Source organism: Rhagoletis zephyria, unplaced genomic scaffold (assembly GCF_001687245.7).
Source record: "Rhagoletis zephyria isolate East Lansing unplaced genomic scaffold, Rhagoletis_zephyria_1.1 Rzeph_scaffold_01544, whole genome shotgun sequence".
Lineage (NCBI taxonomy): Eukaryota > Metazoa > Arthropoda > Insecta > Diptera > Tephritidae > Rhagoletis > Rhagoletis zephyria.
Window position 1 is genome coordinate 1 of NW_016158628.1, and position 66,948 is coordinate 66,948.

The 66,948-nt window shown below is 33.5% G+C and overlaps 1 protein-coding gene across 2 annotated transcripts; it reads left to right on the plus strand.

Annotated features, from left to right (window-relative positions):
* Positions 1–12,716: 12,716 nt before the first annotated feature.
* sm (heterogeneous nuclear ribonucleoprotein L) lies at positions 12,717–40,295 on the plus strand. 2 transcript variants are annotated; one of them, XM_017618041.1, is made up of 5 exons: positions 12,717–12,935; positions 13,752–13,865; positions 36,535–36,810; positions 37,550–37,754; positions 39,643–40,295. In XM_017618041.1, exons 1-5 carry the CDS (start codon positions 12,867–12,869, stop codon positions 39,780–39,782), a joined length of 804 nt encoding a protein of 267 aa, XP_017473530.1. In that variant the 5' UTR covers positions 12,717–12,866; the 3' UTR covers positions 39,783–40,295. The 2 variants fall into 2 exon arrangements, with proteins under 2 accessions (XP_017473530.1, XP_017473531.1); XM_017618042.1 differs by having other exon boundaries at positions 13,773–13,865.
* Positions 40,296–66,948: the final 26,653 nt, after the last annotated feature.

Genomic DNA, 66,948 nt, shown 5'->3' on the forward strand with positions numbered 1-66,948 from the left:
GGTGAGTTAAACACAAAAATGTATTTGCTGTTAAAAACTATTATGATGAACATTAAAGTGCGCCTGCAGGTAAAGGATGGGCAGGTGGTGAAAGTTGAAAATGTGAAAATGGTGAATAGTGGAAATACAAACAATTAAAAATTAAAAGACGACATACACAGTGCGCTCCGCTTTTTTGCCTTATTCGTTCACAGAAAATGTGCAGTTTCGATTTAGAAGTGGGTGGAAATACAAAAATAATCAATAATTAACTTTAATATAATGAAAATGTACACATGGATATGTATGCCTTTGCATGAATTTGCTTTGTTAATAGCAAAAATAGGTTCGCAAACTTGAAGCGAGGTAGTAGTCGAAGTTATATTCTTGGAATGGTAATGCTTTTAATTGGCAACGTAATGAAGTTGACACCCGATATTAATTAAAACATTTGGTGCTGGATTATCAGTATCTCGTAGTGTTGATAGGATTCTGTACAAGGGCAGTTAGAGATTGCTAAGAATGTAGAAACAAGTGTGAAATTAGAATGTAGGGAGGAGGATATAAAAGGAAATTGTGTTATTTAACGAGTTTGCCTCTGGTTTTATGTATTTTTATAGATCGAGCTCTAGTGTTCAGATGTTTTTGCGAAAATAGTTCTGCTTTTATGACTGGCCCAGGCTTTTTCAATTACGTGGGTTCCCAGAAGCCTATATATGTATTCGCTTTTTTAGAATTTTGATTGATAAAAATATGTTTCCTTATGCTATAAAAAGAATCTGTGTGAAAGATGACAATTTTTGGTAAATATCTTAGGCCCGTCCAAGTCCCTCAAAGTTCAAAATCTTTTCTTAGCTTACTACGATTCTCTACAAAAAAGGTCCATATACCAAACTATGTAAGACAATACTTTCGAAAACAATTAAAAAAAATGTATTAATTTATGTATTTATTAACTGTTATTTTTTGAGCACATTGAACTTTGATTGACTTTGGCGAGCCTAAGACATTGACCAAAAATTGTCAACTTTCACACAGATTGTTTTTAGAGCATAATGAACCATATTATAAATTCTAGAAAAGCGGATTTTCGGTCCACGCTAATATGTATATGTACTTCAAATTGCGGAGCAATCCAATTTTTTCGATAAGTTTGTGATTTATTTCATATATATTCCCACAAAGCTCCAATTATCTGCTACAAATACTTCCAGAGATATAGTGGCATTTTAAAAACTTAAAGTTTTGTAGGCGGTATCACGCCCCTTGATATATCAAAATTACTTTTAGCCTATCACCATTAGGATGTCTGCAATAGGTCTTCGAAATTTGGATACGATCGGTCAAGCGGCTTAGAACGCAACTCTGTATATATAAATTTGTATGTATATATAGAAGAAGAAGATAGGAGATGTTTGTAATGATTTGGCTCAAAAAACACTAAACCCATTTCAATGATTATTTATTTAAAATCATGCATTTTTGAAAAAGAATATACTGGCGTACATATTTTTTTAATTTTTGGAAGACTAACCCTTGTTTTAGGGTGTAAGCAATTGAAAAATGGAGGTCTGTATTGTATAGCCCTTACATCTCCGTTTGGGTTTTTTGCTAACGAAACATTCTTTCGAACAAGGCTACTAATGAATGAGTGGCTGGTATATGTTCCTAAGTAAGTAGTAAAACCGAAAACGAAAAGATTTGCCACTGGACTGTCTAGTATTGCCTCAAAGACTACTTCAGGGGTTTAAGATAAGAAAATGAACAGGAAAAAGCTGAATTTTCCAAAGGCTCTCAAGTTTCTTTTGAACATTATTAAAAAATTAACATTTCTTCAGAATGTTTCTGATTTTTCCTGTTAATTTTCGTCCCTTAAAATCCTCAAGTAGTCGTTGTAGGCAATCCACGTAACTGATTCTACAAAGCAACATATATTATATAGCAAAGGCAGTTTGAGAATTACAGGTGCTTTGTTGACGTGAAATATTATTTGCTGCCTACTTTGTGGCGTACTAATTCCTAAGCTAGCAACTTAAAGGAAGTAACAATGATTACTATTTGTTTTTTTTTCAATGCAACTTCAAATCTAACTTTTCCTCATTAAATTCAAATCAGCTGGCTGGGATATGTAATTTCTCTCGCCGATTTTGCATTTTTAGAATTTCTAATTATATCTTTACAATGCCAGAAAATTTCTTCTAGCTTTCTGCCAGCTTTTCCTCCCGCACCTTATCTCATCCGCTTCCCTTTCCCTTCTACCTTCGTTTTCTATTGCTTTCCTTTCTTATCATAATGCATCCTTTTTTCCCCTTGCACCCCACCCACACAGCATTTGCTCTTTTCCCATTACCTTACGCTGTTCCTGTAGGCATTGTATTCAATGCAATTCCTGCACAATAATGTTGGCTGCCGTTATTTATGCATTTGCGATTTTTGCACTCCCGCGAAATACGCCATTACCTCACACACACACACGCAACCCCAGCTACATATAACTCCTTATACACACAACAAAGGCTTTCACACATATTACAAGCTACATTTACTAGCGTATCCTTTGTTGCATCCTGCTGCACTACACGCCACTTCACACCCGTCTGTGGCACGCATCCCGTTGTGCAAAGCTTCCGCTTGCTTGCCAACACAAGCACAGGGACGCACTAACTAAGGACTTCGATGCTGGTGTGTGTGTGGTTTTTTTTGGAGCTCGTTACTTTCAGCACTCTCTAATACACATGTTTCCTTGTTTGCTGGCAGCCTGGCTCACTGGCATACGCTTATCTTTTGGCGCGCGGTGTTTACACGCTTTTGCATTTGCTTTGCATATTTTGTGGCGCAAACACAGTGGAATTATGCAGTTTTTTCTTGTTAGAAAGACATGCATACACTTGCAAGCAAACACAAACACGAAAACGGATGTCAACTAAATAATAATGCAAATGCTGCTGCACACACACACACACACATACACCACACGTGTGTGCTATGTGTACTAATGCACCTCGTCGTTTGCATTTGTCTCCGCGCCACACAAAAAAACGCCTCTGGCTCTACAATTTCTCTGCCACCTGGTTGTGGGTTTTTGTGGTTTCTTCTAATCCTTTTAAAAGCTGTGGCGGCGTTTGTTTAAGCCGTGCGTTTTTTGCCGCGTCCTTTGTCAGGCGACTTTATTATAAATGCATTTATTTATGCCATTTTTGCAAGTTTGCAGGTTGCATTTTTTATTTGTTGTTACTATGAATGTTGCCACTTGATATTTTACATGCGCGAAAGTGTGTGTGTACGTGCGTGTTTTTTTTTTTTTTTGTTTATTTAGTTGAGGTGTTTGCGCAGCAAAAATTCACATTCTCGCATTTGCAATGTTTCTGGGCTGCGAGTTTAGTTTTTGCAATGTCGCGAATCAAGTGGCGTGTAGTTTAAATAATGGACTACATAGTACTTGCTACTAGTTGCTTGTTTGACTTGAGTTGATTACAAGCTTGCAAAAACAAAAATCAAAATATGAAGAAAAATTTTCACAGCCGTTTCGCACAAAAAAAAAGCAGAAAAACGCGAGCGTAGTTCTGCAATTGCACTTAATTAGCGGGCAAACAAGTTACAAATTTAGTTGAAGGCAATCAGTGCAGGGCGAAGGCTGGGAATAGATTGCATGGGCAGCAATTTTCGATAAAGAAGAGCAACTTAAACTTCAGTTTTTAGTTGGTTGATACTTAGTAGCCTTTGCCTGAGCATTGACTCAGCATCCAATTAGGGCAGTAAGCGCCAATTTGATACGCTTTCTATGGACTTTTAGATATTCAGCCTCCATGTGTATAAATCATTCAAATAATTTAGCAGACAAAACAATGACAAATTGGGAAAAAATTGTTTTTCTTTTGCCTTATAATTTTGGGGAATATGTCATTGTTCATTTGGAATTCGCAATGGGGCCGATTATCTGCTATCACGATTCGTTGGTATCTTCAAACCGCTTGGACTGGTTGATTAGCCTACTTAAGTTAATAATGGAGCATTTACATATATCAAATCTGGGTCGATATCGTATGTTTCATTTCTACGAAATTCACTTTTTGATACAAGTTTGTTTTACAACCCATAACACATCACCCGTTCAAATATTACAGCCTCAATCTCAATAGCTACCCCAAAAATTGGCTGTAAATTTTAACGTATGTGACAATGAATTTTTTTATTTTTCTTGACGAAATTATCATACTTTCTGCAAAAAATCTTTCGTTTAGTTATATTTCTAAATTATCTCAGCAAATCTAAACTTTGGTATTGATGGTGGTAGCCAAAGCAGAGAAAAATACAAAAAAAAAAACACTTTCCTGTAAAATTTGGTTTTTCTAACATACGATAATTTTGCGCAAAGGGGTCGATCGGTTAAAATCAGTATTGCCCTATTAGAGTTTCCATTCGAGTTTGCTCAAAAATTTTCCTTCTTCTACAGTGGCTTTTTTTGAAAAATATTGCCAAATTATATTAATTTCAATTGAAAACCTGAAAAATGTGAATTTACTAATTTGTTTGCTGAAAAATTAAAAGCAGCAAATTATAAATAAATAATTCACTACCGACAGCGTCCAGAATACCTATGATGATGACCGTTCTATCTTCTCTGAAATCGCAAAAAAATTCAACATAAAATTTAGGAAATACTTAAACTCAAAACTCTTCATTTTACACGCTTTTGATAATTTAAAGTTTTGAGAATTTTATAAGTTGCCCACATCTGGGCATTTGCAAGCTTAGCTTAGCTTACCGAGCGATTTGTGCTTTTCGAAAAATTATAAAACCCGCGTACAAAGAGCTCTGTTTTTCAACCAAAAAAATCTCAAAAAGCTACGCGAATTTTGAGCGACTTCAAACTTGCATTAACCCTCTTACTATCATAAGCTTATAATTAGAAAATCATGATTCATCGATGTCTAAATAAAAAAAAAAACTTGCTCTTAAATTTTTTATTTTGTTGTTTTCAACTAAACACAATTTTTTTTTTCTTTTTTCGGTTAAAAAAACTATAATTAATCGCATCATTTTTTCTAGACTAGATTTTTTCCTAGGATGTTTAAGTACTTAAACAAAAGATTCCAAACATTGTTTTTTTTTTTCAAAGACATAATTTTTTCCCAAAAATAAATTTTTGCATACATCAGGGTTTTATAATGCTGGTAGAAATAATTTTTCCCCTAAAACACTACTTATGACCCTAACATTTTTAAACTAAAAAATTATTATTTTTTTATTTTTATTTCCAAAATTAACTTTTCCGAAATATATAGTATATAACTTTTACTGCAAACTTTTTTCCTCCACAATAAATTTGTTTCTAATATCTGGTAACTTTTTTCTAATTTGGGTAAAAATATTTTTTTCCTAAAAACTGTTTTTTGCTAAATTATGTTTTTTAGTAAAAATTATATTCCCCAAACAAATTTTCCAAAAAAAAAAAACAAAAAATTTTTTCTAAAACCTTCAAATTCTTATTTTGATATATTTTTAAAATTTTGATACAAATATTTTTTTCCTTATGAGTGGAACCGTTAAATTGAATAGGCTATAAAACAACATGCCTCAAGATTTTCAAAAAATTCTGTCTAAAAAGTTTGGAATTTTGATTACAATTAGAGGATTCACAACATAAAAAACGATAGAGACAAAGATAGAGATAGAGAAAGTGATACGAAATAAAGATAGAGAGAAAAAAGATAGAAATGAAGAATGAGATTTTTTATGTTATTTAATGCATGTTATGTTATGTTATATTATGTTGTGTTATGTTACGTTGTTCAACGCATTTCACTTCAACCCACCACAGCCCACTGCAAATCATCCCTTATTATCATTTCAAATAACCTCACGTCATCTCTACTGAGCTCACCTTAACTCACCTCACCTGAACCCACCTCATTTTATCTCAACTCAGTTTTTATATACATATGTATATATATTTTGTTCATGTATATATATTTTGTTCATGCGTTATATGATAAGAAAATGCGTAACGCCCTCGACACAAAAAAAAATCTAAAAAATCAACGGCATTTTTTAGCTATTTGAAAGTTGCACTTTATTAGACTTAAACTAAATGGGCTACAAATTTGCATACCCGGAAATTTTTAAAAAATTCTGATTGAAAACAATGCAATTTTGATAGAAATTTTTTGAAGTTTGATTAATTTTTTTAAAATTCGTTATTTAAGTACATATATGGTTTCTGGTATAGACTGAATTATATTTAAATGAAAATTAATAAAAATAATTAAATAAACATAAGTTACAAATAGTATAATTTTGAATTTTGGGGCTAAATCTGTGACCATAGCTGTATGTACATATGTATGTATATTTTATTTTCATGAAAAAACTAACGTCAAGTTTTTACGCATCTGACACCTGAAACGTGCAAAGTTTTTTGTCACGTTTAAAGCTCAAAAAAGTGCAAACTGCAACTGTGAAACTACCAAAAGTTGTTAGCAAAATTGTATCGAGTTGCTCTTGCTATAGCTAGGTGTGTTGATGAAAACTTTTGACTACTAAATGCGAAGGGAAACACGAAAATTTGTAAGTTTAAATGTAAAAAAGCGCTACCTGCGGGCAATCAAAGCTTGAGGGACACCACTGTTAGTGCGAAAATTGATGTTGATGTGTCTATCTACTTTGAGCGTTGTTTACCACGCATAAATTTACTTGCTAAAGAAATGCACAAAATTCTATACACAACCACTTTGTGGCAAATTGTCGCATATTTTTTATAAACAACCAAAGCAGACACACGCATACTTACATACATTTAATGGCTTGTTTACTATACAGCTACCTAGAGTTGCAATAAACGGCCTGCCTAACTGCATGTTTGTCTGGAAAATATAACGAAAACTTTACATTAATTGCTTTTGCGACTTTGAAGCAGAACTCAAATAAACAGCTTTCATTTTTGAGCGTATCCTTGTGTGGTAGATAACACAAAAATAGTACTTTATACATAAATGCTATATACTAATTTTACTAAAAAATTGCATCATACTTATCTACTTGTGTTCACATATGTATGTATGTATGTATTGGCTCTTAAATACATTTATACATTTCACATACCATTCAGTGCTTGTTAGTCCTCAACTTTTTCTTCTACGTGTTTGTAAACGAAAAACCAAAAATTAATTAAACTTTAGCGCTGCTGTGGTAAAAAGCAGACGAAGACGAAGTCTTGCGGCTTGACAAGCTAAGGCGCAGACAGACACGACTTGACTAAACATTGTCGTTATTACGAAATGAAAGCCAAAATGGTTGGTAGGGAATAACGAAAATTTGCACAAGGCCTGCTTAGCCGAAAAAGGCGCTTGTAAGATATTTATAAAGGAGGAAATATATATGTACCGTATACATACATTTGTAAGTAGTTTGAATGTATGTGAATTGTTAGCGTTGCTTTCAAAGAAAATGGCAAGCAAAGAAGCCAATGAATGGCGTGTCTTGTTAGAGCGAATATTAGAAAACTCCAAAGCAATTGGCTTAGTTTTTGTGCACATAGTCTACTTTAAAGGCTTTCTTCACTGCTTTGTACTTGGCTAATATAAGGGAAAGCTGATTTGAAAAAGCAGGCATGCAGTCCTTACCAAAAACATTTGGCGAAATCTGGGAAAATTTATACACAAAATTAAGCCATAAGATGCGCTTTTATGAAGCTACATAAGTATATAAAATCCTATCAGCGTTCTTAAATTAAAAGCTTTGGAAGCTTTATCTGGTGTACACTGAACCAAAAGCACAATGGTTTTTTCAACCAAGTTATTGTTTGGTTTCTTCATGGTTAGTTCACCGATTGTAAGAAATGTGATTTAAGTTGAACATTTGAAAACAACTTCGTAGGTCTGGCTGTGGCTGAACGTGCAAAGGTGCTCGCTGTTATTTGTTGTCACCCAGCATGCTCGAGTACGAATGCCGTCAGCGGCAACACATAGTTTTTATTTTTTTTTTTTGTTTTTGGGTTTTCTTAATTACGAAAAAGCCTCTGTGAAGTACAGAACCAAATCAAACGACGAAGAAAATTGATGCAAGTTGAAGATTTGAAGGCAGATTTGTAAAGCGACTGTAGCTGAGTGTGCAGAGATGCTTGCTGTTATTTGCTAACTGTCAGAAGATGGTGCGGGTTCAAATTCGGTCAGAGGTAGCACATTAAAATGGCAATAACAATTTTTCTTTTGTATCTCCGAATTATGAAAAACGCCTGTGAAGTGCACAACATAAGCGTATTCAAACGAAAAAAATCGACAACCAAAAGCTTGGTTAATGTAAACAAAAGAGTTATTAATATTACCAAATCATTGTTGAAAATATCAACCAAGGTATTGTTAAACTTAACCAAAAATCACGTTGATTCCTTTTCAAGTCTGAATTTGGTAATATTAGCCAATTTTTGGTTGATTTTTTCTTCTCAGTGTATATGAATAGTTGTAGGGTAGATAGTAATTATCAATCACACCATCACACACATTTAACCAGACCCACCTTCCGACGTGTATTTCGTCCCGCTGAATCCGAATCTGGAGCCCGTTTGACTCATACACCCTCAAAATTTCGAGTAAATTGGGAAAATTTGAATTTGTGCCATTTGTTACGCCGACTCCGAACAGAGATGAGGTTTCAGTAGTTCATCTAGTTCAAATCAAGAAAACTTTGAATTGGTCTCATAATTTTATTTTTTTTTTGTCATTTTAATCAATGGTTCCTAGTTTAACTCGGATTTAAACATTCTTTTTGAAGTAATGACATTAGAGAGACTATTTCCTCTTGAAATTTTGCCAAAAAATGTTGGTGAATTGGGAAAATAATAAGAATCGATGTAAATTTCAGATTTATTCAAAAAATTTTCCACATATTTACAAACATTCTTCTTTCTAGGCCAATATAAGAACTTAAGATTTGGTAAAAAAAAATAACCGAGCTAAAAATAGTTTAGTGCCGAAAATCATGTGAAAATGGTTTTTTAAGCATAAGTTAAGAATTTGAGAGTGTTAGGATAGTTTTGAAAACAGTTTCGTGAATTACTCGGCCAGCTCTATGATCTGTACTAGCTCACTTAAAACGTTCGTGCAATTTGTTTTTTATTTTGTAACAGAGTGTTGTTAGTAGGCATTCGACAGTAGGGGAAAGTCAGCTTGTACCTTACATCAGCAATTACATACAGTGACGAACAGAAGTATTGGCACAGTGCATTTTTCGCAATATGTATAATGTTTTTTGTTCTAGTTTATTTTGGATACTTTAAAAAAAAAAATTGTTCATTCTACACCAGAAAACAAAATAATAAAATCTCTAAATTTTGTGCAAAACTCGGGAAAATTCATTAAATTTGCACACAAACATAACAAGTATGACAAAGTGCAAGTTTGAAGTCTATAGAAAAACGCGCTGATTTTTGGTAATTTTTTTTTCACGCAAGTTCTTCCGTACAAAGTATATTCGACAATTTTTTGTATGGAGAAAATGAGCAATACCTTCCACTAAAAAAATTGCCAAAAATCAAGGCAATTTTCTAGCAACTTTAAACTCGCATTTTGTCATACTAAAATTGAATGGATTATAAAACTGCATCCTTAAACTTTTTTTTTTAAATCTAAATAAAAAAGTGCAAATTAGTGTGCAAATTTAATGAATTTCCATGAGTTTTGCACAAAGTTTGGAGATTTTATTTTTATGTTTTTTGGTGTAAAAGGAACTATATTTTTATAAAAAATTATCTAAAATAAATTAAAATGAAAAACTTTGCATATATTGCGAAAAATTCATTGCGCCAATACTTTTGTTCGTCACTGTATCTTCAGCAAAGCTTCAGACTCTGGTAGAATAAGGCGAAAAATGGTACGAGTAGGTCAAAAAAACTAGTTTAAATTGAAATAACATTACCTTCACCGACTGGCGTGCTTCTTATGCTGATTTTAGTTCTATCGAGAATATCTCGAGGTGGTTGGTCCAAAAAGTTGACTAAAATTTCGCCATTTAACCCGGTATAGAAACTGAAGCCTACTTTCGTGGCACCTGGGATTCAGAAATTCCAGAAATGCATCTTAATTACAGGAATTCTGTGGCAAATTGTTTACTTGACAATTGATAGTTGTAGGACCAGACTAATAAATTACTAAAAAAAAACGTTTCAGTAATTTTTCTTTAACTTTTTTCGCCTCACGTTTAATAATGAAACGTTATCTTCTCGGAGCATTCGATTACTTTTGTCTCCTATTACAAGTATACAATATGCGGGTAAATCAAAAAATTTCTTTCGGTATTTTTTTTTTTTTAAGTCAGTGTTAATGCTGATGCAATATATTAAAAAGCAAAAATTATTAGTAATTATTTTTTTTTTGGGTATTTTATTACTTTGAGCTAGAAGTACCAATTATTTTCTCTTCAAAAAGGGAGGAGGTTATCAATTCGTCGAAATATTTTTTTTTATGTATGTTATCGTATAACTTTGGACCACGTTAACTGATTTCTATAATGGTGGTACCTGCGAGGTGTTTCCATACTAATTTGGTTTAGATCCGATCATTAGATCATGTAGAAAGTAACAATAGTCTTAAAATTTATATGAGCATTGAAGTCAGTTTTCTGTTTTGCTTAAAAATTACTTGTTAATATTTAGGGATTCATAAAAATCCAAATTGAGATTTAAATGTTACTTTGGCGCTGAAATTTCTCAAAAAACGGATTATACCCAAAGTATCTCGCAACGTTCCGATTTTTTTTATTTACCACAAACTCGAGAAATAAATAAAATACGATGAGCCATATCGAAAAAACTCAAAAAGTCCCGAAATATCCCAAAAACTCAATAATAGTTCCTCAAAAATTCTGAAATAATAGAGAAAAGTCCGGAATTTCCGAAATGTATGACACGAAGAATCCCAAAATTTCCCGAAAAATTTCAAAAGTTCCCGCAAAATAAAGCACATTCCGAAAAAAATCCCTAAAATTTTCCAAAAATATCTAGCATTTTTAAAAGTGAAATACGTTTGTTAAACTACATTGAGTCGTCTGTTTGATGGTTTAAAGCTTATGCTATAATTCTCTTAATTTAAAATATATATGTACATACAAAGTTACGTTTATGAACGTAATGACACGAGTATTTTTAAATGCCCAACATTGTCATTAAAAATTTAATGAAAAAAGTCCAAATAACCATCAGCGAAAAGATATTTTAAAAAAGCTCGTAACAACGCGAGTGTTTAGCCGTTTGAAATTTGTAATTCATAATAGCAAAACTTTATAGGCTAGAAAACTGCATACCCGAAAATTTTCTAAAAAACAAAACATTGGTAGAAAAGTTCGAAATTTTTTTATTTATCCAAAGTTTTGTATAAAGTTCGAAACTTTGATTTATGCTTATGTTTTTTTTTTATAGCATGAACAATGTTTTTATAAAAAAATTAGTTTAAAAACATGCATATTTAAAAAAAAGAACCCCCATGTGAACGCTTATTTGAGTCACTGTATACCCTTGCTCTCGTTGTTTTTATATTTGTACGTAACATATTCCTCATTCTTATTTATATATCGTCACCTGGGTGGAAGATTAACCTATCTCGGCAGCTAGTTCGAAAACCCTCTATCTCAAAATTTGTTTGAAGAACGCTCTATCTCACTTCAAAATGTATTGAAATCGTGCTGCAATAGGGCGTTTTTGAATCGGCAGCTGAGATAGAACATTTTTGAAACGAATTCTGAAATTGGGCGTTCTTAAAAAGTTTTTTGATATAGGAAGTTTTCGAACTGGCAGCCGAGATAGGTCGATCTTCCACTCAGCAGTCGATATGTGCATGTACCGTCGATAAATTATATACAAGCCACTAAATAGCAATTTTTAAATTTTACAAAGGAAACCTTTTTTACTATTGCTTGAAAATGTTTTCAGGACCTTTGTACAGACCCTAATAGTCGCATTTAAATTTTGACAAATTTATCAATAAATGGAAAAACATGTTATTATTACTTTTTGCATTGATATCATAAATATGTACATATTTATATCTGTGGCATTTTTATAAAAACAATTTACCTCGAGAATAGCCATTTTGCATTAAACGCAATATTTCTTCTAACTAGCCATTAGTTTAGTTTAAGATGCCTTTTCAATATAAGCTTAATATAAATATAAAATTATCCAAGTCAAAACTTTTCAAGTCACTTAAGTTGTTTTAATAAAATGCCACAAATATTTATTATCCTATAGTACGCGTATTTACATACAAAATTCCTTTCACATATAATTAACCAAATCAAACAATTCATTAAATGTTGCGCTTTTCGTTTTCCTTTCTTTTCTTCCTTATTTTCCATTGTCTCCTTGTTTTTTTTTTGGAACTGTTGAAATGTGTTAATTTGCGTCCTGCATCAAAACCAACAAATAATAACTACAAAAAATATACGAATCATCAAACCAATAACACGAAAAACTGGAAAATTCAATCAAAAACACAAACTCTTAAATACTTAAATATCCGTAAAAACCTAATTAATTTTGCATGGCCAAATGTTAAACGTAAATTTGTTTTTTATAAAACTATTAACGCACGCCCAATTAAAAAAAAAAACTACATAAATTACTTTTACAAACACGTAAAAATCTTAAATTCAATTGCAAACATTTATTAAATAAAAACTTTTAAAATTATTAAATACAATAAAACGCAAAAACGACTCAAAAAAAACACATTTGCAAATATCTAGTTGGCCTCATATCCACACCAACCAATTTTTGTCAATTTAAAGAGCCCCCACTGCTGGGACCCGGTGCTGCTTTTCCACAATTTGGCGCAGCTGAATTCCATCCCACCACACCGGAGAATTGGAAGGGCGCAACCATACATACGACCGGACTGATGAAGGAGCCAGCTGTAGTGCCGGGACGCAATGCACCGGTCGCATTCGCCGCACAGGGACAAGGACAGGTGAGTCGTTGAAGCATCGAATGCACTTCTTTACTATTCTTATGTGTATGCATATATTTCAGTATGCATATGTATGTAGTTGTAAACGTTAAATACTGTCACTTGCTGTCGATTTTGTCAGGCGTGTTGCGTATGTATCTGGTTGTTGGGGTTGCGTATACGCACTGGCGCTCGCACGCTTGCGCTGGCACAATCTGCAGCAACGAGGCAGAAAATCGGTAATGCAAGTGAGTGTGCATATCGTTGTTTATAGTACAAAACCGCGTATCGTTATTCTGAAAAACCGCGTAACTGACATTTGCTGCCAAAAATTGAATTTGCTCTCACAAGCTCTTGGCTCAATCCTCATCCATTCGTCCTGAAATATACTAGTCAGAAATGCGATTGCTTTATAAAAAAGAGAACCATTTTGAAATATGAGTATTTTTACTCTCTAGAAAATTATTTATGCAACCTCACATACGCGGTTTTGCATTATCTTGCATTTTGTTGATACGCGGTGTTGTACTTTAAACGACGATATGCGTGGACCTAAATATACAACATAATTACACCCTTATGCTTACGCTCGCTTGCAATACTTTCTTCATACTTTATGCATATGTATTTACTAGCATTACAGTACTATTTTATACATATTTATTCGTATTCAATCGTACATACAAACGCATATACATATACCATTGCATATTTTAATATACTCTTTCATTTCTTCTTCACAATATTTGCAATTAATTAACTAATTAATTAATCAATTTGAAAATAAAACCCGTTGGCCGTTTGTAGTTTATATACATTTATGGATTTTAACTTTAGGAAATTATACCTTCTCTCCAGGGTGCTGTCATGATGGTTTATGGCTTGGATCACGACACATCGAATACAGATAAATTATTCAATTTGGTCTGCTTATACGGCAATGTTGCAAGGGTAAGTCAGAAAATTTAAAAACCACTTTAGCCACAACAATTTATTTTACTTTACAGCATATAAATAAAATAAATTGGGGCATATGTATAATGAACATTTACCATAAATTGTAAATTAAGTGATTGCGTTGGATGAGAGGAAAATATGTATGTAGCAAAAACCTAACTCTGTTATAAAGCACATTTATTCACATGAAATTATTCATTGGAAATCGAAAAGTGCTTGTGGAAGAATCATTTAAATATTATTATTGCAATGACTACATTCAAAATTAACAAATTTTTTCGTAAATACCACCTAGCATTCATTCATTATACAATACTCGCAAATTCAATTCATTGTAAATACTTCAACGGCGTTGATTATCTTATTTGATGCTTAAATCAAAAGCTATGCGTCAAAAGGTCCCTTAGGTATTTATTGTCACTGAATTTATTAATGAAACGTTCAATAAAAAATGTATGCAGCGGCGATAGTTATGCAAATGTTTTATTGTTTTTATTTTTTGTAGTGTGCTATTGTGGTATTTCATAACAATTTCGGTACTGAATCTATATTTTTTTGAAATCACATATATTATTACACCGTGCGACAAAAACAAAAACATTTCAAAACACACGAAAGAATCGATATTCTCACGAAACTAAGGGCCAAATATAGTAAAACTACGTCTTTAGTTTTTCACTCTGGCGTCAAGATTTATTTCAAAGGACCTTGAAATTTAAAGGTATGATTAGTTGAAAAAATTATTTCAAAAAATGAGTGCAATGTAGGATTCCAATATGGGTACCAAATGAGGGAGAAAATTCTATAGAATTTAAAAACAAGAAAACTTTTCGGTTTACCAGGACGAATGAGTATTGAAAATGCGCTTTTAATTAATTTTATCTTTTTAAGTTAATAACGTTTGCTGGACTAACTTCGATGATGAGGTCGTATGTATATTAGACCTCAAACAATACATTTTTCAAAAATAAATATTGCGAATTTTCAAGGATATTTAAGAACAAAAATTTGTAAAGGAAATTTTCCATAACCAATCGTCCTTACGCACCAAAAAAAAAAAATCTTTTATATGATACCTTTTTGTAGTTTTTTGTTGCACTGAATTTTTAAAATAATTTTTTTAACTTTAAAGTCCTTTAAGAAAAAATTCAGACGTCGATGAGAAAAACAAGGTACGCAGTTTTACAATATTTTCCCATATTTTCGCGAATATATTCATTTTTTGTGTGTAAAATTTACTGTCGCACGGTGATATGTACATTAGACTGTCCCAAGAATATATTGTTTTTTTTTTTCCAAATTTTCATATGCATACCCCCTGTGTTTGTGCCTTTTAGCCTAAATTTCATATATCTATATGAAGTCTTATGACCTTAGGAGAACGATAACCCGTTCCGACTTTTAGTTAAAAATTTTTAGCCGTATTCATAAAAAATTAAGTAGCTTTCAAAAAGTTCTATAAATTGAAAATGTATGAAAACGCCGTCGGCCGCTGTGGTGTAGTGGTAAGCAGTGCGCGCTTCCACTCCGCAACGCCTGGGTTCAAGCCCTGGTCAAAGCAACATCGCCCCTCGGCAGGCAATGGCAAACCTCCGAGTGTATTTCTGCCATGAAAAATAGCTTCTCATAAAAATACAATCGCCAATCGGAGTCGGCGTTAAACTGTTGGTCCCTCCGCTTTGTGTGACAACATCAGGGCGCACGCCACAAATCGGGGGAGCAGCTCGGTCAAACACTAACATATGTGTAAGCGCCAAACTATTATTATGAAAACGTTCATTTTATAAAGTTATTAAGCCGTACTTTATTGTTTGTGAAGAAGGCCATTAGTTAACGTTGAATCAGAGTTACCAAATCGTCATTGAAGACTAGAGAAATGCGGGAATTACCATATGTTTCCCATATTAGACCGCATTTCTTGTAAATCTCCATCTCAAAATGTTTAATATGTTGGCATGATTGAATTTTTTTTGATTAAATATCCTTTGAAACTTCTTACCTGTCATATCCTTATATAACTAACTTATATAACTGAAACAAGTTTCTTCAAAATGCATTCAAAATTAAAATTTTGAAGGATAATATTTTTAAAGGGCATTTTTGACATGTGCCAAAAGGACAATTGAAAACAAATTTACAGTTTATTTTGTTTTGAATTCTTCTTTCAATTGATAACCATATATCCATATATTGTGTAACCTTTTGAAAATATATATTATAATATAGGTGGAAATCCTGAGTCCGGTAAAAAACCAAATGCAGTTACTAAATATTATGCCGTAATACTGCAGGGAGTATAGTAATACCGTATTTCCAAGAAATACCAAATTAACAAAACACGCCAACAACCCAAAGACAACCCAAAAAATTACAAAAAAAAACTTTCGTTTTTGGGACAATCTAATTACATATACATACATAAAAATTTTGGGTCAAATCAAAAGTCTGTGCGGATTTTGTGTCACTACTTGTTATTACGTTGTCCTATCTGCACTATATATCGACGCTGAATGAGCCCCTACATAGGTCGGCAGCCACTTCGAAAGTGCCCTATCTCAAAAAACTTTTCAGAATAGCCCTATTTCACAATTTATTGAACAAACACCTCTGAATTTTGTTGAAGAACACCCTATCTCCGAATTCGGTAACATAAAGGCATAAACGCCCGCTCTCGCTTGAAAATATATTGACAATGTGCTGAGATAGGGGCTTTTTGAATCGGCAGCTGAGATGCGTTCCCGTACTTCTCGATATTTTTCCCATTTTTTAGAGTAAATTTTTCGTCTCTAAATACCGGATCCGTTCCGGGTTGTACGAGAAAAGAACCTAATTGTAATATTTTGCGACTCACACTTTTGCAAAGTGCTTGGCACAGCTGTTCCTCCAATTTGTGATGTAATTATGATTTGTTTCAATATTCGCTCCGCCACTCCTATTTTTATCGCGCGTTCTCTTTTACCCGTCCTTTATCGCCGTCAAAATACTCGTGCGTTTTTCTTCGTATGCAACGACAGATATGTGTCATAAAACGAAAATCACTGCTCCAGAATGATGGTATCAACATTTTTTATAACGGCAGAATGCATCTTCAATGGTTACGAAAGGACGGACTGCATTTTGACTTTACATATATAAGGCTTTTGCAATTATTAAGTCGATTAAAGAACAGCATACTTGTAATATATGAATGTTTTAAATGCTCTTTATACTTCAGCGTTCATTAACTTCAAAGTGGTTCTTGTTAAAAGTCTTTCAAAACGCTCGATTTATAGATTTCATCTTTTCAACTCTTTTTCATCAAAATTTTATTGCAAATAATCTAACTATATTTCCTAGGCAAACATTTTTCTAGTCATAAATTTTTATCACTGACAGCGATGTTTTAAATTCATTTCGACAGATTAATTGTAAAAATTTCTTCGAATGCATACATACAATTGTACATATGTATGTATGTATTTACTACACGCAATGCAAAAGACTGCCGAATTTCTGTGAAATTTCATTCCGAAACAGATTTTAATTTTCAATAAAGAGACCCAGCATAAATGCAATGAAAAATGCAAATTTATACACTTTCTGAGCAAAATGCGCTGCATATAAAAAGCTTGTGCCGAGGCAGGCATGCAGCAAGCTTTGAAATATACATATAGTGCATTTGAAGTGAGGTGCAAATAATAGTGTATGTGCACAGCTAATACTCATGCACAAACAAACAAATGCTGTATGTATTCCAAATACAAATAAAAGCGCACGTCTATGGCTAGCTGTAGTTTGCTTTTGCGTGACCCCGACACATATATTATTTTTGTAGTATTATGCACCTGTGTCCGGCATGCATATGTCCTTTTTCTTACTTATTTATTTTGCTCGTATTTTATTGAAATGCCGTGCAAATGACCTGTGCAATTTTTCCAATTTATTTCCATTAAACTGCATATTTACTATGGCATTTAGTCCATGCCATTGTGTTTGCTATCGATAGGTGATAATACGTAATGTAGTTTTCCTATTCGATATTTGCACGTTTGTGTGCGTGTAGCATGTGTACACTTTACCAATGTTGTTGCCTGCCAATATTTAACTGGTTTAGTTGCAACTAATAGATAAAGTAAGTTTGACGTCGTTGACTCTGTGTTGGACAATCGGTCTAACTATATATACTTGCATTCGAAATGTGTCCATATGCATTCATATTTACATACATTCATTGTGTTGCTTATCAAGCTTAGGACTTCGATAAAAAGTTCGCAAGCAAGCAAGCTAAGTAATACTCACTACGCATATTGATTGAGGTGGATACTATAGATAATATGCATTTGTGTGAAAGTTTCAAATAAAGTTGGTCCCTAAGAGCTGTGTAAACAAACTGAGAATAGAATAATTTGTTTATGCTGGTAGGTAAACTCAGATGTCACTATACGTAAATATAAGAGCGTAGAAATGCATACACATACACAGAGAAACTTTCGTTTTCAAATTCGCATGTAACGTTTTACATTTAAAAACGTTTTGACCCAGGTTCTGCACCTACGATATTTATTTTAATTTTGAGAATGCGAAATTTTCGATTCAATTTCCAAAAGTTCATGTTTTGTTTTTGATACGCACATTTTCAAACCGTTTTAAAAAGACGTTGATACGATATCCTGTTAATAAGTCTAAAATTCTTCATTAAAAATATAATAATTTATTTTTATTAAATACACAAGTCATTTGGTATATGACATTGTCAAAAATATTTTGATATATACTTATAAATAGGTTACAAAATTTAATAAATGACATACAGATGTTTTACTTATACTATATGCCTGCATACGGATGTTCCTGCCTCACCTCCAAGCTGGGCCTGGTAATTTTGTTCCCCGCTGGTCAAATCCTGTAATTTAAAACAAGAAAGTTTAAAGTTATTATTCAATAACCTATAAGAATTTGTTTTTGCAAGTTACTCTTACCAAAGCCTTTTTCGGTCGAAGAAGTCGACCGTATCACCATTGTCCCTTCTATATAGTTAGGTGGTTAGAATGGCGGTATTGTTTGTATATACTTCATCGCCTTTTTCTGAAGATTGAACTAACTTATTTATCTGAACATAATTTTCCGGCAAATGATGGAAACATATGAAATGTTTTTCATTATAGCTAGGTAGCTTTTTAAATTCTAATGCAAAACATTTTAGTTTGAAATATTTTTCATACTTAATTGACTGAAAATAAATTATGTCGCACTACAATTCGTTGGGACAATGTTCTAAAGTGTTTCATTTTAGTTTTGAATATACGCATTTTTGGCGTTATTTCTTTAATTTCGTTTGTTCTCTTGTTCTTGTTAAAAAAGTTTATATTTTATAGCAATCGTTTTTGCTTTGCGAATTTTTCGTTTTAAAGTCGTAAATACAAATACTGTAGTTTATTATTTTGTATGAAGAAAAATTATATAAAAAAAAATTTTACAATTTCTTTTAAAAATTTGCGTTTTACCTGTATCANACAATCGTTTTTGCTTTGCGAATGTTTCGTTTTAAAGTCGTAAATACAAATACTGTAGTTTATTATTTTGTATGAAGAAAAATTATATAAAAAAAAAATTTTACAATTTCTTTTAAAAATTTGCGTTTTACCTGTATCATTTTCTATGTGTACCTACAGTGCCGGACAAAAGTATTAGCACAGAGAATCTTTCGCGATATATGCAAAGTTTTTTATTTTCAGTATTTATAATAAAAATATAGTTCGTACTTCACCAAAAAACAGAAAAACAAAATCTGTAAACTTTGTGCAAAACTTCGGAAAATTCAATACATTTGCATTCAGATTGTTTGGAAAAATTCTAAATAAAGCCCATTAAATTTTAGTATAACAAAGTGCAAGTTTGAAGTATTTGAAAAATCCCGTTGATTTTTGGCAATTTTTTTAGTGGAAGGTGTTGCTCATTTTCTCCATACAAAAAATAATTGTCGAAGTACTATGTACTTTGTAAGGAAGAGCCTGAGTGAAAAAAAAATTCAAAAAATCAACGCGATTTTTTAGCAACTTCAAACTTACACTTTGTTATACAAAACTTAGATGGGCTATAAAAGTTGCAAATTTATTGAATTTTCCTGAGTTTTGCACAAAGTTTAGAGATTTTATTTTTATGTTTTTTGGTGAAGTACGTACTATATTTTTATGAAAAATTATCGAAAATAAATTAGAATAAAAAAACTTAGCATATATTGCGAAAAATTCTCTATGCCAACACTTTTGTCCGGCACTATATATAGATACATATGTATGTTTATGTATGTTCTTATAAGAATACGCAGATGCAGTTTTTGGAGTACTTTTTATTGAGTTCTTATCATTTTCTTCGTATACATTCATGTACATACATAGTTGTTTGTTTGACTCTAAGCAGCTGCAACTTTGTTGCCATTTAATATCTGTTTAAGTGCTTTACGGTTCATCGAAGGTTCCTCTTCTTACATTTACTTATACACATGTACATATGTATATACGAACATTAGACTAGATAACTCCCAAGACAAACAAAGAAATCGGTACTGTTTTTCCCTTGGAATTATAAAATCTATTATATTTTAAGACTTACGCCAAAATATTTCGGAAAAGTACTAAATTTGCGTGAGTCGGACCAATTTGAAAATAACTCCAAAAATGGAGTCTTATGAATAATAATAGTTTCTTAAAGTTTTTTTTTTTGATAAGAAATCCCCTCAGATAGCATAAAAATTTAAGCTTAAGAAATAAAATAATCAACGGAATCATAATAATGAGACTTTTGATGCTGTTTTTGAACTTTTTTCAGAGATTGGTTAAAAAAAAACCTTGAATAACTCAGCCATAACTTTACATATTTACACTTATGAGGTATCATTGGAAAGGTATTTTCTCACACCTCTTATTTCTTTGAAAATAAACATATTGAAAGTATAAAGAGAAAGGTAAGATTAACGAGCTTCATTCGTTCTTTGAATTAAGATGTTATCATATTTGCAAAAAAAAGAAATGGAACCTCAATGAGTTTATTTGCAAATAAATAAAAAGGGTGAGAAAATGCCGTTCCAACAATACCTTATATGTAAGTCTAAATCGGTATAGTTTTCGCCCAGGAATTCAAGTTTTTCTTAAACCAATCTTTGAAAGACGTTCAAAAACAGTATCAAGAATCTCATTATTATGATTCCGTTAAAAAAAATATATATATATGAAATACAAACTCAAATTTTCCCGCTTTTTATAATCGAAACTGTATGGTGGAAAGTGTGTTCTAATATCTATTTGATATACAAAAAATGATCACAGCTGAATTTTTTGCTGATATACATATTACATACATATGTTCCATTTAGTTAAACAATATAAGAATATTGTAGTATGTACCACAAAAACGTATATTTTCTATAAAAAATCATAACTCGGAAAAAAAAATCTTCGCTATTAGAGATTTGGGTTGATTGTAGTTCAAAGTGTCTCTTTCCCGGTAAAAAAGTTTGAGAGAAAAAAAAAATACACTTTTTGAGAAATTAAATTTAAAAAAAAAAAATTGCACTTTTTGTTTATTGTTAAATAAAAAATTTTAAGTAATGAAAATGAATAATTATATCATTCTATCTTGAAGTGACTGACATTTGAGTAAAAACATTGTTGGAATCTATTAAATTTTGACAAAGTTATGGGCATTTTAAAAAATCATTCTCACTGTCAATTTCGAATAATCGATTTCTGCCTGAAAAACAAAATCGCGTTTAATTCGGCCGAAAAATTTTTCCGAACCAAAAGAAAAAATACGTGTCTCATTATTTGGACCAACAAACAATGTATTTGAGTTTGGTCGAAATTAAAAATCATGCTCGTACCTGACCGGTTGTCTGGAAATGGAAAGCATCATATATAATTTCTTGCAGATTGTTTAGGCTTAAACTATTTTATTATCTGAGGGGGTTTTTTTCAAAACATTCTTTAAGAAACCATTTTTATTTATAAAAAAAAATCCAATTTTGGACTTATTTTCAGATCGGTCCAGCTCACGTAAATCTTAATATTTTTCAGAGATATTTTGGTGGAAGTCTTCAAAAATAATACATTTTGTAATCGCGGCGAAAAAACCGCAACTTTTTTGGTGGTGCATTCTAACGTAGGTACATACATAAATGGTCCTTGGTACTTCGTCCCAAAATGAAAAGCGCTTCTAATAAAATAAAGAACAGGGCTTTAATAGTCTGAGACCCGCATAGGACGCGACCTTCACCCATCTGTTTAATGATGAAATCAATTTTGTATAATATTTAAGGTGCTAGGAAATATTTCGCGAGCGGGTTAGCCGAAAAAATTCTAGCCAGGATAATTTTAATTGTATACTCAAAAATTATTATTTTATTTTTAATTTTTCACTTATTTGTTTACGTGCTGAACAGTCAGTGGTCTTGATCATGTATTTTAGCTATTAAAGATGGCAATAAAAACAAATTACTCAACATACTTTAGAAAGCGACACATTTTTTTCTAACTATTCTGAAATGGCGTTATTGACATTTTTCATATGATGTGACCATGAAGTCATCGAAGTATGTAATCTGTTTTTATTGACATTTTTAATAGCAAAAAACGCATGATCGAGACCACTGTTCAGTAGCCAGCCCTCCGGATCTCGATTTATATATTAACAAGCTAAGCTCACAAAAAGTTTCAATCGATTTGAAGCATGGTGAGTGTTTTGTTCATGAGCTCTCCGTCTAATGTTGTGTTACTCCTTACGCACGCAGCATTTCTCTTATAGCCTGATTCTTTGAGTTGAAATTTTAAAATTAATCATTATTTGTGGGTCTTGGAAATAATGGCTTGTAGAAGGCATTTTTTCCAAATTTTGTGAAGATCTTTTAATGCAACTTCCATAAAAGTCTTTTAAAAGCCAAATGTATTTTCAAATCGGTCCAACTCTCATAATATTAATATTTTTATATATGTATGTATGTATGTACATATAAATCGAAAATAAATTTGGCTGATCTGTGCAATCGCTTACTATTTTCGGCCTTATGTCACCATTGCCGTTTCTTTATCCCCTGCGATGATTTAAAAATATTCAAATAAATACCACATTAAACGAAAATTTTAAAACTCTTAGCACCACAAGCACAGCAACAACAGAACTTACCACCTCGCTATATTACGCTTTGCTTGCAGAAATATTTACAACTTATACTCTGGCGACAAAAACTAAGTAATAAATATACGTTTTATGCAAGAAAGTTTCAATATAAACTTTCACAACACTTAAGTGCCACTTCAGCATTAAAATTGATCCAATTAAAATTATTAAATGGAGAGAATGAAATATACTTGTGGAAAAATACTGGTATGGAAGAAATGCTGAAAGGGATTCAAATTTAAATTATGGAATTCGAGAGTTTTAATGAAAATGAACCTACATGAGTATGTTTATAAAATTATTGTTATGAATCCTTAATTTTTAATATTATAAATCCGAAAGTGAGTTTGTTTGTTAACTATAGGATAGATTTTATCAAGATTAGATAGGGGGCGTGGCATTTCCCATACAAACGGAATTTTTCGTACTGCAAATCGCAGGAAATATTTGTGATAGAGTACTGGATCTTGGTATGGAGATACATATGTATGTATATAAAATCAATTCCATACTCTTGGATGAGGGCTGTTCCCTTTTGAAAAATCAAACCCAACTTGAATTAAGTGAATTATTTATTTGAAAATATTTTGAAAAGGGTTGCCACCTGTTGAAAAATCAAATTTAAACTAATTATTCGCAAGCTATCTGAAAAATTAAAATATGCGTGCCAAACGTAAGATTGTTAAGAAACCTTCAGATTTCAGTGTTTTACAAGGGTTGCCACCCGATTAAAAATGAAATTCAATTAATTTAAATGAATTAGTCCAAAACGTGTATCAATCGAAATGGGTTTGAAAAGGGTTTTAGTTCTAAACTACATGAAGGAGGGTTGCCACCTGTTTGAAAAATCAAATTCTACTTGAATTAAAAGCGTTAGGTAATTGGAACAAGTAGAATTTTCTAAGGTATTTTAAGAGTGTTAACACCTGTTTTAAAACTAAATTCAGATACAATTATATTATAATTTTAATGAGTTATCACACTGTACTTCCGTTTAAAAGCATTTTCGATTAATTATCGAATACTGAACAACCGATGCAGTTTTGTAAAATACTCGACATACATACATATTTTTGCAAAGTTCTTATTCGTTCGTTCTTGATATCAATACATGAAAAAAATCTGTATATAATCGATATTTAGAATCATCCAAAGCTATACATAAATAGTATATGTACACCAGTATAGGACCATAGATTTACTTAATAAAAATGTTTATCTACCAATGAATTTGATATTTTGGGCTTTGGGAAAATATCTATAGCTTTATACGTATTTAAAGAATTCACAGTCTGGATGCAGTCTTAGGGTTGTAATCATATGAATGTTATAATGGTTAAACATACATATCATGCGTCTTAATTATTTTTTAAAATTCTTGGTATTACGACAATGCAGTACCAGTCACCTTGTGCTATCATATAATTCTTTTTAGCTAAGATTAATTACTACTTAGCCATGTTTTATATAGTCGATAACCGTGTTAACAATTGTCATAATGAATCATTAAAAAATTATAGATAAATTAATAAATTTTTCATATCATCCGTAACCTCATTAACAATCGGTCATGATAAGTTATTAATAAGATCTCACGAATATTAGCACAACTTTTTACTTCGACGAAAAAAGCACTGCCCTTGCCATCCTTATAAATTTACAACTTTTTCTCTTTACAATTCGCATGCATTGTCCCGTCCCTCGAAATCCAGGCCTATCCCTAAATTCGTAGATATTGACATGTTGATGGCTACTCAATCAACCAGTCACCAAGCCACAAATCACAAGCCTTTCCAACGGCATAAACAAGCTGTCTGAGGCTATGTGTGTGCATATGACTGTATGAGTGTATAATAAATGAGTGGCAAATTTGCTAACTCAGGCCTCTCAGGCTAAATTACAGGTGGGACTATCGATGAGGCACTAAGCATGCATCATTAGTTGCTGTTCCCAAGGCGGTGCTCAGTACGTATGTACATACATACATATTCATGTAAATAGAAGATGACTAGTGAAAATTAGAGAGCAGCACAACAGGCGTGAAGAATGATGCCATACAAGCAAACTGTACAAACATACATATAGAGGACAAATAGGATAAAAATAGAAGTAATATGAACGGTTTGACTGGAAAAAACGTTGCCTAACTCCAGGCGCGCTAGTAATGTGCGAAAATGTTTACATATGTATGTATGATTGGCAAAAACAGCAACAATATGAATACAAAACCGGTTGCTCAGCATTATTGACTGCCCCACCAGGCATTTCCCTGCTATCCATATACATACAGTGCCGAACAAAAGTATTGGCACAGTGAATTTTTCGCAATATATGCAAAGTTCTTTATTCTAATTTTTTTTGGATAACTTTTTATAAAAATATTGTTCATTCTACACCAGAAAACATAATAATAAAATCTCTAAACTTTGTGCAAAACTCAGGAAAATTCATTAAATTTGCACACTAATTTGCAACTTTTTATTCCGATTTTTTAGAAAAATTCTAAGTATGCAGTTTTATAGCCCATTCAAATTTATTATAACAAAGTTAAGTTTGAAGTCGCTAGAAAATCGCATTGATTTTTGGTAATTTTTTTTCACGCAAGTTCTTCCATACAATGTAATTCGACAATTATTTTTTGTATGGAGAAAATGAGCAACACCTTCCACTAAAAAAATGCCAAAATCAATTCTAGCAATTTAAACGGATTTTACTAAATTAATGTTAAACGCATATTGATTTTGAAACAGTAAGTTGCAAAGTTAGTGCGCAATTTAAAGATTTTCCTGAGTTTTGCACAAAGTTTAGAGATTTTATTATTATCGTTTTCTGGTGTAAAATGAACTATATTTTTATAAAAAATTATCGAAAATAAATTAGAATAAAAAACTTAGCATATATGGCGAAAAATTCACTGTGCCAATACTTTTGTACGTCACTGTACATACATACTGTACATGCGAACTTATGCAAATATGCGTTGGAATATTCAAGTGAGATAGGCATTGTTAGTATAGCAGCAAGACAATGCTGCTGCTGCTGCCAGCCGCTCATGAAATGCCAATCAGCATTAATCAATTGACCTACCGCAGCTCAGTATTTATCCTTTCGGCACACACACATAATGGCTTAAACACACACACATAGGCAGGCAGTTGCCACCATTTCAACCACAACATCCATCCGTCCATTCGTCCATCCGCTTGGTTTACCGGTCTGGTTATCAGCTTCCCAAAAGCAGCTCCAATACAACTCCACTGTGTGCTATAAAAAAGCAGCAATACCAATACAAACCAGTATAGCTTAGCTATATATATATGGGTACATGCGTGCGATCCATGTCAACGTCAGCACAATTAACTTCTCTTTATGCTTTATTTGGTATAATGGGAATTTCACTTGCCTTTTTGTCTTATTTGACGTTCCTTGATTTTTTTTTGCGCCCTGCTTTACTGTTGGTGTCTTGTTTACCATTTCATGCCGTTGCTTTTTTAGTTTTTGTTTTGTTTTTCTACTATTTTGCCGAAAATTTCTGAAGTAAAGAGATTACATTGCCCAAAATTTGGTTGGCTTGCTGTCAGAAGCTTCATGTCCTTATATCGAGATTTAGGCATAGTTCTAGGAGATTGGGCTCACATGCACACGCTCATAACAAAGTGATATAATCTTATAACCAAATGGGAAGAGTTTGAACGCATGAGGATAATAAGGATTTTGAAATTTATTATCGAATATAAATTTACAGCACATGAAGCTTTTATAGTTTTTGATTCATATGTTTATATACATGCTTGCATACATATGTATGTACATACATATTTTTATACGTGTATTTGTGTATTGATGCCCTTTTTGATAGTTTGTTAAATTGTCTCTTTTTCTGTAATTTATTTGAGTAACTTAGCAATAAATTTTAGTAGATTGTCTCGAAATCAGCGCAGCTTTATACTGTTTTCTACTCGAATTAATTTGGCAAGTTTAAACTTTAGACATTCGAATGGATGAGGTGTATTCTATTTACGTAGTATTTGTCTAGAAAGTACAATGAATTATGTATAAGTACAGATAAGTATGGAGTATCACTTTTTAATAAAAAGCAGACACATATTAAAAATTATATAATTTTGATTTCTGAAACGGCAAGAAAAATTTATTTAAAAAATCCAGAAATTCAAAATTTGCTCCTATGTACATAAACTCAAACAGTCAAGCCGATTTTCCAAAAAAACTTATTTTCATCTTAGTTCGATGCATCTTTGATTAATAAATGCCAACTTTTAGGCCTCCCTTCTATGTTAATCAAGGATTATATTTATACCAAAGAAAATAACAAACAAATATTTAACTTTTCTTAAGACAATGAAATGGCTATAAAAATAAATTAATGAGGCGAAGAATTGATAATGTTTTATGATTGGCCAGTCATCTAACCAGGCTTAAGCAGGTCATCCAAATTACCAAATAGCCGATAAAAATAGCCAAAGTATTTATGCATCAAAGGCATAGATCAGAAGTTAATAGCCATGTGAGTAAAGAATTTAATAGGAACAAAAGAAAAATGTTTTACAACGCATTGAGAAGCGTTGAAAAAGCAGTCAAGCAGATTAACACAATTATGTCAGCAGAAATGTTGAAAAGGGTGGAAAACGGCGGTCAGGCAGTATATTAAGTGAAAAAAATAATAATGGACCAAAAATAAGGGCAGCAGCAAACATGAAAACAATAAGATACGGAGACATTAAAATATAGCAAAGAGCGTTAAAAACAAAAGCCGTAAGCAGCAGAAGCAAAAGCAGCTGTTATCCTACAAGAAAAGACAGCAACAGCACCATTCATTCTCATTCTCATCATCAGCATTTAAATACATCATCATCGCTAACACAATTATTTTCCGCTGTGCATTTTATGACATTTTCGCACGATTTAGCACACACAGAATTTAATTACTCGTAAACGGTGACAGTTACAAAAACAATATAAATGTGAATGGCAGCGTAAGGGAGTAGACAAAGCAAGCAAACAGCAAAATAATGTCAAAGTAACAACTGTGTTATCACTGTCATCTAACGCCCTTGAGGCAGGCGAGATTTTGAATTTGTGCTGCAACTAAATCAGTTGTAAGCTAAAGCTTATACCGTCTCTACAACTACTTTAATTTCCTTTACATTTCACAATTTACTCATTAAAAGTCCTTTTGGAGGAAATCATACATCACCTTCTTAAGCTTGAAAGCCTAGTAACGTTTTTCATTGCTCGAAACTGTCAAAGTAGGTATGTGCATTTTTCCAGAGGTGGAGGCTTTTTAACGGAGTTCAAGTAGAATTATGTTCTTGTTCAAGTAATTCTGCACATACTCCTTGCATTGTATACATTTGTTATCGTCGTTCACCCATGGGTGCGTAGTCGAAAGATCTTTTAATTGCAGCATCGTCATTTATACGTACGGCACGCCCTAGGCCCTAGCCAGTGCAATCATAGTTTTATAAGCTTAATGAAGTATGTCCTTGTCGTCGAAAAGCTCCTACCGTTCGTCATTCAATCTTCTTCAGTACCCGTCGCCAACTCGAACATGGCCACAGATCTTGGGAAGAATAGTTTTACAGTGGTAAAAACGGTCAATCTAGGTGTACTTGGGACTTTGCACCGTTTTCAACAATAGTTGGCGAGCTATAAACTTCATTAAAAGTGAGATTTAATGTATTAAAACTTGTAAACATGTGCCTCTTTCCAACGCAAAAATGGTTCTCAGTTCTGTAAAGAGTTCAAACCGCGTAGCATATTGTTCTGCCGGCTTGTAAAGTAGCGGTATTCAATTGTTTTGTTCTGAGTACACTATGTAGAGGTAAGTACAATATGTGCAGCCAGTTAATACATTTAAATTATGCGGTAGACTTACCAAAAGTTACGCATAAAATAACCATTAAACTAAATTTTTGCAATGTTGTAACTTTTTTCTCCGTGTTTCTCCGCCTCCCTAGCCATGTGGATTTGAAGTATAATATCTACAGAGCATGCTAAAAATTAAATCACATAGGGCTATTATATTATCCCTCATCTCCTCAAAAAAAACTGCGTTTCCTACCCTCGTGCGTGTGCCAGATGGCTGTAAGCGCAGATCTAGCGAATCTTCCGAACTCCTGGAAATGGAAAAGTAAAGCTACCTACGATTTGAATTTTATTCTTTCCTAATTTGATTACACTGGATCACAAATTTCAATTTGGTTTTTATTCTCCCGGCGCCACTATCCAATTTGTATGTAGAATCGCCCGCTGATTCCAAAAATCGAGTTACTTTTTTATTCTATGGATACGTTTTCGAGTTATTTTCAATTTACCGTTATTCAGCTTAAAACAAAACGGTAGTCACTTATATCTCATGAACAAATTTAACAAATTAAAAATGGAATACGACAAATGGCAGCTAACAAAGAAAATTTCCATAAAACCGTCTAAGTATAGACCACTTTCCGATAGGACTGATAGTTTCTGACAAATTAATTAATCATTCCAGTATTTTTTTTTATGAAAAAAATTAAAAATCAAGTTTTATCAGAAGAAAAATTTAAAAAACTAACAGGTGCTGTTTCAAATTCTTGCAGTTGTGCTAAAGCCTGTTCTTTTACAANATGAAAAAAATTAAAAAACAAGTTTTATCAGAAGAAAAATTTAAAAAACTAACAAGTGCTGTTTCAAATTCTTGCAGTTGTGCTAAAGCCTGTTCTTTTACAAACAAATAAAGTTACTAATGAAGCAAATCGATGGATAAATAAAGAAGTAATGAGTGGTCAAATGAAAATGCGCAAAGATTTTNATGAAAAAAATTAAAAATCAAGTTTTATCAGAAGAAAAATTTAAAAAACTAACAGGTGCTGTTTCAAATTCTTGCAGTTGTGCTAAAGCCTGTTCTTTTACAAACAACTAAAGTTACTAATGAAGCAAATCGATGGATAAATAAAGAAGTAATGAGTGGTCAAATGAAAATGCGCAAAGATTTTTTGTATGAGAAATGAGCAGGAAATAGTGTTACCCATACGCCATGTACTCATACTTAAGCAGCACGCTTTTATATACCCATATTTCATACAAAAAATCATTGCGCATTTTCATTTATATATCCATCAATTTTCTTCATAAGTAACTTGATTTTTTTTTGTAACAGAACAGAACCTGTTTGTAAAATTTTTCCTATGTTAAAGTGTTTTTTTCATATCTACATTAAAAAAAAAATAAATCTGGAATGATTAATTAATTTGTCAGAAACTATCAGACCTATCGAAAAGTGATGTATGAACGGTCTATGTATTTAAGTTGAATAACGGTAAATTGGAAATATCTTGAAAAGTTATTCACAGAATAAAACATTAAGTCAATTTTCGGAATCAGCGAGCAATTNGACCTATCGAAAACTTATTCACAGAATAAAACATTAAGTCAATTTTCGGAATCAGCGAGCAATTCTTTATAGGAATTGGATAGTGGCATCCATTGAACATTTTTGCCGCAAACCAGTGTTGTTTTTCTTCTACACCGAGAGAATAAAACACATTTGAAACAAATACTTGTAGCTCTTATAAAATTGTAAGGAAAAAGTACTTACAAGAAAATCTTTAATACAAGAATATCATGTTTATTTCAAAAATTGTCTCATTGTTGAACTAACAGCGCCGCTCTTCGCATAACAGTTGACACGCTGTTAAAAATAAACAAAAGTAAAACTGTTGACAACAAATGTAAAGTGGTTGGATTAAAAACTTTCGCTATTGAATTTCAGTTCCAAAAGCCACGCTGTTGATTTAAAAGTAAATCTTTGCGCCAACAACGAAATTTACAAGAATTATCGGTACTTCTAAAAGTAAAATTTTTGTGACAACTTTAATCGTAATTGAAATTAGCGCAGAACCTGTTGAGAAAACTAAAGCCGCGTCATTTCTGTGGCAATTGTTTTACGAATCAGGCGTTCCTTTCAAGTTTAAAAATATGGATATGAATATTATAAATGTGCTCGAAGAAATTTGTGTGAGAGTCAGCAGATTCCAATATCTTATGTTGAATTTGAAAATGATATACTTGGAATGGGGATTATCTAGCGACGCCATACAAATTTTGTCTGAGTGTTCAATTAAATCCGTGGAGATATTAAAAATGACATTGATGAAATTTTTAACAGCAGGACCGTCATCGCAGTCAAAAGATATCATTATAAGTAAGTATTGCAAAGCTTCATATTATCATGTCCTTAATAAATATTACATCGTATTATTTCCTAGATTCAAAGCACTTTTATTTGTTCAATCTACTTTACTCAATAATATTACCTCCGCGAATCAGTAAGATATCCAAGCCACCAATATCTGACGCTCAAAACGACATGATAGTATATTTAATAAATCTAAATAATTTCAAACAAAAAGAAGACGAAATGAATCACTGTGCCATCCAAGAAAAGTTAACACTATAGCCCCAAAGTTTTTGTTATTGGTGATTCAGTCGAAAACCTGTCAGAGTTTTACGTCTATTTGGATGGCTTACATTACAAGGTACCAATTCCAAAATTACAAAATATTTTTTCTAAACTAAATAATGTTCAGTGAGAAGTACTTATTTCACCAGTGTTCATATTTGCTCTATTTGTATTAACTTTTTCACGCTGTAAAATAATTTAGTTTTTCATTATAATGAGGAACATAAAACTCCAATAACTTATCAGCACTTATTGCGATAATTATTATTTAATTTCCAAATATGTATAAAATAAACTTACATTGTTTACTTTATTATATTATATACATATATACTTAAAACGTTTAAATAAAAAGTTCTTTCAAACCAAAACCAATCAATTGAGTTTACATTAAAATTTTTCTCAGCGTACGCCAGAAAGATTCCACCTTTTTTCCAACAATTTTCACTTTTTTCCTAACAAATTAGTATTTGAATGAAATACGTAAGTTCTTACCGCCAAAGGTGTTCGTCGTTGGGACCTCAAAGTCCAAGTTTTAATTCAACAGCTTCATATTTTTGTAGCAACGACCTCCACTGTTAACTCAAATAAAAAGTATTTAAAACAACAATTTATACACTTTTAATCGAAATACGAAAATTCTAGGGTTAAGTACTAATTAAGTTAAAAAATTAACAGTCTTTGCGCTGTTGCTTCAAATGCAAGTAGTTGTTGGGTACGATTTAACCAATAAGAGTTGTTCCAAATACATATAAAATTGTTGGATGTACAGTTTTTTTTTCTCGGTGTATTAGACTTTGAATTTATAGAAATTTATATACATATTACGTTTTTTATTGCACAGAGGCGGACCTTAGCTGCTAAATGGTAGTAATGTATTGTTCACTCAAAATCGCTACACGTTCCAGTTCCTGTACAGCAATTGTTGGAATGTATTAAAAAGTTTCAATGCAGATCGTTAGACAATAGATCTACCATTATGAGGTTTGAATTTCATAGTAATGGCTTTTAATTTGACAGTTTAATCGTCTTGGCAGTGGCTGCTCAAAAAATAATGTTGAACAAATTTGTTGAAAATCCGACAATTTCGAGATCAAAAATCATATTAAAATTAAATATACCAAAAAATTCTAATTTTCCTTCAAAAATCAATGAACGGATTCCTTCGCTTAAACTAACATAGTAAGCTAATCATCAAAAAAGATCATTTCGCACCAGCTTAAGGATAAGGCTCTTTACCTCAATTAGAAAAAAAAAACGGCTTATCAGAAGAAGATCGCGCGAGAGAATTGGAAAACGATTATCCACAGTTCAGCGAATGCAAGCTATGGCAAGATTTAAACCTTATCGAGTTATAATATACAAAATTCTGTTAGATTAAATAAATTTTATAACAAAAACCGCAGCCGTTTAATTTACCCCAATGTTCACACCAAATGTGGTATTTTTTTAATGATGACTATAAAAAACATGTTTAAACCTTCACTTCGGTCAACTCCCGCGTTTAAATGTTTTAAGCTAAAAAGAAACAGGGTGATATCCTCTCCAGACGGGGGGGCTTAAAGGAATAACATACATTTTTTTGCAAAAGTAGCCAATCCAACAAACAGTCCCAAACTCTGGCCTAATAAGAGGAGCTGGGCTCTCGTAGAAAGCGAAATGAAGGCCACACAAAAATGTGACCAAAGGCCTTCAAGACTTTAAGATAGTGGGCTATTAAAATAGCTGCGTTAGACACTAGTATAAAAACGCTATATGACGAGGTTCTGCAAAAATCCAAACTTCTTATTAAAAAATTATAATTCTTTTATCTTTACCACTCTTTGCGAATTTGTGGTTAATTCTAAAAATAAAATGCCTCATTTATTTTTGAAAATGTGACAATTGGTTTAAAACCTTTAATCACCGAACAATTTTATTTGCGCAGTCCTTAAGTTTTAAATTATTATTTTTTGGTTTACACTAAAAGTTATTTATTGCAACATAATTTGTAATATTGTATTTTCAATCTACTTTTTAATCTTCTTACCCTTACTCATAAAAGTTGAATACATTTATCGGTTTGAAAATTATCTAAAATTCATTGCTTTCAAATTTTCAATTAATTAATACGAGTACTTCCCCATACACGTGGTGCATGGGCATACATATGTGCTCATAACTAAACAAAAAAACACTTTTTCTGTAAGGACTTTCCGCGAAATAATTATGTATGTATACATACATATGTAGATGTAAAAAGTAAAAAGTAAAGCTTCAGCAAATTACAGTTTAATGCATTTCAATTGCATTAATTGCTACCAGTTGCGTGTTGTAATCCAACAAATGGAATAGCCTCAGCAGCAGCGCCAGTAGAAGGCAATAAATACAGTAATATTTTGCAACATTGCAGCAGCACATCACCTTGTTGCACAGCAAATACAACAAAAACAGCAACGCAGCAATTTCGCTGGCAATAAGTGAAAGTGAAAATCTCCAATGCGGCTACTTGTTTTCTATTTCTTTTTTCGATTTTGCGATTTAATCAAAGCTCGGTTTTCTAATAAACTTTGCAGCTGGCGATGGTGCTGTAGCTGGAGCACATTGAACCTGCCACCATCGCATGCAACATGCGCACATGTGATTTTACACACATGTATTTACGTATGCAGCATACATACATTTATTGAGTGCTTGTAACAATTCGTATCAGCTGCATTTGATCGATCAGCGTTCCATAAGTCTGACCATTATATTCGCTCTTAAATCCGAAGAGTTGGTTGCCTTTGTATGTATTCATTTGGCAATGTACATATGTATTTTGATACATACACATCACACCACTAATACAGGCGCAGTAATTTTCAACCATCAATTGCTCAGCTAATTACCTTCGGCCACTTTGGGCTAACCGGCTTCGCTGGCTGGCCACAAATGTATCTGGGCCTATTGCTCGCTAGCCAGCTGGTTCGTTGCCTCTGGTCGCTTACTACGCATATACTCGTACATACCTGGCCAACTCGCTATTGGCTATTAGCCGTTGTACCACGACTTGACTGCACCGCTTTGCTTGGCCTGCCAATGTTTGCCTCGCAATTGTTTGGTGGCTTGCTTGTTGCTTGCAACATGGCTAGCACCAAAATCAAAGCTGCTTTGGCTTTCCGCTTGTGGGGGAATTTCCTTGTTTGCGATTTTCATGCTGGAAAAAGCGAGCAACATATGCAGAAATAGTAATAAATTGCGCAAATTTAATTAAGTCAATGCTATTAAAATGATGTTAAAAGACGCAAAAATTCACATAAATTTGTTTTGTGGCCTTTTAGTAATGCAATGCGCAACTTTCGAATGCTTTAAAATTTTTACAACACAAAAAGTTAAAAAAAAGTTTATAGCAAATATAAAAAATTTGGTCATATGTTGAGCAAGATCTATCATGAAGTCATTTATTGAAATAAATTGCTTTCAGCGTTTATGGCAATACATGTTGGTATATTAGGGTGTATCACTCTACATACAAAAAAAATCGGCACAGTTCTCCTTTCGGAATTATAAAACTTATAACATATATTTTTAGACTTCCGCACAAAATTTTTCGGAAAAATATTGAGATTAATGTGAGCTGAGTCGATTTGAAAATATCTTCAAAATCGCATGATTTTGATTCCGTTGGTAAAAATGTTTACCATTTTTATGCAGGCTTTTTAGGTCTGAACTCTTCTATGAATCACAGCCGATTTTTTGAAAAAACAAAAACATTTTTAACGCCAATTTTCTTTTTAAAAGAACTCGATTTTTGGAGCTATTTTGACATCGGTCTAGCAAGTCTTAGTAGTATTCCAAAATGTTTTGACGGATATCTTAAGATATAATAAATTGAAGGATTCCGTTGTTGGAAAACCCGCAACTTTCTTTAGTGATGCACCCTAATGTGCTTGCTTATTAAAAATGTCCAACCCTACAGCCGCCGCAGGTGTGGTACTACTTAGACTTAAATACATACATCGCATTTTTCAGCTTGGAAAAAGTGGGCTAAATTCATCAACCCAAGATAACCAAATGATATACCTATATCCAGAGACCGAGAACACGCTCGGGCTTTTGTTTAGTTCTACACGAGAACTAAACGTAATGTCAGGAACGTTCTAGCAAAATAACCAAACGGGACCCAAAGTATTGAGAGCAGTTTTAACGGGAACAAAATGAGAACAAAAGGTTTTTGAACGTTTTCAAAAAGAATAAAATGAGAAAAAAACTCTCAACAACGTTATCTAGACGAACTAGTGAGAACAAAACTGTCGGAAACGTTGCTATTTAAGTATAACGAAATGAGAACGAATGTTTCGAAAACGATTTCAAGGAGAATCAAATAGGAACAAAACTCATGGGGGAACGTTTAGCTAGAGAACAAAAGTTTGGAGAACTTAAAATTACTAATGAGACGGTATCAGCGTGTTAGGATGAAAAATCATTTTGAGTGTTAATTCTAAGCCAGGCTGAACCTGGATTATTTCAACTTCCAGATCGTTTATCGTCAGGGGGATCTTTCCATTTGTGGAAAATTTTTCCATTTTCTGTGCAAGAAAAGTTCATGTCATAAGCCTTTCGTTGACTTAATTTGCATAATTATAGTTCAGAGAAGATTTGTTCCCGTTTCGGTCTCTATCAGAAAGTTCCTGACACTTTAATTTTCAAATTGTTCTTCGAGATATAGTTAGTTCGACTTGTTCCCGTTTTGTTATTGTTCAGAACGTTCCGGGACTTTTGTTCCCATTTTGTTCTCTTTAAGATGTTCCCGAAAATATTATTCGAATTTTGTTCTCTTTCGAAACGTTCCACAGGGTTTTGTTGTTATATAATTCCCGTTGATAACATGCACGTAAACTCTTCTCAGTTTATGGGAATAGCGTTGTTCCCGTACCTCAAAACTGATCACATAGTAATATGTACATCTTCAAATTTTTGTTTTTTCATTCAACGCAATTCACAATATTTTTTTAATGCGTATCTCGTAAAAAACATTTTATAAATACTAATTAAGCAACATCCCTTTTGATTTCTTCCCCATTACGACAGATTAAATTCCTGAAAACCAAAGAGGGCACCGCCATGGTACAAATGGGCGATTCGGTCGCCGTCGAACGCTGTGTCCAACATTTGAACAACATTCCCGTCGGCAATGGTGGCAAAATCCAAATTGCCTTCTCCAAACAGAATTTCCTGTCCGAAGTTATAAATCCATTTTTATTACCCGATCACACACCCAGTTTTAAGGAGTATACCGGCTCAAAGAACAATCGCTTCCTGTCGCCAGCACAGGCAAGCAAAAATCGCATACAACCACCGAGCAAGGTGAGTGAAAGAAAGAAAAATATATTTACACATGTATGTACATTAGACCGTGCCACCATAAAAGCAAACAAACAAAAGTTCGCCCCCTTATCTAGTCTAACATCCAAATTCATAAAAAAATAAAGAATTTTGTAAATTTATAAAAAGAAATAAAATTATTTCTTTTTTAAATAGATATAGTTCACACTGTCAAACAAAAACACTATAAAAATTTTTAAATTTTTCATCAAAATTTTTAAATTTTTCATCAAAATTTTTATGAAAATTTCGGGTGTGCAGTTTAATAGCCGATTTAATTTTAGTATAAAGTATAATTTTGAAGTGACCCAAAATTCTAGGTGATTTTTGAAAATTTTTCCCGATGGTCTTATGTGGTTTTTTCATACGCGCAACATCGTATGAAAAAAGCTACCAGAATTTTGAGCTACTACAAACCTGCACATCATTAAATGGGCTATTAAAATGCTTACCCGAATTTTTGATTAAAAGTTTGCAATTTTGATACTAATTTGATGAGTTTTTCTAAATTTGAAAAAAGTTTGAAACTTTTATTTACATAGTTTTTAAATAATAATTTATTAACTTAAAAAATTCTACCTATAATGGGTGTAAGGTTTGTGTGGTTACTTTAGATTCGAAGGTTCAGTCTAATGTATGTACTTATAGTATTTTAATTCGGTATTATATTTCTCATTTAACGATATGCTTCGAATTATTTTCTCTCCACACACGCACACAGATTCTGCACTTTTTCAACACACCGCCTGGCTTGACCGAAGACCAGCTTATAGGCATTTTCAATATCAAAGAAGTGCCCGCCACATCGGTGCGATTATTCCCACTTAAAACGGAGCGTTCCTCATCGGGTCTAATTGAGTTTCCCAATATTTCACAGGCCGTTTTGGCCATCATGAAGTGCAACCATCTGCCAATCGAGGGAAAAGGTGAGTAATTATTTGCTTTTAAACAGAAATAAATGCCTTGTTTGAAAAGAACTCGTAAATCTAAAATCTAAATAGAGAATAATAGCCGATGTGTAGATTCTTAGTGAGACACCTCTTATGCACAAGGTTATGAAACCAATAAATAACTTATTCTAAAGTACAGAAGCTGCAACCATTAAAATATTTACTTATCCAAACCTTCTCATCATCAAAAATCAGCATCACTCTTGGTTAGGTTTGGTCAGGGTTAGGTGGCTACCGCTTGTGGTCCTTTGTCATACCACTTCAAACGGTAAAAGTGTGTTTGCATTGTTCAACTTTGCGTTCAACTCAGCGCAGGGTTGCACGAAAAAAAAGTTGAATGGCTAAAAATATCAAAATATGAAAAAATATCAAAATATTCGCCATAAAAAGGTGTTTGCATTGTTCAACTTTGCATTCAACTTTTGGTTGAATGGCCTTTCAACTAATCGCTTTCAACAAAGTTGGTCGCCAGCCAATATTTGGCCATTCAACTTTTTTTCGTGCAACCCTGCGTTGAGTTGAACAATGCAAAACACAGCTTAACTTCTAAGTTAGTGCACGCATCGCCAAAAACGAAGATTCGTAGGCGCAAAAAGTTAGTACCGGAGAACTCCTCTGGACTTGTCAGAAGGTTTGAACCCAAGTGCCTAAACCGCAATCTAGCAAAGGATGGGCAGTCTAGGGGGAAATGCTGAAATGATTCTACATCATTGTGCTCCATACAGCTGTGACAAAAAGGGTTCCAATAAGATCGCGGTCAACCCTCGGCCAGAATGACCTCGCCGTAGCATATGCCCTGGTTTTCCGCCAGCGTTTGCTGAGTTGACCAAAGACCTATCTTTCCAAGAGATGTCCGCAAGTAGTCAAGGGAACTTCTACCATCTCTCTACTTGACGACAATTCCTCAAGATTACCGCCCTTTATCAGTTCATCAGCCCCACAGTTTCCTGCGATAGCACTAATAGCAATAATGTGTAGAGGAACAGCTAGCTGTTGCCAGGCTAGCATGCAGTGATCCGTGTTACCCGGCATGAGATCGAAACCCCTGAGAATACTTGAGTGTCCAGAATCCGAGTCCGTCAGGCAACCAGTACCGCTATGTCTGACCGCCGATCTTTATGCAGCCGGTATACCTGCGATATCGACAGGCGCTATGTTAAGCATGACGTTAAGTGCCAGAGTGGGAGATAGTCCTAAGCGCCCTACTGATTCCAATTAGGGCAGCTCGTTGCACTCGCTCTAGCCTTCTAACTAACGTAGCCTCCTCCAGTGCATTTCACCAGACGAAGACTTCATAAAACTTAATGGATTGACTATGGTTTCATATGAGTCAGGAAATATCCTTAAGCCCCATCTCTTACCTATTACCACTCTGCAGCTATATAGAGCCACCCAAGCCTTCCCAGCTCTCTTCTCTATAGTAGGCTTCAACGACAGCTTCCTATCAAGAATAAAGGCCAAGTACTTCGCCCTATCAGAAAGCGGAGGCGAAAGCCCCCTACCGAGAGAGGAGTGGCGTGCGGCACCGTATGCCTCTTAGTGAACAAAACGAGTTTCGTATTATTAGGAATTTAAAGCACCCGTGAGTCTCCCTACATAACTTCAGGCGATATGATTTTCCTTAGTCAACTATACGACTGTGAATTCGGGCCTTAGTAGCTTCCAAGCTACACATTTAAAGGACATTTTCTCAAGTAGGGTTTAAAATTTATTGGCCCTTCAAACAAAAATTGTGTTCTAAAAATGTGTTTGAGGAGCAGATAAATTTTAGAACCTACTTGTGAAAATGGCACTAATTTTTTGTAGAAAAAATTAACTCTTCTTCCCTTCCCGCTCTCTCTCTCTTTTTTTACTCCCGTTTCAGGTACCAAATTCCCATTCATCATGAAACTCTGCTTCTCATCGTCGAAGAGCATGAATGGCGCTTGGAATAATGCCACCAATGAGGGTATGATCGAGAAAGAGAATGAAGCGGAAGTTAAAACGGCGGACGTATATAATTGAGATTTAATACAAATCCTCTAAGCTTAAAAAGCAACAACAAGAACACAACTATCAACATACATATATAAATAGATGACACAACATTGACAGCAAACAAGATTACATAAAAAATAAAAAGCAAATACAACAATAAAAAGGTATAAAACAAAAGCTAATGCGGAAGACAGAGATAGACACAGCGCTGCTAAATGCTAAATGGAAGAAAAATTATAAGAAGCAAGTAAGCGAATGTTATATAAAAGGAGAAGAACGAGAGCAAGTGCAAGAAAAAGCGCGTAGTAAATCTCTGAAAACTGCGTAGACTCTGTGAAAGCAAGCAGCGCAAATGACTAAGAATTTCGTTTTTCATTTGGACAACACACCGCGGCAACAATAACAATAATAACAACTACAAAACAAAGGCACTTTTTTTAGTATAATTCGTTGGTATTCAAATGAGACAATTATTATTATACAACTTAATTTAATTATTATTATTATTATTATTATATACTATACTTATGTATGTATACTTAGCTATATTTAAATATTATATATCTACGTAATAATTATTTCATTTTTGCGCACTAATTTTTGGTTTTGTTAACGAATTTTTCGCACAGCGCAGCAATGCTGCGCGCTTGACGACAATTTTGACTGGATTGAAATATGTAGTATATATTGACGTTCATACATGCCTACAGCATATGTATGTATAAGAAATTGAAGAATCGCAGAAGTAAGCTGCCTTAAATGAAAAGAAAGGCAAACAAAAAATTACTTTTTAAAGGCTAAGCGCCTAAAAATAGGCAATGGTGTCTTCAAAAAGTGTGCCTACGACGTACGCTTTGGCGCATATGTATTAATTTGTATGTATGTAAATATACTTAAGTCAGCTGTTGAGCGTGGTACTCTTCAATTGTATGTATTTCAAAATTAGATTTTAATTTTTATAATTATAATTTTTTCCACGCGCTACTACATTTCTCTCATTTGTTTCACATTGTACTCATACTTATTATTAATATTATACTTAATTATTACGATAACTCGCCCAAAATCATTTGCTTATTGAATTTGTAAAATTGAAATTGCGTAAACATTAGTTTTTAAATACACATACATACATAACTACTTATAAAATTAAATTAAATTAAAGCAAATAAATACAAAATTAAAGCGATAAAATAAAGCAAAACTAAAACCCAATGAAATAATTGCTAACAAGAAAGGGAGAATTAGAAAAAATAGCATTGAATTTTGTTGGGAGTAATACATACATATATTTGATTTGACAATATTGTGCGAAAGAGAGCAAAAAACGGAAGGAAGTACATGAATTAATTTGAAACGAAAAAATAGCCAAAAAAGCTAGAGGAAAAAATTAAAAAAAAAAACAATTATTGCAAATGCATATGTGATTGCAACAACACAAAAGAAAATTGGCAGAGTAAAACTAGAAATTCTCTAAAAATATTTAAAACATTAAAAATGTAGCAGAAAATGCAAAAAAGCTGCATGTGGGAGGAAGAGGCCGAACTGCTTCAAAACTTTTTTTTTTTCATAAACATCTAACAATCTCAGCTCTCCCTCTCTCTAGCGCGCTCATCCGTATGCGCGTACATATAAAATTTGCTAGAAATCCTGGCGAAATCGCGCGGAAAAGATGGCAATAGAGAAAGAGAGAAAGAGGCAGAGAAGTGGACAGAGACAACAACAATATATTTGTAGACTAAAAATAAAATGAGATAAAAAAACTACTGTGTATTAGTTTAGCAGAATTGTGTGCAATTTGAATTGAATTTAAAAATTCAATTAGTAGTAGTTGAAAAAAAATAAATAAAAAATAAAAATTAAATAATTTAAAGTAAAGTAAAAGTAGATGTAAACAAAACAGCTGGAAAATTCACAGCTGACAAGAGCCGTAGCCAAGAAGAAGAAGAAGTAGCGAATAAGAAGAAGTAGCAGTAGAGAAAGAATTAGAGGCAGAGCAAAGCGCGTCACATGGCCGGCCATTAGCGAAGTAAAACACCTACAAAAATTTAGTAAACGTATGACGCGCGTCAATGCAACAATTGTTGCAGCAGTGCAAGTGGCAGCGGCCGTTTTGCAGCGGCAAAATGTGGAATATCACTTAACGTATAGATATCTACACCTAGGTATGTAAAGCAGTGTGCGCGCGTTGGCAAATCACACACACTGTTGCACAAGCTGAAATCTACAAAACAAACAAAAGACATTATTTTGTTCTAATTCATGTTAAAACAAAATATTTATATAGCAATATATGTATATTACGTACTAATTAATAATTATAAAAGAAAATAAAATTAATAAAATGCTAAGAAGTAAATAGGCGCTAATGAAAATTAAAACTAAAAAAATATATAAAAGTAAATTAATTGAAATTATTTAAAAGAAAAGTATGTAATTTAATGCAGTAAAAAAACAGCAAGGTAATACAAAAAAAAAGAGGAACAATTTAAAATATTTCAAGTAATTATATGTAAAATTGTATGGAATATGACAAAGCTATTATAATTAATTAATTAATTATTATTAATAAATAAAAGAAAATATTTAATTAATTCGAAACATTATGAGTACTATGTTTACTATGCTATATGTATGTATATGTACCTATAATTTTATATATGTACAATATGTATTTAAAGAGAAACAAACAAAACTACCATTTTTACGTATGTGTGTAACAGCAAAACGAAACGTGACAGCAAAAAAGAATGAAAGAAAGAAAGAAAGGGAATTTACAAAATAGAGAGCGTGCAGCGTACAATAAAACTGTAGCAGTTTGAAGGTGCAAGCCAAAAAAAATTGACAGTGAAAGAGCAAAGTAATTGATGATGGCATGGAAAACGCAAGCAAGCAAGTTAGGGAAGGAAAAGTTAGGCAAGCGTTGTTTAACAAGGGAATGACAAGCTATTTAGCTTGAAAGTTTTGGATAAACTGAAGTCATGATATTACCTTTGTAGTATACTACTGATCCATGACTAGAGGATGGTTTTCACACCACATTTCCATAAATACGTTTCGGTTTTTAATATTTTGAGACCCAAAGACGGCATGAGTTTCAAGGTGCGATAGTCAATTCTACCCAAAAAAATTCAATATGCTCGCAAAACTTAAGCCAAATATAGTAAAACTGCGTTTTAATTTTTTTCTTCTTAGGGTCGGGATTTTTTTAAAGGGGTTATGATCATCAAAAAAAAAGTATTAAAAAAACAGCGCATTGTAGAATAACAATTTGGGAGTTCACAAGGTATTATATACTGTCGTATCGTTATATGTCATACACTTGAAGCGGCTAAAACTATAAGGGATTCGCAAGCTACCACAAACGTCGTATTAGGAAATTTCACACCGTTAGAAAATGGTTGGTTGTGGTTTTAAGTCCTCCAAACATTTATTTGGCTGTAAAAACCTTAACGACGTAAGACTATACGACACTTATGACACCTTGTGAACCACCTAAATGTGTGTACTAAATAAAATCTAAAATTTTTTGGAACTGAAAAACAAATTGTTGGTGCAGAAGTACGAATAGGTATTGAAAATGTTCTTTCAGAATGTCGTCCTTGATTATACTTGAAAATTTCCAATAGTTACTTTCCTTTGGAATAATATATTTTAAGGACTGTGCGCACGAACACATTCCGGAATTTCGTCCTTCTAACTTTATTATTAAAATTGCATGGAATTTTTGTAATAAATTTTTTAATTAAACATATCTTTGAAATCACAGTCATTGTAAAAAAAAATTCTGATGTCAAGGGGAAACTAAAAACGCAGTTTTACTATATATCGGGACCTGCGGTTCTAATTTCAAAATGGTCCGTATAGGGTTTTTAAAAATCTTTCCGGAAACTACCGATAAAACCCGCAACTTCCAAAAATTCATAAAATCTTTTCAGGGCCCGCGGTAAGAATGTGAAAAACGTCTGGATGGTCGGCATGGAATTTTTACTCAAGCGCCCATATCTAACTAAAATGGGAAAATGATCGGAGGCTTTAGAAAGTCAGTTGAATACTGGAGTAAACTTTCAATCGGCCACAGAAATTCAACGATAACTTAAGGATATCGTGATCAGTAGTATGACTACAGTAAATCTAAAACTCCAAAAATTTAAAGACAAAAGTCATCTATACACCTAATGCATAAAAAAGTGATCCTTTCTTCTAAGCAAATAAAAATTGCAAAATGTTATGTCTCATTTTTAATACAAAAAGTCTACATACATATATGTAGTTCGCCGATATAAGCTATGCATATACAGGGTAGGGCAATTGAAGTGTTACCAACATAGCTCTCAAGAAATACTTTTGATGATTTCTATTGCTTGGAAAAGTAAATTTAGTTTAGAAAATTTTATAGAAAAAAATTGCTTTCCATTTCTTGAATGTCATTTTATATGAACTTTTCGTTTTTCTTGAGAGCTTTTATACCAAGCTTTAAGAAAGAATTTGGTTGAATTAAATATAACGGACTGACAAATTAATTATCTCAAAAAGTGTATCAGCGGTTTTCAGTTTAGAACTCTTGGCCTTCAAACGACCATTGAAGGCAGCGCATGCCTCCCGCAAGTGCCGAAGAATCACTTGTTTGACATACTCGACAGTCTGGTATTTTTCAAAAGTCTAATTTACTTCCCAGAGAGGTCAGCAGAAAATTCGAATGGCCAGGAGAAAGCAGACGCCACCGATAGTTATGGTTTGGGCCACCATAACGGCTGGTTACGCTTTCCGCACGTATTTTTTTCTACCGTTGCGTAAAAATAAATTCAAAGCAAAAGTACATATTAAGAGGCAACCCTTGGGCAGCCAAACATATCGGTCGCAGGCCTTGGACATTCCAGCAGGATTCAGCACTGTCACATAAAGTACGCGTGAATCAATAACGGCCTAAGAACCAACTTTCCAAACTTCATTCCGTGCACACAATGGCTGTCGAATTCTCCATATGGAAACCTGTTGGACTTTTGCGTCTGCGGTATTTTGAAGAGAAAGGTTAGCTTCCAAAAATACCAGTGTGTCGGAACATCTCAACTAAGCGCTTCTCCATGAGTGGGCCAAAATACCGCGGAGCCACTTGCGTGCAGCTAACGATACCTTCATTGGCTACCAAAATTGATGCCAAGGGTGCAACACTGAAACTGCTGATGCTGTCTTAAGATAATTCATCTCTCATCCCTTTTTGTTTAATTCAACAAAATTCATTCATAAATAAAGAAATCGGGGGGTATTAGTGAATCTATCGCGAAACCGATTTTTGTAAAACCTATGATAATTCGATCACTGAATCCGAATTTCCACAACCGGAAGCAATCAAAATATACACTGCGTTTGTAGCTACTCGAATTCAGGGATAGCATTTTTGTAGATTTTACGAGAAATGGCTCGACTATCGATTCAGTCATAGCCCCGGATATGACATTTTTTTTTTTTTTGTAACACTTTAATTGCCCTACCCTGTACATTATTTAGTAATGGCTTGTGTGTTTGTAATTTTTTTTTATATTTATGTAGATTGGAGGAATCTTTAAAATGTCGACGAGGCATCCGGTACAAAAGAGTAGTGAGAGAAAAATAATGCTTTCTTTATGACAGCTTTCGGTGAAGTAGCAACAATGGGTTACCTTTCTCTAGCCAGCGGGCAAGTTGAGGAGCGCTTCTTTAATAAACGCCGTATTAGAAGATCTTACAATAGCGCTACCATTCGAAAGCCGACAAAAAGTTGTGTCTCCAATACAACGGGCGTGAATTAAGGAAAAAATCACGAGTTAGGGGCTGTTTGAGGCACGTAATAAAAGTGGCATTACTGATGCAAATTTGCAACTGCCCCACAGATAAAAAAATTGCTAGAAATTCGCAACGTGATACTTCAATAATTCGCGCAACACTGTCGTAGTGATTGCGACCAGTCCTACACTCGAATGGTGTGTGTCTGGAGCAAAGTTAGATTTTTACTACGCCATCATTTCATATAAATTCTCGCTGTTTAAGGGAAGCTGAATCAGAAGGCCTTGAAACTCTAGCCATGCCATGACAAAATAAAAATGAGTAAAGATTTGAGTACGGAAAGTGAAACGGCCCAAAATTTTTGAAATACGGGCTCATTCCTAGGAGGCCTCGTGCTTTTTAAATTTGCCNCTAGCCATGCCATGACAAAATAAAAATGAGTAAAAATTTGAGTACGAAAAGTGAAACGGCCCAAAATATTTGAAATACGGGCTCATTCCTAGGAGGCCTCGTGCTTTTTAAATTTGCCGACTGCAAAGAGCAAAGCAAACATTTTTTTATGCGCGTTCAAACTATCACCCACTTTTTAGACCCGGGCTCGAAACTTCGATGCCCAGTTTCCACCATAGTACCTGATTTAGAACTCGGAAGGAAGCGGCTCAAAGCATATCTTCATTGCAATTTCTGTGTTCATGAGTTGAGGAGTTGGCTTAAGCGGCTACCAACTTCANTCCACTTTTTAGACCCGGGCTCGAAACTTCGATGCCCAGTTTCCACCATAGTACTGATTTAGAACTCGGAAGGAAGCGGCTCAAAGCATACCTTCATTGCGATTTCTGTGTTCATGAGTTGAGGAGTTGGCTTAAGCGGCTACCAACTTCAGGTGAACGAATATGCGGACGTGTACTCTCTTATGCTTACTCTGCCCACCGCTCGATGAACAAAGAACAGGCTCTCGAAACCGAAGATTCTTCTTCTCGCCGGAATGCTCATGGGACAATCGACCATTTTCAATAATGACATCAGGTTCAGATCCCGTATAACGACTTCTTTAGAAGAGATAGAATCCAACCAGCACTTCCTATGCGAGTGTCGCGCACTCTACCTCAACATACTGGGGTTCCACTTCTTCGAGAGCTTAGAAAAACCTCCATTAGAGAGTAGCCAGAAAGTCAGAATGTTTTAAAGCAGTAGTCGGCATACCAACACATTCAAATGATTCATAAAGTGAGACTGTGCGTTAAAAGCACTGCACAGCTGCTGAACTTCGTATACGTGTGAAACGCACATGAGCTCAGAGAGCGCACAGTGAGCTATGGCCTGCCGATCACTGGTTTAGAGACAATGTACCAAAAGACAATGTAGGTAAAAACCCTCCTGAACATCACAATGGCCTACGAGTTAACTCTTTAACCAGTGCTGATCGCATGATCTAAACCTAACCGGTAATGATCGTCTAACCATAAGTACGATACTATAAGAAAGCGTAGAGAGCGAAATTGTTATAAAAACGAAGCTGTGGTCGTTGTTGTGTGTGGCCCGTTAGCCAAAAAAAGACATGGTAGCGACATTGGCGCTTTGTTATGCCTCCTTCTTTCCCTTCTCGTGCCATAAATTCAGATTGCAAAGCTACTTGACTGTTGATTCTATGGTTCAAATTCCAATTACTAATACTTCTGTTAACGCCAAGTAGCCTGATTTGCAGAGAAAATACATACATATCTAAAATTCTCGCTCTTGCTTGCTGGGTGCTTCTTTACGCCTAGTCGAATGAGGTAATGTTGCTGCATTGGCTGAAAAAAGGTCATAGTGAGTCTTTAAAGCAACAAAAAGACTCCTCATTGCTTATCTCCGTCCCAGTCCATTTCGGTATTTGTTTTGAAGGTCCGGTTTTAAAGTTTTCTCCAATCACTCCTCTGCGGCTGAAGCTTCTTATTCCACCATAGAACGGCTAGGGGTCGTACGACACCAATGGCAACTGTTACATTTGGGGCTATTTGATTTCAGTGATTTTGCGAAAAATCGTAATATGATGGATTCATTGATGAGAAGGAAGGAACGTAGCGATCGTCAAAATTCCATCGCCGATCAACTCCCCGCGCCTAAATATAGGCCACAGCAGGTGTGATGAGATGCTAACAGTTCTCTGTTAAAGCACTCATATGTATGTTTCTGCCGTACAGACCACTACCATCACTGTTAGTACCAAGCGCGCAGAATTACAGTGCAAGTGTTTAACAGAATTCTCACAGTTGCCTAGCCATGCAGTTCTGCGAGCCCGATAAAATTGTGGTTTGATGCTAAATTCATTGACAGCCAAAAATAAATAAGAGCCATTGCCAACATTTAGGCGCAGCTTTTGTGCTGGAAAAAGCTATTATAAAAGGATTTTAAATTGGTTTAATTTTTCGCTACTGTTTTTACTGAAGGCCTCGTGCGTTTTTTTTTTTGCTGAAAGTTCTTTCTTGAAAAAATTTGGATTTCATTTCATCATAAAATTTTTACCATTTTTTAAAAACAAATTTCATTCAAAGAAGCACACAAAATCTATTTCTAAATAGTACGTTTGTTTGCATAGAAACTATAACGAACGTTAGCTCATGGTCCTTGTTAGCGGAAGAGTTGCAATATAGAAATGAGTAAAGGTAGGTTGACTGAGGTAGAAGGCACATGAAAGGTAGAGGAAAGTCAGCTTGGAAACGCAAAGGAAAAATATCAGCAATAAAGGCAAAACAACCATATCAGAAATAAATAACGGTATATTTGTAGAAAAATGGCGTATTTTGGGTTTAATGCGCGCGCGCATGCAACAAAAAATAAAACAACAGTTAAGATAAAAACGAAATTCAGTGACCACAATTTGGGATTTTAGAAAGACGATGCCGTGGCAAGAAGAGTAAGCGTAGCAAAATAATTAAAAAAAAGAAAAGAAAATACATTCATTGCAATAGAATAGTAGGTGGCGTCATTGAAATAACTGTTGGTAGGGCAACAAACAACAAGCAGAAAATATGTTATAAGTGATTTGACGTGCAAGGATATAAACGCAAACACTAAACTGAAAGTTAAAATTTCCAAAAAAATGTAAAATTACAATTCAGTTATGCAATAGTGGCAGGATACCTGGCATGCTAAAAAATTGAATTTTAAAAGGATTGCAAAAAAATAAATAATAAAAACTGGCTAGAGAAATAAAGTTTTTTTTTTGTACAATAAATTTATATGTGAGCATTAGATTGTGTGCAAACGCGATGCATGTGCTGACAAAAGTTGTAGCTTAAAAACAACCACAAAAGTCTTAGGTGCTCATGCTCATTTATATAGCCAATAGTTGATGGCAAGCAAGAAGTTTATTTAAATGACACGCGCTTTCATAAAAAAGGAGTTCATAAAAATGGAAAAAAAAACGTTTATAAAATGTGAATATTGACTAGAAATCAACGAATTTTTAAAAATTATAATTTTTAGTTTATTTAATTTACTATTTTAGATTAAAACAGTATGTGGAACACATCAACAGTTACTACATTTAGTAACGAAACGCTTCTGGAGTATGCGTGTGTGTGTGTGTATGTGTGGCGGACGCGAAGAAGTGGCAAGCGCTTGAAAGCAAGCTGAACAAATTCATTGTACGCTTTGACGACTTTGTGCTTTCATGGATGAAAGTTTGGCAAAAAAGCTTTTTCGCAATAATGGAGATTTGCTGCCGTTAAATTAAAACCGAAATATAAAAATATGCTGCAAGTTGAGCTTAGCAAAACAAAAATCTGTAACTTCAGCTTTCGTATGATGTGAAAGCTCGCTTCAAATAAGCGATTTAGTATTCATTAATATAATTTGGTAAAACGCAGCTAAGCACATGCGAGCAATTTAGCAGCGCTTGTTTTGAAAACTTCCGAGAGCAACGCCGATAGTGAAAGCTGAAATTTTTTACGAAACAAGCCAAACCTGCGAGAGAAGTGCAAAAGCAAGAGCTAAATCAACGGAAAAAGTGAAAAATGCATTCATTTTCGGGCACCCTTAATACGCGTGGAAGCTCTAGTAAAAAGAAGCGCTTTCTGGCAATATATACACGCTTGAAAAAAACGTATGTAAGCCTTAGATCTCAGCAAAAAAAAGTGAAAGGAGTGGTGAAATGGAAAAAGAGAAACCCATTAGAGCTTTCTGGATTTTAAAGAATTTGGTAATTATATTTGAAAGTTTGCCGAAATCATGTAGATTATAAGTTGCTAATGCAGCGCATGAAAGATTTTGAAAGTCTCAATTATGCTTAAACGCTGTTTTTTTTTTAAATAAACACTTCTAATGAAAATGAGCTTTCGTAATGCGCTTTATGCTCATATGTATGCCATAACAGCGTAAAGCTCAGAAAATAAGACAGCGCGCTGCTTCGAATCAATCATACACGGAGTCACACACATTTTCATGGAATTCAACGAAAGTTTTTTGGTAGACACTACAGATATAGTCTAAACTGAAATCTTAAAGCTAAAGAGATATGACAGTGTAAAACTCCACAATAAGCTTTTCTGGCGTTGTAGCTTTTAGCGCTCTTGCTGTAATATAGGTCGTGTAGCTGAATAGAGCGTTTGCAAGTCTGAAAAGCGCTGGATGCCTCAGAAGCATTCTGTGGAATTTTAAACTGAAAGCTTTAAGAAATGTAGCGTGAAGTTTAGAAAAAATTAAAAAGACAAGTAAATAATACAAAACAAAATATTTATTAAGCAAATAACTAAAAAAAACTTTTCGGGTACAATTACTGTTATGTCTGCAGCTACAAATTTTTCAACTTTAACAACGCTGCCCAATACTTTGGCATAAGAATTACCATCACAAAAGAGTTTTAAAAACATTTCACATTTTTATAGACGCTCGAAGCGTTTCTAAATTTTTTAATAAAAAATTTCTTTTGATATGGTGAAAGAAATATTTAACGGAAAAACTTTAACCATTATTTTCTACTAATAGAGCAAGTAGCATAATTATTTTATATTTAAGCTTTACTGTACTTATTAAACTTAAAACAACTGCAGCGGCATATGTGTATTTACAAAATTTTGCAAACAGCAGTGGTCGAGCACTTCATTAAAAGCAAAAAAAAAAAGAAGTGCAAAAACTGCAGCAAAAATGAAATACCATCCTTGCACAGCAAATGGAAAGAAAAACACAAATAAATAAATTTGTAAAAAGGCAATACGGTACGAAGCGCTTGACAAGAATTATTTAATTTCAAACTACATAAAATGCCACACATTTATAAGTAAAAATAAATAATAATTTTTGTAAAAAGGCAAACATAAAGCAACGACATCTGAAGCTCCTAAACTAGTGAAATAATTATTTACTAAATATTAATTTTAAAAACGAACAGGGAAAACTAAAAAAAGCTAGCAGTTAAGCAACTTTTTTTATTTACATATAATACGAGTAAAAAAAAAAATTCAATTGCCAATGCAAGGTAGCTATTTTTTTTTTTTTAATGAGCAACTACAAAGCTATAATACATAATTTATTTATAAATTCGCCCACACAATTCCACCCATTTCACTAAAAATTTTCATTTTGATTTTCATGCCTTAGCGCCTTATACACCACCACCATTTATTATAAATATTTGTAACAAAACCCATAAACTAGTTTTTTAAGTTTTTAATATATAAAAATGTTTAATTTGTTCTTTCAAAATATTTGTTCTAAGACGCGTTATAGTGTTGAAGCGATTTTTTCATGCTATGATTGCGTTTTTGTTCGCTTAGTTCGTATAAATTTATAATTTTTAATTTAAAAACCTATAAATAGCATTATAATTATAACTAATGTCTTTTGATGTTCAACTTGTATTATATTTTAATTTAATATGTAATTTTCATTTGTTAAACATTTTTTTTGTTTAAATAAAATAAAAAAAGGGAAACTACTTGTATTTGAAAAAATGGAAAATCTCTATTACGAAATATGTTTTCTTAATTTTACTGCTAGTTTTGGTTTATATACATATACATTATTGAAAATAAAATGACAATTATTTTCTGTTAAAAAATATTAAATGTGTAATTTTTTCGTTTTACATAGTTAAAATTTACCGCTTTAGTTGTTTTTGCGTTATTTCATTACTGTTTATGACATTATCGACTTAAGTTAGCTGTTCAGCTGAAAAAGTTGTTCGTTGAACAGCTTTAATCAGTCATGCGCCTCGTATAATGCGCTTATATTTCTGCTGAATTACCTTTATAGCTATTCAGCTGAAAATTGTGTTGAATGGGTAACTTTAAAAAGTCAAAATATTGTTTATTAGCTGTTAATGCTGCTGAATTTTTGTATAGCCGTTTTGACTTTTTACAAGCTTAATTAGCTATTCAGCTGAAATAATCGCTAAATAAATCGAATCAGTTGAGTGTCTTGTCCAAAGCGCTTGTATTCCTGCTGAGTTACTTTTACATGTAGCTATTCAGCTGAAACATATGTTGTCTGAGTAACTTTAAAAAGTCAAAGGCTTGTTCAATAAGCTGTTAATGCTGCTGAGTTTTTTATAGCTGGTTAGCTGGGAGACATGAGCCGTCAATAATTTTAGTCAATCAAAAGGGTTGCTCTATAAGCTGCCTTAATGCTGCTGAATAACTTTTGTAGCTATTCAGCGAATTATTTCTGCAGCTGAATTGATTTTTAATAGCATTTACAAGTTCTGCGATATTTACAAATGTATGTTTGATGCAAAATTATGGCATAGCATTGGCATTGAACAAAAATATTATTCAGCTTAGTTATCTATTCGGTTTACAAGTCATTGGCGGACTATTAATTAGCTCAGTGACATTTTTGGCTTGCAAGTCATTAGCGGCAAGCTGTGTTCATAAGTGGTTACCTAACTTGTATTATGTCCACACAAATTCAGCTGGTGAATATGCTATACATATGTATTTATTAGTTGAGGAACTTTTGAGTAACAAGAATTTTTAACATCAATTAAGCGAATTTTTCGACGGCGGCTAATGCTGCTGACGTAACTCGCTTCTTATTCAGCAGATACATTTTCGTCTTGAAACATTTCTGGCTTCGAATCTATTCATAGTCATACATATAAAGGTATTTTGTTTACAATAAAGTCAGCTGTAAAAGCTGCTGAATTGTATCAATTCATATTTAGCTACGAAATTCATAAGCGAGTTAGTTTTTAGCCATTCTTCAGATCTACCAAAATATTCCGCTAAGAAATGTGCAAGCTCAAGCTGACCTGCAAAAATTGGCGTTTTCTTTTCTACCGAAAAAATTTTGTCTTTTCGATAATATCGATATTCAGCAAGCTCAGTTATGAGCAGAATGGTACGCTGAATTCTGCCGCAACAGGTAATATTCAGTTATCCTATGTGAATGTTAGCACAAGCCAATTCAGCTATTGATTTTGCAGTGGTTTAGCTTGTACTCGCATCCTTTCTACAAGCATATTATTTTATGGACTTGATTTTTGCTTGAGCATTTGGCGTATCCACAACGGTGTCATTAGTGTCGTATTGTTGTATGTCGTAAACTTTAGACGCCTAAAAATATATTAAGGAGGTTTGTAAAGTACCATCAAAGTCACTATGAATTTTCGCAGTGTCAAAAAATAGCTAGTTGCGGTTTCAAGTTCTCTAAACATTTATTTATGCTTTAGAAATTTACGACACACAACAATACGACACTCACGACACCGCTGTGAATCCCTCAATTGTTTATCAATGTTGAGCAAGTTTACCCAACTTTTGTCTTGTGCTTGTAAATATAACAGCTGAATAGTAGGGATCATTAGCTGAATAATAGAGGTCATTAGCTGAATAGTAGAGATCCTTAGCTGAGCAGCAGCGCTCATCAGCTGAATTGCGTTTGTACTTAATGAATTTTCGAGTTGCGGCATTACTTTTACCCCTTGCAGGCCTGAAAACTTCTTAGCTCAAATTTCATCTGGGAAAAAATCTGCTATTAAAGAAAATGATGCCTTGAACAACTTATAAGACTATGGCAACAGCTGCTCGGCATTTTGAATGATTTTCAGAGCAGCTCAGGAAAACTAATGCACAAAATACTACATTTGTCATCGAATCAAAGCCTACTTAGGCAATCCAATATAATAATGTGTGCGACTAAAAATATGCTGAATGAGGGCCTACATTTGAAATTACACACCAAGCGTGTTTCAGGTTTTTAGAGCCCTATTCAGCTTATAAAATTTATAGCTGAATTAAGCGCTGAAAGCTTGAAAAACTCTGTATTAAACTTATGTTAAACGCATAGCTGACTAATGCCGGGAAGCCTAAAAGCTATACATGTCTCACAGTAGAACTCCACACCAGGCCTTTTAGGCATTGTGGGTTTCAGCGTTCACGACACAATATAAAACTTATAGCTGAATGAAGTGCTGAAAGTCTTAAAAGCGGAAGACGCATCAAAAGCGTTTTGTGGAATTCTACTCTCAGCGATTGAAAGCCTGAATTTAGCTGATCGACTGAAAAGTGGTGGCTGATGTGGAGTTCTACTCTGTTGCGGTATCTAAATTCCAAAGTTGTTTTATATGGATTTTTTATACATACAATTAGAAGTGACGCCTCAAGTGCAATACTTTAATTTTATTTTAATAATCTTTAGTTTTTCCTGAACTGCTTCAACAATGTTTTTTGTTCTTTTTCGAAGTAATTGCTCATTTTCAAATATAATTTGGAGGAATTGAAATTTGACAAATAATCACATTAACATAAACTAAAGTATTTAAATATTTTAAACTTCATAATTATATATTGATGTTTAAGTACATAAAACGAATTACTAGCTTGTCATATAAATTCGTACATATAGTATCTACATAAATATGGATCACTGTTAAAATTGACGCAGACACAATACCAGATCAAACCCAAAAATTTTATCTTTGTTTATCAATGTACTCGCAAGCACTTAGCTAAATACATACAGGCATACATACATATGTATTATAAGAAAATTTATTGATATTGCTGTTGTGCTACAAAAGATCTCCTTGCATGTGACCCAATATAAAACAGTTGGAAAAACTCATCAAAAACCAGACTACAAAAACAAGCCAACCACTTAACTAAACGACCACCACCACCGCCAAAACTACGCCACAGTAAGTGCTATAAACTAAAACAAAAAAAAATATATATCACCTAAAAAATAACAAATAGTAGTTCGCTAAAAACACATTCATTTACATACGCATTTGTCTATGTGCATATGTACGATGTGTATAAGCTTTGTTACTCAAAGCAAAACCGCAAACCCACTGAAGCCCAAAACAGACCCTAAGCCGTCGAAGCACTGGTATAGTTTTTATAAAAAAAAAATGTGGAAAAAATACTGAAAATCCAAAATTACAATTTATCGTTTTGTCAAAGACAAAAGTGTAGCAAAAAATCTGAAAAAGCGCAAGCAGCCACACAATAACCAAATATGCCAAACAAAACAAAATACGAAAAGAACGATAAATCCTGAATTTTTAACATATCGAAATTTATATACATATTTTCAATATAAATGTATATTTCAATTTAAATCAACACACAAAAAAACATAAAAGTATTTAAGAAAGCTCCAAAACCCCAAAAAAAATATGATATAAAAATATTCTTTAAGCTTAAGACAAATAAGCATGGAATAAATTTATGTATTATGTAAATTACAAGTGACTGGACAGAACTGAAGCCATTACACAAAATGACAAAGTAAGGAAACTATGCTTAGACATTAAGAAGTTAGTGGGCATAGCTTGGGTATAAATAAAGTTATAGAAAATGTGTGCGAAATAGGGGGAGTAAGAAGGAAATGCCAGCATATCCTTGAAATAATAAACGAGACATGTCAATAAGGAAATGAATAGTACGAAAACAAAAACAAAAATTTAGAAAAAACGATAATGTGTGTGTTTAAGTGTACTGTATAATTTTTAATTAAACACCCATTAGGGATGAAGGGTAAGTTGAAGAAAGCAGCGTAAAATGCTTTCTAGGAAGGTGTGAAAAACTATGCAACTACCAAAAACTTATAAATAAAAAGGCCGTGAAGCTCAATAGAGGTGAAAACGATGAAAAGTGCGAGAATTTTTCTCAAACTGCAAGTATTGTCAGAAAATCCAATGCAGCTGAGTTATTAAATAAATTTTTTTTTCAACATTTCGTTAAAAACTCAGCTGAATTTGCTATTCAGCTTAGTGTTTGCGCGGAAAATAGTGTGTTGACGTTACAGTCTTAGTGAAATAATTATTCAGCTTATTAATTTTTTAACTGAGCAGCTATTTAGTAAATTCAGCTTATATTGCAAGCTAAGGGTGGGTAACTCAGCAAATTTATAGGAGTTGACTCAATGACTCCAACTCACTTTAAGGAGTCAGCTCATTCAACTAACTCATTTGACTCTTTGTATGTTACACTCATTCGTATCGTAGACTCGTTTTGAGGCATAGATGCGGTATAGCGGCCGTTGAGATAAAACAAAACTTTAAAGTGGGCGTGGTCAGCTCCTTTCTACTGATTTGAAAGGTGTAATTTTTTTTGTGTGCAAATTAATAGGGCGGTGCTAGGGGGAGGGTAAAGGTGGAATTTTCAATATTTTCAAAAGCTTATATTTCGAAACCTATTGTACCGAATTTCAAAATGTGGATATGGTTGGAAAGGCAATTGATTTGATATGCACATCTTTATATATCTTACATACATACATATTTCGAGAAAAACTAAAAAAAAAACGAAATTATAAGAATTTGTGAGATTTGACATAACACCCGCAATACAAAATACATGTGGTTGTTGTTGTTGTATTCTTGCCACCACCTTGTATAAATTCGCCTCGTGCAAAAACAAAATGCAAGACTTTGCCATGCTAAACACTGTGGCGAAGCGAGAGAGTTATATGGACAAATATGAGCCACTATGATTCAATTGATTCATGTGAGCCCTACGGCATCAACTGAGTTACTGAGTTACATTTTTTTTGGACAGGGAGTCTGAGTTACCGATTCACTTATAGGAATCAACTCAATAACTCAACTCTGAGTTGAGTTACCCACCTCTATTGCAAGCGGCTGAATTGAAAAAGCGATTTTTGTCTAAGGAGTTGTTGTGATTTTGTTTTTCCTTTTCAGCTTAATATCTTATTCAGCTAAGTGTAAGCGCAGTAAAGCGACTTTTAGCTAACAAGTAGGTTCCTTTGATTTTAATTTTATACTTAATTTCGTATTCAGCTTAGTAATTGCGCAGAAATTTTTCATCCAGTCGTTCGAACTAATTCGATATATGGCTTAGATACAGTATAGCTGCTAAGCTGTTTAATTCAGCTTGTAAGCCCCGCTATTAACTGCCTCGCCTTTCATATAGGCATTTGGCTGCATTAAAACAAAATAAAAATTCAACGACCGTTTTCGAAATTCAGCTAAATTCTCTTTAATTCTCAAGACGATCTAACTTCAGTTATCAACTGCATTAATTTCTGACTGAATTAAGCTATTCAGCTTAGCCACATTCCACCTCTATAACGTGCTGTTTTTTTGTAGTTCATAAATTTGGTGCAATAAACGTCTCCCATAAATATTAAGCTTAAATATTCATATTTTGTTTTTATTTTTTTTGCAAAAAAAAACTTTAGTTTTCCATACGCAAATTAAAAGCAAATTTTATAAAAATATAATAATTAAGAAATTAGAAAAATTCTTTAGCATAAAAATAAAAAAAAACCTAAATCATTTGAATAACTAGTTCGGTTAACTATTATAAGCTCTTCTCAGCTCACTTAGTCAATAATTACTATACATTTTGTTAGATTTTGTTGAATTGTGTTAATGCGAAAAAATTAAAGTTGTTTTTACTGTTATTTACATACAACAGACGTATCTTATTTCCAAAACTAAAACTGGTAGTATTTAAAGAAGGTTGTCAATTTATTATCCTAAGTTCTCAAAAATATATTTTGAGTGCTGACTATTTACGAGTGCTAAAAGAAAAAGTAATGCCTGCATATTTGTAGCGTTGTGAGTTGCTGTTAATTTACTTAATAACATTAATAAATTAGTATGATTATTATTTTTTGCTTACGCTAACCTTTAAATCTACGCGAAAATTTTTTGTATTTGCCTCTTTACAGTTTACATATTCGAAAGCAAAGTTTTCCTAATTTCGAAAGAGTAAAATACAATTTACATATCATTGGCATCAGGGAATTTCATCAGAAGTTCACAGCTGTCGATTGTGCTGATCTACTGAGATAAATCTTGCACCCTAAAAGTATGCGTCAACAAATATTTAGTCGAAACAGTTTAAAAATGATTAACACCCTCTATTGCTACGCCAATTACAGAACTTGTCACATTACTATTACTATAACTCCTGCGCCTAAAACTTTGCCGCAAAAACTTGGCTTTAAGCGCTCAAATAATGGCGATTGTCATGGTCCCTATGGAATACGTGACAACGACGAAATAATGTTAATATTCAGCGTCAAAGTTTTAAGCGCAGTAGCTAAGAAATTGTCATACAATGAATTGTAGCCATTGGCGTGGGAATAGAGCTGTTTTCCGTTGATTAGTAAAGTGTAAATTGTAGCATACTTTTGTGCTGAAATAAGTATTGTATTTTTACTGGTGAAATTTTCGAGCTTCTTTTTTACATTAGTATATATAGTATTACATTAGTATATACATATACATTTGTATATAAATGTATTTAATTAGTTCCCACGTAGTACATTTAATGTTTTCATATCACCGATGCCAGGGAGGCACTTCGCTCGAACTTTGTAAGTATGTATATGGCAATTGAGAATTTTAATGTTGAGCAAAATGCTTATACATATACATAATAAATTTCTTAATAAAAAGTATCATCCGAACGTTTAAATTAGGAGATGTAAAACCATGTATCGTGAAGTCTGGGACAAACTTTCGAATGCTCATCTATGGGCGAGTGTCCTGTGTAGACATCCCTGAGTTGGCAGGTATTTTCATCGCTCAGTCTTAAGTGGGTCATAGGTATTCCAAGGCTGTCTGGTTATACTAAACGTTCCTCCACATTTTCTTATCCTTCGAATGGTAAACTTCAATAATTATGATTTTGATTTCCCTGAGCGAGACGTTCATATCCACCGCGTGGTAACAACTCTCTCCTGCAGTCCTCCAAATGTAGCGACATAACTGTCGAAGAGGACAGCGGCTGAATTGACGTGGGGCTATCTGAGAAAATTTTGATTAGCTATCTCGTGGTTGCTCCCGGCGTTTATGTACTCTACCGCCTCCTTAAATGCAAACGCTTCCGCCTGGAAATGGCTTGCGCGGTCGGGTTAGCTTCAGATTGAGTTGCTCAATGAGATTGCCTACATCTCAATACCATGCACTTATTTTTGATTCGTCTCGAAAGACCCTCCAAGAACTGGGTCTCTTCCCGAATCTAGTCACTGCTGGTTGGGAATTTTTTGCGGTATTTGTCTATATTGCATTAGATTTTATAGTGATAGGCAACAGATTGTCAAAATTTTGTTCCTCGAACGCGTGATGTAGGTGGTAGTCGTCTAAACTTTGGTGTAGAACGTAAAAAAGTAACACTGCTGCATTTGTTGAAGCTCAAATACAGCCGTTGACGACAGGCAACGCTTTTATGTCAGATAAGAGTCTCTTTAGTCTAAAGCAGTTTTTACACGTGTAGATTTCTGTCGACTGTAAAATCGACGGGCCAAAGCATTGACATTTTGCGGTTGAATTAAGATTTACACCGGCCGATTTTGGTTTAGCGACAAAAATCGACTAGAAATTTGACCCGTGTAAGGGCAACTTAAGGTTAGCAATTTAATTGCGGCAGTAGCATCTGAATTTTTTATAAGGAATTCTATTAGTAATACATAAATTGAGCAGAATGCCTAGAGCCTCTATTAGCAATATCTTATTGCACCCGTCAACACCAGCTGATCTTTGATTTCTGCTAAGTTTTTCTAACGACAACGAAGTGTGAGATAAATTAGAGACTTCGTTGGCCTCACTCACCATAAGTTGGTCAGAATTTTTCTTGGTTGTTTAGAGCGTTACCTTGACCATCTTTTGTTTTGGTAGCTCCAAAATGTTCAGCCTCCAATTTAGTGTGGAATCCAGCACAACTCCTATTTAGATAGAAGTATGTCCCCCTGTGGTAAAGATACAGTTGTGTACCTTTGACTTTAGGTTTGGTAAAATGTAATATTTTGATCTTACCTGCAAGGAGCGTCAGAGAAGATTTCTCCAGATTAGCGTCCTCCCTAATATCGCTTATGGGCAAAAGAAGTTGACAAGACACAAATGTGTCCACATCGCCGACATAAATTTGGGGAACCGTAAGGTTTTTTTGTCTTATTCCTCGAGGATGTCTTGAATTGCCTTTAATACGAGTCGAGTGTCCAGTGACCAGTCCAGAAGCCTTTGAACACAGCCATTGTTGAAATTATCTACCCATTCGTACCTTCAGGGAAATGAAGGCGCCTGGTCAGGGTAATGTGAATGTTGGTTCAAAAACGGTCCATCAAAAGGAGTCTAGAGGTTGCTTCGTGACGTTGGCCGTGTGATTCCTGGCGTTGTCGTGCACCAGGCAGACTGCCCTTTTCAGCATGCGGGTAACATAATCATTACCATAAATAGTTTCAACCTCATTAAAAAGCTCAACTGGGGTTTTTCCCTTCACAACGGGATAGCGGATGACGGCGCGAATGTCGCGCGGGGAGGGTAACTGGATCGACATTTTTCACAAGAGATGCTTCTGGGTGCAGAGTTTTTAATATATAATCCCGATTTGGTCTCGTTTTGAAGGTTTGGCTTCATACTACCCAATACACTTACTTTCTAGACGTGCGTCATGTAAGGAAAATCTTACTTGAAGAAATTTAGTCATTCATAGGGGGTTTCCTGCAGGGAAGTGAACAAGATCAAACCCTTTTAAGGCAGATTTAGATAGATAAACCACCAGAATAGTGCTACATTTGAAAATTTCTTTCACTTAAAAGTTTTTCTTTTGAGCGCAATTCCGCACATGTTAGCGCCAGTTTGTAGGGGCGCCTCTACAATTTTCTGCAGGGTTATTTTTCTCGAAAATCTGAGCCATAACAGCCAGAAGATTTCTAGTAATTTATGCGTCAACTCAAAGGATTTAAACATATTTATAGGCTTTAAAAAGAGACGATAGTTTTCCCGCATATCCTGTGCAATATTTACTTTTTTCAATGCAAAAAGTTTACGAGCTTTCGTTATATTGTTTTTAAATATAATTTAAAAAAAGCTAACTTATAATTTACAGTAACCAAATGTTAATAACCAATAAGGTTCTCTCAACCCACTTAGTTGTTGCGTCGCTCGCAAAAAATTTACTTTTGCTGTGTGTGCATATTTAGTTAGTGAATTTTATTAAGTATTAAATTAAATGAAAGGTGAATGATAAATAGCAGTAATTTTGTTTTTTATTTTATCAGAAGTAGAGCACAGACAGTCCTCAAGGCTGGCAACAAAAAGCAAAGCAACTGTGTACACCGATTGAATAGGAATGCGTGCGCCACGCACACACACACACACACACAAACACATTAGAAGCATGCACCCACACACACAGAAGTACTACACTGATAGCATTAAAAAAGGACAGAACCACATGGACACTTACCTAAGCAACATTAAACACTGAGAAAAAAAATATGTAAGAAATATTTAAAACTCAAACACGCGTAGTTAAACGCGTGGCGCATGCGTAAATGTAAACGATAGTAAATAAAGCAGATATTTATTAAAATAAATATAAAAAAACTTAATACTCTTTTATGCATAGCGTAAGGCGTAGAGCGCTGAAATGAAGTGCAGCAGTAGGGGAAAGGGAGAAATAGGACGTGTATTTGTTAGCTAAGGCGAATTTAAGAGGAAAATAGTGAAAAAAAACTCAAAAACACTTTTACCAGTTATTACTAAGATACTATATTGTATGTATATGTATGTATGTAGTTGTAGTTGAAATATTAAAAATACACATGACATGGAGATTAAAACACTGAAACTTTGGGGAAAAACCAACACATAGCACAAACATGCTAAAAACACATAAATATACTTACTTACACTTATAATAAACTACAAAGAATACTTTGATCCAAAATAGCGCGTCAATTGTACTTATGCCAACCCAAAAACAAAGGAAAGCAAAAACAACAAACACTAAAAAATTAAACAATTGCAAACAATTCAACATGAATACAGCCACAATAACACAACAATACAGTTTAAACAACAAAATTGTACTTACAAAAATACTATGAAAATACAGATAAAAACCAAACTACAACATGCAACAAAATAATACTACACATTAAAGCTGGAAGGAATTTAAAACAACGCTCTTCACTACTACAACCCACACCACAACGATCAGCAGCCACATACGCACGCCCACACCCACACACACACACACCTCCACGCCGTCAAATCAACACACTTGCCTAACTGTTGCTGTTACAAATTAATAACTGTTTTAAACCAAAAACAAATACTTGTTTCACAAAAAAACTCCACCTACTATACTTACATGTGGCTCAGTCACACTTAACACATCAGCTGTAAACACTTAAGCAGCGAACAATCGGCAGGAATCGAATTTGAACAACAGCATAGATTGGTTGGATACAACTGCAAACATCAACACTATTAGTAACAGAAACTGAAATTTGCTACAGAACACTCTAATAAATATTACTATTGTAAAATACACAAATCACATCATGTTTAACACGATCATTTCAGAAACAAAGCTCACTTCGATCATAAAGCGTTGGATTTACACGATCACATTTAAAATATACGATCGGTAATACAGATACTAAATGATAATTTTTCAAACGCACCACAATCATAGATAACGGTATGAGATCGCTCTCGGCCATTCACAGAACGCTGGTAAAATGAAACGATCGGTTTACGTACACAAAAATTTTATTGATATGAATAAAAAATGCAAACCAAGATCATTTATTTAACTAGATGAGATACATATTCATAACTCCACAACTAGTGATAGTTTCTTTAAATGTAGTGAATGAATTCAGTCGTAGATAAAGTAAACGACGAAAAGTGTCGATAACTATATAGCGCTGCCACGTTTTCCCATTTTAATACATTATTCTAGACGAAACTGTAGGCAATGTCGATGCAATTTTTGACACGCCTCAACTCACTAGCAATGAGGCTAGATATTTAAAAAGAGTGTATTTAAAAAAAAAAACAATTGGGGGATTCACATGGCCTCACTAAATTAAAAGTTGGAAGAAAAAACCTTAAAAACAACCAAAGTTGTAAGCAGCTCTTTAAAACTACATATAGAGCCCTAACCGCCAAAAAGACGTAAGCGATTTTTTTTCAAAATTTTTGTTTTGATGCAGAAATATTCCTAGAGAATTTAAGCGTATTTCTGCATAAAAAAATTTCAAAAAATGTCGCTTACGTATTTTTGGTGCTTAGGGATCGATATGCTATGGCAAATCACATAACTCATTCTTGTATTTTTTTTAGTTCCTCCTTACCCTAGAATGCCCCATTAACTTCGACTCCATTAAATATAACTTTATTATTCTTCTTCTTTATTGGCGCTGTAACCGCCTAAGCCATTTTGGCCGAGTCCAAAACAGCACGCCAGTCATTTCTCTTCTGTGCTAACTGACGCCAATTGGAAATGCCAAGTGAAGCCAAGTCCTTCTCCACCTGGTTTTTCCAACGCAGAGGAGGCCTTCATCTTCCTCTGTTACCAGCATCGCGGCCCGCGTTGAATATTTTCAGGGGAGGAGCGTTTCTGTCCATTCGAACGACATGGCCAAGCCAGCGGAGCCGCTGAATTTTAATTCGCTGCACTATGTCTATATAGTTGTAAATAGCTCATACAGCTCATCGTAAATCGTCTGTGATATTCGCCATCACCAACGCGTATAGGTCCGTAAATCTCTCGCAGAATCTTTCTCTCGAAAACTCCAAGAGCCGCTCATCAGATGCTTTCATTGTCCATAAATATAACTTTACCTTTTATAAAACTAAACATTTTAGTAAGAGAAAGCATTTTTTCCACTGGAGCGTAAAAACAAATTTATTACAAAAAGATACAGTGACTTGAAATTTTCTTTCAACCGGTCTATGTGATGGTTAACTATCGCACACTGCGAAAAATTTAGGCAGGCAGACTAACAGGTCAATAATCAAGTGCATGCCTTTTGTCGTTGAGATTTGAAATACGAGTTTGGTAATAATGCAATTAACTAAAATATCAAAAGCACACACCAAACCCGACCTCCGCTTGATTACTTGCTTGCTAGCCTAATATAGCTCGCTTGTCATGCGTATAGTTATCTATGGACATCAACATTTACGCTCGGTTGACAGACAAATTTCAGTCACTAACCTTTATGTGCATGAATTTATTTTTACGCTTCGAAGGAAAGAAAATCCTATTACTTTCTAAAATATTTAATTTTATGAAGAGTAAGGTTGTATTTATTAGGTAGAAATTGAGTTATTTGATCTTAGTAGTTTAAGGAGGCATCCTAGGGTAAAACATTTTGAGAAATATAACAGTACTTAAAATTGTCCTGTCAATCATAAAAGGGTTATAAGTATGAGGGTTGAGAAATAAATTTTTTCATATTTCACAAAACAACTTTGGACTGAATTGCACTGAAGGAAACTTTATAGCTCTGGAAATAGACGTATTGACGCAAAGGTAACAAAAATAAATGGTGAAAACTTTTTCAAAAGTTCACTACGTAATATTTTCAGGTCTGAAAAGGGAAAATAAGTGGAACATCGACTTTTGATGTCATTTTAAAGGCCAGAGTATTTCTCGAATCTCAGGTTCATTAAAATACCGTTATTTCGCTACCTGTTCTGGTGCTCGATATATTAAATTTTGTCACGAAAAAAGTTCAATTTCCACACTGTGCGCCAGTAAAGACTCATACTGCAGTTCTATTAGAGTGGCAGAAGGTCTTTCGTCTTTTTATTAAGCCGTGGCCATGATAATCTTACCATCTCACAATTTAATTATCACATTCCTTAATTTAGCTTATTCACGTTCCATGATTTGATTACTTTTTTTCATTTTTATTCAATGCTCGGACTCCTGACATTCCTTTACTTTCAGGCGATGTTTAGACAACTATTTACTATTATTCTATAGAATGTTGCAGCTACGATTGCTCAAAACATGGACTTTATCATGTTGAAGCAGCTCAGAGCACAAATACCCCATCAAACTTTGAGATACTCAAGGGAAAAATAAAATTTCCAGCAAGCTCCTTGGCCAATGCAAGCCCTGCCCCACAGTGTAATCTACTTACTCCTGCGAAGTTTTCAAGAGCCTTAAGCCTTCTCGTCTTAAGTTGATACTTTACTGAGAACAGTAATTTTGAGTTGCAAGAGAATCGTTCCGGGCTTCAATTAACCAGACACTAAATTTCTTTTTATTACCTATCTTTTCGGAAATAAAACACTTGTTACTCCGTATCCTTTTGGGGAGTGAAATATTTTATTTTCAGCATACTTTTTGCAATATTGCATTATCAATGTTTGTTTCCTGATTTATGTTTCGGCACTGTGCAGACTCTTTAATATCGCTAAGTAAAGACTGCGAAACATTACTGTTTCAAAATGTAGCCTATAATAGCCGTATAGTGTACGATTTGGGAGTAACATACTAATATGCTGTCATTATTTAAGCATTCTATAAAACCCCAAAAAAATTGTGTTGCAAAATCAACCTTCAAAAAAAATATACTTTGCTGGCTAGCTTCAACAAAAAATTTTGGTTTTTGGTTTTATGGACTTTCTCTTGCAGACTTTGGACCGAGAATTCACATTTATTGTCAAAAGTAAACTAAGTTGCAGCTTGTAAATTTTCACCTTTTAATTAGATTTTTGAGTATGCAGTTTTGTAGCTTACTAAATTCTAGTAAAATTGAACAAATTTTAAATCGTTAAAAAATTGGTCGATTTTTGGATTTTTTTTTCAACGCATTTCCTTCCATACACACTATGTACGTATAATCGAATATTTTTTATGTAGAAAAAATGCGTCACAGTCAGAAAAAAAATTATCAAAAATCGACGCGATTTTTTAGAAACTTAAAGCTTGCACTTTATTTAACTAGTATTTAATGGGCTATAAAACTGCATACTTTCTGAAAAGTTTAGAAGGAAATTTTCAATTTGAAAATGTGTATTTAAAAAATTTTCAGTCCACTTTTGACAATAAATTTGAATTTTTGCTGGACCTAGCCAGCAAAGTATTATTCGTTTTTTCGAAAGTTCATGTTTCAACGGAAATTTTTTGGGGTTTGAATATAATGATTATATAATTCCACTATTTTTCCCTTGTAGGCTAGTCAGTTTCGAACCCATATCTTTATCATATTCCTTCGAGAGATTTACGATTTTTTCCATCGACAATCCGAAATCGTATGCTATGCGCCGTAAGAGTTTTGCAATAAAATTTCAATAAAACTTGTAAAGTTCAAGTTAAAAGTTTAGAGTAGTTTTATAATTTTAAGGGCCGCAATATTTTTTGTTGTTTTTTCTTAAGTGACAGTAATTATTTTTCGATGTGAGGATATCTTTGGCATTGCCTTTAAATGCAGACAACAAATTTATACCTAATTACACGAACTAAACACANTTTATATACTATGATATACATACATACATACATACTAATACATATTGAAAAACATTAAAATATGCTTACTTACATACATACATACATAAGCACATAATACATTACTAAGCACTAAGTAATTACACCACATACTAATTTAAGTACTGAACTCGAAATTTTGAGGTACGAGTATGAGACATACATATTCAAGTAACCATAATCATACAATTAAACAATAATAAACGTTTTTTATCCATTTACTAATCCATACATAAATACATATATAAACTTGCATAACTGATTTTTCCTAATATTAAATTTAGACATCACGCATACATACATACATCCCTACGATAATAAGTAAATGTGTACTACATGTGATTCTTTTTTCACATACATGCATATATACATACATACATACGTGCATAATTATTTAGAAAAGTATTTAAGAACAGAAAATTTTGAAAAGGACTATTAAAAACAATGAATAAAATGACTATTCATTAAAATACATATGATAGATTAAATGATTACTTGGTAGAAGCAGAATTATACTGAGCATAGCTAACCATTGAACATGACAGAAATACACATACATACTTACTCACAAAACAAGAAAAAACTGGCATTATACAAGCAAATAACGCTTGCTAAGAGCCATAAACAAACTTGCGCTGATCTAAGCCTGATAGCCAAGCATGAAATGTGTTGAATAGCAAAATAATATTCGCACACTCACACACACTTACACATATATTTATTGAAGAACA

Excerpts from the sequence above, each read along its gene's own strand:
- sm (XM_017618041.1), top strand. The coding sequence starts at position 12,867 with ATGAAGGAGCCAGCTGTAGTGCCGGGACGCAATGCACCGGTCGCATTC. Across the intron at positions 12,936-13,751 it reads CCGCACAGGGACAAGGACAG|GAAATTATACCTTCTCTCCA; the intron begins GTGAGTCGTTGA and ends TTTTAACTTTAG. Across the intron at positions 13,866-36,534 it reads TATACGGCAATGTTGCAAGG|ATTAAATTCCTGAAAACCAA; the intron begins GTAAGTCAGAAA and ends CCATTACGACAG.